General features: G+C 45.3%; 3 protein-coding genes and 1 long non-coding RNA gene across 4 annotated transcripts; 1 reads left to right on the forward strand and 3 right to left on the reverse strand.

Moving 5' to 3' along the window:
* Positions 1 to 11543: 11543 nt before the first annotated feature.
* Positions 11544 to 14507, reverse strand: LOC147974631 (uncharacterized). The gene is made up of 2 exons (XR_015600207.1): positions 13461 to 14507; positions 11544 to 11972 (listed from the first exon to the last, which is right to left on the reverse strand). It is a non-coding gene; the product is annotated as an uncharacterized LOC147974631 (long non-coding RNA).
* A 14986-nt stretch (positions 14508 to 29493) lies between these two features.
* Positions 29494 to 34320, reverse strand: LOC147974632 (uncharacterized). Its single transcript, XM_087520101.1, has 14 exons — positions 34168 to 34320; positions 33810 to 34083; positions 33620 to 33722; positions 33416 to 33546; positions 33248 to 33329; positions 33030 to 33162; positions 32785 to 32942; positions 32277 to 32703; positions 32143 to 32204; positions 31901 to 32057; positions 31734 to 31807; positions 31493 to 31508; positions 30566 to 30651; positions 29494 to 30455 (listed from the first exon to the last, which is right to left on the reverse strand). The coding sequence occupies exons 1-14, from the start codon at positions 34318 to 34320 to the stop codon at positions 30380 to 30382; spliced, it is 1932 nt and encodes a 643-aa protein (XP_087376227.1). The 3' UTR covers positions 29494 to 30379.
* Positions 34321 to 37448: 3128 nt separating this feature from the next.
* On the reverse strand, positions 37449 to 38732 carry LOC147974633 (uncharacterized). Its single transcript, XM_087520102.1, has one exon. The coding sequence runs from the start codon at positions 38730 to 38732 to the stop codon at positions 37449 to 37451; it is 1284 nt and encodes a 427-aa protein (XP_087376228.1).
* Positions 38733 to 51857: 13125 nt separating this feature from the next.
* LOC147974634 (L-type lectin-domain containing receptor kinase IX.1-like) lies at positions 51858 to 54119 on the forward strand. The gene is made up of 3 exons (XM_087519525.1): positions 51858 to 52719; positions 52840 to 53386; positions 53495 to 54119. Exons 1-3 carry the CDS (start codon positions 51858 to 51860, stop codon positions 54117 to 54119), a joined length of 2034 nt encoding a protein of 677 aa, XP_087375651.1.
* Positions 54120 to 72089: the final 17970 nt, after the last annotated feature.

Here is a 72089-nt window from a genome sequence, read left to right on the forward strand (position 1 = left end):
GAATCGCTTCCAGCGGCACTGTATCTCTTAGCGGTATCTCTGCCATCTCGGCATGACATCTCTTCAGCTGAGAAACATGGAATACATCATGAACTCCTGACAGTCCCTCTGATAATTCCAATTTATAAGCGACTTTTCCCATACGTTGCAAAATCTTATATGGTCCAACGAAACGCGGTGCTAACTTTCCCTTAACTCCAAAGCGCTTAACTCCTCGAAGTGGGGATACTCGGAGATAAACTCTGTCTCCGGTTTCGTAAACTGTCTCCTTGCGTTTAGAATCTTCGTAGCTCTTCTGCCTGAACTGGGCTACCTTGAGCCTATCGCGAATCAACTTAACTTTCCGTTCAGACTCCTTAATCAAATCTGGTCCAAAGAATTGACGGTCTCCAACTTCGTCCCATGACAACGGTGTCCTGCACCTCCTTCCGTATAAAGCTTCGAAAGGTGCCATCTTCAAACTGGTTTGGTAACTGTTGTTATAAGAAAACTCCGCATACGGCAAGTTATCGTCCCAACTAGATCCATAATCTAGTGCACAAGCTATCAGCATATCTTCCAAAATCTGATTGACTCTCTCGGTTTGTCCATCTGTCTGCGGATGAAAGGCTGTGCTGAACTCTAGTCTGGTTCCTAAAATTTCATGCAACTGATTCCAAAATTTTGAGGTAAATTGGGTTCCTCTATCTGATACGATACTCCTCGGAACTCCATGCAAACAAATGATTCTAGTCATGTATATCTTTGCCAACTTAGCACTGGTGTAAGTGGTCTTAACTGGAATGAAATGTGCTACCTTCGTCAAACGATCAACTACTACCCATATCGAATCGTAGCCTGCTTTCGTCCTGGGTAGTCCGGTGATAAAATCCATGCCTATCTTATCCCACTTCCATTCGGGTATCGGCAATGGTTGTAACAATCCGGCTGGCTTCTGATGCTCTGCCTTTACTCTCTGACATACGTCACAAACTGCTACATATGCTGCAATATCCTTCTTCATTCCGGTCCACCAGAATATTTCCTTCAAATCCAAATACATCTTGGTATTCCCTGGGTGAATCGAATATGGTGAATCATGTGCCTCTTGCAAAATCAACTTCCTGATCTCCGGGTCATTTGGCACATAAACACGGTCCTCAAACCATAAGGTATCGTGCTCATCCTCACGAAATCCCTTTGCTTTTCCTTCACTCAATTTCTCTTTTATAGCAGCAATCTCCTTGTCAGATTTCTGAGCTTCTCTGATCTTATCCATCAATGTTGACTGAATCTCCAATGCTGCTACATAGCCTCTCGGAACTATTTCCAAACATAGCTCATGAAGGTTTTCTGCTAACTCCTTTGGTACTTCTCCCGTCATTACCATATTGACATGGCTCTTACGGCTCAATGCGTCAGCTACTACATTCGCTTTTCCGGGATGGTAATGCAATCTCATGTCATAATCCTTGATGAGCTCCAACCATCTCCTTTGTCTGAGGTTCAACTCCTTCTGCGTGAAAATGTACTTCAAACTCTTGTGATCCGTGTACACCTCACAATGATTTCCAATGAGGAAATGTCTCCACGTCTTCAATGCATGCAATACGGCTGCTAACTCCAAATCATGCGTGGCATAATTCAACTCATGAGGCTTCAATTGCCGTGAAGCATACGAAACAACTCTCGCTTCCTGCATAAGCACTGCTCCAAGTCCTCGACGTGAAGCGTCGCAATACACCTCATAATCCTTGGTCTGATCTGGCAAAATTAATACTGGTGAGGTAACCAAACGTTTCTTCAACTCCTGGAAACTAGCCTCACACTCCTCAGTCCATTTGAACTTAGTATCCTTCTTCAACAACTCCGTCATAGGCTTCACAATCTTTGAAAAGTTCTCAATGAATCTCCGATAGTATCCTGCGAGTCCAAGAAAACTCCGGATCTCTCCAACTGTTGTGGGTGCTTCCCATTCGGTTACGGTCTCAACCTTTATGGGGTCAACTGCTATACCTTCTCCGGATATAACGTGTCCGAGGAATCCAACTTCCTTCAACCAAAACTCACATTTGCTGAATTTGGCGTATAATTGATGTTCCCTTAGTTTCTCCAAAACCAAACGCAAATGTTCCTTATGCTCCTCTTCATTCTTTGAATAAACCAGGATGTCATCAATGAACACTACGACGAACTTATCCAAAAACTCCATAAACACTTTGTTCATCAGGTTCATAAAATAGGCAGGTGCGTTAGTCAATCCAAATGACATAACGGTATACTCATACAGTCCATATCTCGTGGTGAATGCTGTCTTAGGTATGTCCTGCTCTCGAATCTTCAATTGGTGGTACCCTGATCGCAAATCGATCTTGGAAAACACTTTAGCTCCTTGCAACCGATCAAACAGATCATTAATCATTGGCAGTGGGTACTTATTCTTGATGGTTACTTCATTCAACCCCCGATAATCTACAACCATCCTTAATGATCCATCCTTCTTTTCCACTAGAAGTACAGGTGATCCCCAAGGTGAAGAACTTGGGCAAATGTAACCTTTATCCAATAACTCCTTAATCTGATTCTTAATTTCCACCAAATCCTTTGCTGGCATCCGGTACGGTCGCTTCGATATTGGGCCTGTACCTGGCAATAACTCAATCAAAAACTCAATGTCTCTATCCGGTGGCATGCCTGGTAATTCCTCAGGAAATACATCAGGAAAATCCTTTATCACTGGTACTTCCTCTTGCACAACTCCTGTTAGGCAGTTTACTTGTGTCCTGTGTGGCACATGCCGGGATACATACTTGATCCTTCTTTCTTCTGGTGTGGTAAGCAAAATTGTCTTACTGGTGCAATCGATGTTTCCTCCATACATCGACAGCCAATCCATACCAAGAATCACATCGAGACCTTGGGATTCCAGAATAATTAAATCCGTTGGGAAAACATGCCTTCCTATACTTAATGGCACTTGGAAACATCCTTGTCTGGCCATGTACTCTGCTCCTGGCGAGCTTACTAGCATGGGCATTTTAAGAATCCTAGTGGGCAGGCTATACTTTTCCACAAATCCCCTTGATATGTATGAATGCGATGCACCAGTATCGAAAAGAACGAGTGCGGTAAATGACTTAACCAAAAACTTACCGATTACTGCATCGGGCTGATCTTCAACCTCCTCCACATTAACGTGGTTCACCTGTCCCCTATTGAAAGGGTTCGGCTTCTTCCCAGAGCTTCCATTGCCATTTTCATTCTGGCCTTCAGGACATTCATTGGCATAATGTCCGGTCTTGGAACACTTATAGCAAGCGGCGTGGCTCAAATCCTTCTTGGCTGGGGTCGATGGGGTGGTCCCGTTCTAGCCGTTGCTTCCTCCATTCCCATTACCATTCTTGTGGCCATTATGGTTGTGCAAGCTACCTCCTCCATGGGTGTGCTGAAACTGAAATCCCGGTTTAGGGCAAAACGGGGCTTCTGCTGGGCTCCAGAGTTATACTTCCCTTGTCCATACTTCCTCTTACGGTTCTCAATCTGCTGTTGCTTTTCTTCAGTCATGATGGCACGATCTACCAACTCCTGGTAGTTGTTGAAAGTGGCTACCATCAACTGCATGCTTAGCTCATCATTCAATCCTTCCAGAAACTTCTCCTGCTTAGCTGCATCCGTAGCAACGTCATCTGGGGCATAACGTGCTAACTTGCTGAAGTCGTCGACGTACTGGCCAACTGTCCTTCCTCCTTGGCGTAAGTTGCGAAACTCACGCTTCTTTATGGCCATAGCTCCTGCTGAAACATGGGCAGTGCGGAAAGCTTGCTGAAACTGATCCCATGTGACAGTGTCAACTGGGTAAGTGGCTGTGAAATTCTCCCATCATGCTGCCGCGAGTCCGTCAAGCTGGTGAGCGGCAAACTTTACTTTCTCACCATCCGTGCATCCTGCCGTGATCAACTCCCTTCCTATCTTGCGGAGCCAATCGTCTGCTACTATCAGCTCGGTGCTACTGGAAAACACCGGCGGATTCAGCCTAAGGAAACGGGCTAAGTGGTCAACAGGTGGTGGTGGTGGTGGTGGTGGTGGTGGGTTGTTGTTGTTATTGTTCTGCTGGTTCTGGACTAATATCTGCATCAATTGATTCTGCTGCTGGATCAATTGAGTGAGCTCCGGTGGGAATCCATTGTCACGTCTCGGAGGCATCTGAGGGTTTAGAAAAGACGAGATATAAGAATAGAGTGAGGTCTAAAGGGAAAACACTACCCATATGCACATGAGCAAATGCACACAAAATCACTTCAATCAATCAAACAAGGGCTTATAAACGGTCTAAAGCTATCGCAAAAGTGCTCGACTATACTGTTTACATGGGGGAATACTACTACTATCTGGTGGTCATCTAGAAATTTGAACCGGTGGAAAACTCCATGATATCTGCTCCAGCTTCGTCTTCAAAGTCGGGTTCACTTGGATCCGAATCGGTGTCGTCGATGATGATGTAGTTGTCCGGACATGCGACGTACTCGTCTTCTTCCTTGGACGCTAACTTCCTCTTGAGTTCTTCAATCTCCTGCTTAAGATCGCCATTGTGTCTTGCTAGAGCTACGATCTCGTCCATGTAGTCCTTGCGTGTAGACTGCAGTTCTCCTTCTAGCTCGATGATCCTTGCCTTTGCATTCTTCAGCTCTGTCATATCATTGCACATCTGGTTCTCGTGGCGTCGAATGTGCTGATTTAACTCCTGGATGAAAGATGCAATGGATCTATCCTTCTTGGTGCTGACTAACTCCCATTGTTCATCTCGGCGTCCGCAAATCTGGTAGATAGTGTCCTTGAGGTCTTCTTGATAAACTTCTCCAATGCGTCCTATGGTGATATGAGCTGCCATGCTCCTTCCCAGACTCCAGGTTGGTGCATTGAAAACACTATCTATGGGTTTCGTGATTGGCGCGAATGTTCTTCCCGGAACGTGAGCTTGAATCTTCCATTGCTCCTCTTCAGGCAGAGTGGCGTTGAAAGTTCCCGTAAAGCTTGGTAATCCAATATTCAGGTACTTGGTGACTTCCTTCAGGTGAAATCCAAAAGGTGTGCCTTCATCCGGTTGAGCGTACTTAATCTTCGCGTGCGTCATCCTAAAAGAGTAGAAAAGATGAGGAGTTAGAAAATGAGAAGTGAATGGTGATCTATGGCTTTAACTTAGTGGTCGTGTCCTACAATCAGTGTGTGCTCTGATACCATCTCTGTCGCGACCCGACCCGAATGGATCAAGCGCTCTGTGCTCGGGTGTCATCCCTGGATCAGTAATGCTGACACCACACAGTACATCGAAGGATTTATAGCAGAGTGGCAATCACACACTTATTACATCGTTGTCTCAAAGAGAACTTATTACAATAAACATGGCTTAAGGCCATCTAGTGTCGATAACAGCGGAAGACTTGGAAGATAAATGGGTCCATCAACTCCAACGGCATCACTGAGTATAGGACCATGACCTAAAAACACCTTACTCGTCGTCTGAAAAGTCTGCAACATGAGAAGTTGCAGCCCGAAAACGGGTCAGCACATGGAATATGCTGGCAAAGTAACACATAGAGAATAATGGAATGAAACAGCTATACTATATGCATATATGGCTGGTGGAAAGCTCTATGGTTACAGTTTTGCGTAAAGCCAATTTTTCCCTACTGCAAAGGAATAAATTTATTTAACTATCATGGTGGTTGTTAAACATCGAGAATGGTTGACAGCATTCTCAATCCCAATTAAGTAACAATTAAAACCCAACAACATTAATTAGAAGTAACATGTTGAGATTCACATGATATTCAAGTACTAGATACTCAAGTTGTCCTAAACCGGGGACACGGCTAATCATGATTAGTTTATACACTCTGCAGAGGTTTGCGCACTTTTCCCCACAAGACTCGATCGCCTCCGTTTGGTTTCCCGCACTACAGGGTGTTTGAGAAGACGGATGACCGAGACATAGTCTTTCAGAAGCGCTAGCACCTTACGATCGGGTAGACCGGTACACCTACATCCCCTACATCTGCTAGTCCACCACTGTAAGAGTTCGCACAACTTAGTCAACTATGCCAGAGCCCATAATGGCTTGTGGCTGCACACGGAAGTTTCTAGCAAGAAAGATCTTATGATCCCTTTGAGCCTGGGTGGCGGTCCAAAAAAACAGGCAAGTCCTGATAGACATCAGGTGCCTCAATCCACCCAGATGTGTGTTTAAGTTGCCACCTTAGATAAACCATTAAAATTATCAACTCACATCTGTCATGGATATCACTCACCCAATCCACGTCTACTAGCATAGCATGGCATAATAAGCAAACGTAGAAGTAACTCCCAAAGGTTTCATAGTAATACAAGTGATAGGTACTACCTCATATACTTCCCATCCCACAATTTAATTAGATCCTAGTCATGCAGGGTGAGAGGATTGATCTAATGCAATAAAACATGGGTTGTAGAAAAGGTATGATCAAAGTGTTACTTGCCTTGCTGATGATCCGCGAGACCTAGGGTTTCGAAGTAACATGCGGCGCAATCCGGGTGATCTATCGCAGACAAACAACAAGCACAGAATAAGTACTCATCTAATGCACAGGTAAAACTCGAACAAGAGAACGAACCAGAAAATTCAATTTAAGAACTCCGGTTGCAAAGAAAGAACGAACCGAACGAACGACGGAAAACAAACGGCGGAAGAAAACAACTCGGTTCTAGCAAGTTGAAACTAGGTCAAATTTTACCGGGGCAAAAACTTGTTTAAGTTGATTAGATGGAACGGCGGTTTCAAAACGAAACTCTAGGCGCTTGAATCACCTGATTTCGATAAACGAGCGAGAAGAAAGACTAGAAAGAAGATCGGATCTGAGATCGCGATCGCGGAATAAATCCGACGAGAAGAAAAAGAAGAACGGTTATACGAATGGACGTTCGTTAACCTAGAAGAATCCGGTGATCACGTTCGTTAGGATGAACGGTCCGGCGAACGGTCCAAAGGCAACTAAATCGGAAAAGAAAACGAATCCGATCTAGGGTTTCGGAGAAGAAACCGAAACGAAAAACCGATCTAGAAAACGAATCAGAAGAGAAGAAAAGAATCGGAACGAATAGAAGAAAACGATCTGAGGAAAAGAGACGCGGGGCAACCTCCGGCGAGGTCTCCGGCGAGAGGCTCCGGCGGCGTGGCGTAGGGCGGCGGCGGCGTAGGGCGCGGCGCGGGTGTAGGGCGCGGGGTGCGGTGGAGGGCTTGGGGCTTGGGGTTTGATTTGATGGGTTTAGAGGGGGGTGTTGGGGTATTTATATTAGGGAGGGGACAAGAAATAGAGTAGGAAAAAGTGTCCTAGAAAAAAAAAAGAAAACGGAACAAAGGAAAAAGGGGGGGCTACCGGCCTTGAGTCCTACTAGGACTCGGCCTAGAGGCGAGGCGAGGCGGCGGCGCTGCCTGCGCCTGGCGCGCGCGCGTAGGGGCTGGGGCGGCCGGCTGGCTGGGCCTTTGGCTCGGCTGGCCTGCGGGTTTTTTTTAAACGGTTTCACGCGCAGAAAAACACAGAAAAGAAAATCTAAACAAGCTCCAAAATTTCCAAAGTAAATTTTCCCCGACTACTAAAAATGAGCCGAACAAAAAGAACTTTACTCCGGACCTAAAATGCAATTTTTGAAAACGCGCATTTTCCCTATCCAAATAAAATGCAAATAAAACTCCGGCAAAACCAAAACTTGATCTATTTATTAAATCTTCATTTTTCCTCAATTTTGGGAAAGTCATATTATTCCCTCTCTTATATTTTTTTTGATATAGGAAAATTGTTTGAAGATGAAATAATAAATCAAAGGATCCTCTTTTCAAATTCGAGAAAACTCTCAAATATGAAAAATAACGAAATCTCCAACTCTCTCCGAGGGTCCTTGAGTTGCGTGAAATTTCTAGGATCAACCAAAATGCAAGAAATATGATATGCATGAGGATCTAGTGTATAACATTCCAAATTGCAAAATTTGGGATGTTACAATAATGCATACTTTAATATGTTGTTATTAACGTAAAAAAATGTTGTTATTAACATATCATTTTAATCTGACAGGCAAGTGCACAATCAGAAAAGAGACAAGCAAAGCTATAATTCCTTTCGGTTTTGTTCATCTTTTTAGTTACACATGCCCCTGAGAATTTCTTGATAGTTCCTGTCTATCACATGTTGGATCAGAATTGAAGATATGACATTGGCTTGCCAATTAACTACGAGTAAAACAAATTTTGTTTGAAAATATATTTATTTTTCAGGGTAATTAGAAAACACATGTGATAAATTTTTCTCCCGTTGCAACGCACGGGCATTTTTTTGCTAGTCTATCCCTAATAATAAAGCACGGATTAACTCCGTGGGTTCACCGTCACAATACGCTTTTTTCATGTGAATTTACGCTTTCGGTTTAAATTTAAAACTATAAGCGAGGTGGTACTATTTTACCTGTGTATCTATATCTATCCGCTGTGGACAAGATTTTCGTCCGTCGTTACTATGGGCCAACTTTGCGGGCCCATCTACTGTATGAAACAATGCATTTTTTTGCTAGTCTATCCCTAATAATAAAGCACGGATTGACTCCATGGGTTCACCGTCACAATACGCTTTTTTCATGTGAATTTACGCTTTCGGTTTAAATTCTAAACTATAAGCGAGGTGGTACTATTTTACCTGTGTATCTATATCTATCCGCTGTGGACAAGATTTTCGTCCGTCGTTACTATGGGCCAACTTTGCGGGCCCATCTACTGTATGAAACAATGCATTTTTTTGCTAGTCTATCCCTAATAATAAAGCACGGATTGATTCTGTGGGTTCACCGTCACAATACGCTTTTTTCATGTGAATTTATGCTTTCAGTTTAAATTTAAAACTATAAGCGAGGTGGTACTATTTTATCTGTGTATCTATATCTATCCGCTGTGGACAAGATTTTCGTCAGTCGTTACTATGGGCCAACTTTGCGGGCCCATCTACTGTATGAAACAATGCATTTTTTTGGTAGTCTATCCCTAATAATAAAGCACGGATTGATTCCGTAGGTTCACCGTCACAATACGCTTTTTTCATGTGAATTTATGCTTTCGGTTTAAATTTAAAACTATAAGCGAGGTGGTACTATTTTACCTATGTATCTATATCTATCCGCCGTGGATAAGATTTTCGTCCGTCGTTACTATGGGCCAACTTTGCGGGCCCATCTACTGTATGAAACAATGCAAAAAATAATTGGCAGTAAGCAGGATCGAACTCGCGACCTCTGCACCAAACCTAATATGAGCGACCAGTTGAGCTACGATTTGTTGGTGTTCTCTAATGTTGAATTAGTACCACCTCGACTTCTTATATCAAACCACACCAGTTAATATACGTGTAAAACTTGCACATACCCAGAAGCTGGCTGCCAGATGATTCCTATGAGAGAACGGACGTGCACGGATTGCTGCTATGGCCGGAAGAAATTAAGGAATGAGGGACTACACAATACGGATGAAAAAGAAAAGAGTTAGGCCTACAGGTAGGCAAGACACCTCGAGGAAAAAAGATCAGATTGATGAGGAAGGAAAAGAGAGAGATTGGGATCGGGATGACGAACGACACGGATTCAGGCTTAATTAGCGCATAAACAACTGACGAGCTGCAGCCCGCGGCGGCCGCTGTAGCGCTTGCCCTAGGCGCAATAAAATACACTGTCGACCACGACGGCCCAGCTCAGGGATCCCAAGGCCGAACTGTTCGCGCGCCTTCAAAGGGGCCATCGACGTGGAAGGGTCGCCAGCTGGCGAGCAGCGTTGATCGAGGTTTGCGTCCTTCACGGACATCAACCATATAGCTCAAGTAGGATTAGACAATATATACTAATATACACACACACAGGTTAGCATCAAAAATATGGATTCTAATCTCAATGAAGTGGTTGTTCTTGAGCAGAAAGAAGATGATATGCTTAAGGTCCTGAAGGTGGACATGCTGGAGGTGGTGTTGTATGGAGGAACAATTGCATCTAGGTAAATTTATTACTTCCTAAAAAGTGTTGTGTGTAGGACATTTTTATTGTCAGATGTTAGTGTGAGATGCTTCATCACTATGTATCTATGGTCCGATCTTCAACGTCGTACTGAAGTCGGATGACAAATATTGTGTGTATATCAGTGCTCTAATTTCAATATCATTTTTTTGTTTCCTAAATTGCATCCAGAAAACACCTGACACTCTATCAACACGTCCACCGACATTGGTTGACTCATTCATGCTTATTTCAAATTTTGTTTATGGATACCGCACTACAAAATATATTATTTGAAAAAAGGATATAGTAAATGAATGTAGTTTAGTTTATTAAAATAGCTTGATTAATTATGACAATTGTAATATTCTACCAACATAATTGTAATACTAGGAGCATTACAGGTCAATGAACTATAAGTTGTGGGGAAGGGAGACTCGTGAAGCGATGTGGCCGAAATTTGATTAAAATATATATTTTTCGGCCGAAAGGTTTCGGTACTTTCCATCCTAGGCGAAAATGGCCAAAATTTAGCTGAAATCCGTTTTTTAACCAAAAATCAAAACACAGCTCCCGTTGCAAAGCACGGGCTTTTGTGCTAGTAATAATAAAGCACGGATTGACTCTGTGGGTTCACCGTCACAATACGTTTCTTCCCGTGATTTTACGTTTTCAGTTTGAATTTAAAACATATATGCGAGGTGGTACTAAATAACGGCTGGCGTCTAAAATTCTGTTTTGTTTTTTAGTCCGGGTACCTGGGCCTTGCTTTGGTCTGGCCCATCCCCGTGCAACGTCCCGCACCTCACTTATGCGCTAGACTAACCTTCTTTTTCAGTTAAAATAATCCCACCTTGCTTGTTTACGACTAATCTCACCGTTTTATATTTGTACAGCCGAGAGAATCAACAGGCGGGCGTGAAATCAGGAAGGGAACGAAGGAATTACTCCAAAGAAAGGAAATGAAGAAATTAACTCCGCAGAGAAAGCAGGCTCGGGAATCAGAAATTACCATATATCCTGCAGCGCCAACAACTGTAAACACTTCACTTTCTGGCCATCATATTTTTGAAATGAGAATGTATAAATATGTATCCTGTACGTCATCGATCGATCTGGTTTCGTTTATCCATCACCGAGTTTAAAGGCACAAGCCCAGCCCAACTAAGCCAGCGACCACAGCCCACAAAACAAAAGGGTTAAAGGCCTGGGCAAGGCTAGAAAATTACTCTTGTACAGAATAGTCCCACCTTGCCCCCTTACATTAAATCCTTCCAATTTATATACGCTTTTTAGTTTTCTTGGTGTCAAGGAGCTGTCTCGGGAATTAAGGAGTGAATGGTGTGACAACTAAGGCCCCGTTCGGAAGTGCTCCACCTCCGTGCTTCTCCGGAAGCGGGCGAGAATCTGGCCGAACGCTTTGGAAGGGCCCCTAGATTGATCATGCCCACATTGAAGGTGGGCCGGGCAGCAGGGCCAACAACGTACTAATTTACAGTTTCGACCCAGACAATCAAGTGTGTTCAAATTAAAATGATGAAGGACCCCTGGGCTTTTAGGACTACCAGGTACAGGGTTGGTTTCTTGTTTGTTCAAATTAAAACAAGCAGGACCTAACGCACCGAGCACACATTTGTCCCACGCATTCTTTTTAGAATTTCTAATATGGACTACATACGGAGAGGGAGTAGTGCAGGCAGGTAATAATTAGTTCTCAGGAGTGACGAATCAAAAGCATGCTGAAACAAAACCTGAAAGCTAACCCTTTTCATCTCACTATATGGAAATGCTCTACTTTTGCCTTGAAGAAATCCACAACTGCTTCAACTCCAGCAGTCTAACCTTCCCAAACTGAAATGCTGCTGCTGCCCTGTTTTTTTTTTATCAAATTCTCTACCTCCTCCAGCGCCTCTCCGAGCTCCTTTGTCCGGCAGAACCTGCAGAACAAGAACCTCATGAGCAAGAATCTGAAGAATACTGCTGAAAGAATAAGAACCTGAAGAAAGTCACAATTAAGGTGATACTGATGAAAGTGCATTTTGCTGTGCTTTTGACATGATTATTTGAAGGAGCAAATGCTCAAATTGAAACAGATTATTTGGGTATGGTACTTTATTTCCAGATGATCAACAATTGTCATGTTTTGATTCATGGATCATGCATATATATCCTGCCATTCCAACTCAAGTTAGACTAATGCAGCAAGACCATAAACATGTAGTCCTGGTATACAGCGGAGCATACGGCATACAGCGGAGCAACCTAATGCTGCTACACTACTGAATTAAATATTCTTTGTCTAAGATGTCTATGCATTAATGTAATGCATGAAAGTCACTACAAAGAAGCAAATACTCATGTTTTTCTGTAGTACTCATATTATCAAGCAAAAAAGGAAAAGAAGAGAAAAGAAACAACATTCATGGGAGTGGGAGATGCTTCTGATAATCTGATGCCAAAAAGAAATGAAGAAAATAATGATGTCTTTGTACATACGGCCATAAACCCCAATGATAGAGCGAGCATGAACACTGAACAGGGAAAGCAAACAGTGCTCCGGCCTCCGAATCCAGTCAGAAAACAATCAAGGTATCACGTTCCCAAATCCTACCTCACCTGGTCATTATCAGTCCCTTTAATCTTCTGGATCAGGAGCAAGGTGTACTCCTCCCTGCCTTTTTATTTGCCCTAATCCTACTCCCCTTTTTTGAAAGGGGTTTTTTTTGGAATTGGAATTCTTATCCGAATAAGCAGATCCTTCAATGTCACTGCCATTTCTCTAGCATTCCTTAATGGTAGTGTTCTTTTTTGCTTATTGTGTGATCTGAATAAGCACATTCCCAAAGCCATAAGCTGCTTTAACTGAACATTTATAGACATCTGTTACTACTGGATAATCACCACATTACTACTACTGGTTACCACACTACATGGTCAGATTTGAGAAGAGAGCGAACTTTGGCTACATAAGATATTGTCCATAGCAATAGAAAGAAATAGCCCATATGTCCATAGCAATAGAAAGAATTACTCTAGCACATCTCTACTTGCTGCAGAAATTATATGTTTGGTCACAACTACTCAGGGTATATAAAGAACTACTCCTACTCCAAATAGCTATAAACAGATAGAATCAGTAGCAACTCAAAATTAAATGACCATAGTAATTAGAAACAATTTGCTGAAAATTTACTCCTGATACTAGGAGTACTGTAATTTACTCCTGACATTTTGCAAGATTACTACTGGTACATTTAAACAGAACAATTTGCTGAAAATAGGAGTACATCATGATGTTGAAATGATGATGAACAAGTACTCCAGCAGTTAATAGGAACAAATCATTGCAGCAACACATGAATCAGACCATGTCACAAGTCCAGTGCTAACTATCTGTGGCACCATAGAGAAGAGGAGGAACTCACCTAGGTGGTTGTAGCCCGGGTAGAAGCTCGTCGCCGCCGTCCCTGCATGGCGAGGAAGAAGCTACAGCACCGAGAGAGCCACGCCTTCAACAGTAACAGTAACAATCTATTACCTACAAGAAGAATGAAGAACAATCTCTTGGATTACAGTACACTCACATAATTATTGTTGTGGCCATGAATAAAATGTTTAAACACTGAATTTACTCCAAGAACTTAAACAACAGTCTAGAATATTGAAGTACAGCAAGCAGCAGAGATATCATCCTCTCACACTTGTTCCTTTGTTCTTAAGAAGATAAACATCATCATAGTACTCGAATTTCAGAAAAGTTCCAGAAATAATGACTGAAACTAGGAAGCTGGGTCACAATCAGGAGTAATTGTAGCAATGAGGAACTAGCGAAAATACTGCACTCCTAATTAACTCTGAACATGGATTGATTACTCATCGAGGAGACGCAGAACGCTGCGGCCAAAGAAGCAGCAATGAAAATGAGACGGAGAATGTTGGGCATCAATTACTCTTAGGAGAATTTGGAACCACCACAGATTAAGTCGAGAAAGGGAAGCACCACGGATTAAGGCGAAATTACTCCATCTATCTGTCAGTGCACTCTCTAGGAGGATTTGGGGAGGGGGTGAGATCTTTTTGAAGGGAACGACGAGGAAGAGGGCCGTCCGGTCACCGAGCCGCCTCACCGCCCACTTCCGTGCCACCGCCCGCCATGGAGGACCTGCTCCTCCCCGCTGGCCGCCTTCGCCGCTACCGGATCCAGCACCGCCGCCAGATCAGCCAATTTGGACCCAAAAAATGAGCATTTTTGGAGCCAGGCAGATGCGTCGGGGGCAGCGGCGGGCGAATGTGTAGGCGGAAGCGGCGCTCGACGGGCATATGCGACGGCGGCAGCACTCGCTCTGCCGGGGCATGCGGCGTCGCGCCGGCGCTGGGACGGCGGAGAAATTCGGGGGGTGCGGGCGGAATGGTGGATGCGAGTTGAGTGGGCGATGCGACGACGAGAACTGATGATTTTCTGGACTGCCGGTTGTGTTGTGTCCCAAAAATATCCAGGTTTTTTTTGTAAATTTACCACTAGCGACAGATTTTTTTTGGGAAAGCCAGATTTTATTCATCATAGTCCACAATGGGTGGGATACAACTCGGATCATGGGGTTGGCCCAACCAAAGGTGACGCCCCGGACCGAGATGAAGTGAATATTTGGCTAATCTATGTTCTTCGACATTAGCAGCACGACCTTCGAAAGAAAAATTACACTGAAATAAAGTTGCTCTAATATTAATCTCCTGGACGATAGAACCACTTTTGCCTCTTCCTCCACATGAAATGTCAGCCACCGTTTGCTTGGAATCAGAAGCGACGATGAAAGCATGCAGGTTGAGGTCTTCCGCGAGTGCTAAAGCCTCTCTGCAGGCGATGGCCTCGAGTATCGCTGGGTCCTCTAGGCCAGCTACCACCAAAGCAGAGCTGCCTAGGAAATTGTCGTGCATGTCCTGGCAAACGGCTGCTGCTGATCCAGCTTTTCTTGCTCTTACTCCAGCATCCACTTGGATCTTGGCATAGCCAGCCGGTGGAGCTTTGGGGCGTGCAGCCCGTGTCTGGCCCGTAGCCTGAACTCCTTCCCTCGTCGTAGTGCTTCTGACGTTGATCATGTTGAGTTTATCTATGAAGCGCCTGACAAAAGAGGTAGTTGCTTGAGGTGATTGGAAAATTCCTTCATGAATTGCCTTGCGCCGGGCTGTCCAGATTGCCCAGAGTGTGACCGAGAGCAGTACGAACTAATCATGCGTGAGCGACTGCATGAAGGTGAAGAGCCACTGCTTGGCATTGGGTTCTGTGTTGGATACCAGATTTTGAGCCAGCTCCTCATCAACAAGAGCCCATACACATCTCGAGCTAGTACAGTTTACCAAGGAGTGTCTCCATGAATCAGGAGAGCCACGTAAACTGCAATAAGCATTATCTGCCATGTGCCGATGAGCCCTAATGTCCTCCGTAGGGACCGAAGGAGTACTATTTTTGGCCGGAGCGGCCCGGGCCAACGGCGGCCTTGCGCTTGCGTGGCGCGCAAATGCGAAGGAGGCATGAGGGAGAGGACAGGGGCACGGGAAGGAACGAGGAGGCGGCGTAGAAGGGTTCGTCACCGGCGTGGCAGCACTCTCCGGTCGGAGTGGCGCCCGAGGGCCGCGGGGCTGGAGGGATCGGGGTAACGGGCGCTCGCTCCTATGTGTGTTGTGTGTCTATGAGACGACGCGAGGGGAAGGAGAGGGTTCGAGGGAAGAGACGAGGGGAGTGGGGGGATCGGCGGCATCGGCGACGACTAGGGATAGTGAAGGGAATCGGAACAGAAACAATGTGTGTAGTTTGTGTTGCAATGACAGTGTATCTTTTTTCTGAGAGCGTGCGTGTTTGCATAGTCCCAGTTATTTGGGCCAACCCCAAAAAGTTAATAAAATGTCTAAGAAAAACATCTGTTCAAAAATATATTTTTTCAAAGAAATGTTAAAAATTCATAAAAGGTTAACTCTCCCATGGAAAGTATTTCAATTTTATGCAAATGTTAACTTTTATTAAAAAAGAAAAATTTAATGTTTAACCTAGAAAATATACAAAATGATGCACACTGGCAAATGAAGCAGGTTGTGCAAAAATCAGTTGCAGAAAAATATATCAAAAAACATTTTCAAAATTATATTATACAGAAAAATGCTATTACCCCTAAAAACATTATTACCCCTAAAAAGGATTCTTTGCAAAAAACAACATCTGTTCGAAAATTGATCTTTTTCAGAGAAATGTTCAAATTTCATAAAAATGTTGACTATTCTTAAAAAAGTATTCCAATTTTTATGTTAACATTACCTTCTATTTTTAAAAAGAAAATTTTAATTTTTAACATTATTGTTGATGTTTTTTACAATTGGATATAAAATGGTGCGTAATAACACAGGAAACAGGTTCTGTTTTTTTCGTCCGGTGCAACGCACGGGCATGTGTATTAGTCTATCCCTCTATCCCTAATTTTTTATATATATACCTATATACCTACTAATAAAGCACGCATTGCTTCCGCCGGGTTCATTGTTGCGGACTTCTTTAGAAAATGTCCTTATGTTTTTTCATTATTAAACCGGCAGTCCCTATTTTATTAGACTACACGAGGTGGTACTAAAATTAGTTAAGTTTGCCCGTGTACAATTGTTGGGCCGCCGCTGCACAGAAGCCCACTTGGGTGTATAGTTAATGCCCAACGCACATAAAAAAATAAAAATTAAGTACGTAGCTAGGCTTCCAACCCACAACCAATTGAACATGCCAGCAATAGCTAACCAACCAGCTAGATAACTTTTTCTGACAATTCAAAGAGAGGCAACCAATATATTCGCTGATGTTTTAGGGGTCAGCCGAGCAATGCAAGTCACCTCTATTTGTGCTGTTTCTTCCAGCCCGATACCAAATCGAGGAATCATATCAACCTTTCATGTCAGTTCACCTATTAAATAGTCCCACATCGATTTTTTACACCAAATCTACTGATTCATATACGTTAGCAAGTTTTCGAATCAACAGGCAGAGTGCAATATCTGTAGACAGAGGGCGAGATGGGACATTTATGGGGCCAACGGAAAAGGGAAAGACCCATAAAATTGGGAAAAGAAATAAAGTCCCCATATAAATTGTGCTGACATTTATGCTCGCATTAGGAAGGTTGATGGGAGATTATGAGGGGCAATGGGAGAAAGGAAAGACCATTAAATGGGCAAAAGGTAAATTCTGGCATGCGTGAGGGAGTGACTTTGTATTGTGGTATTAAGATTGATGGGAGAAAGGAAAGAGACCATTAAATGGAAAAGAAAATGAATAAGGGCGGTACTCGCCAACCTCTATGGAAAATAGTACTCCCTCTATAAACTAATACTCCCTCCGTCCGGAAATACTTGTCATCAAAATGGATGGAGGGAGTATAAGAGCTGTGTCGTTTGTTGGAAAAAAAATTGTCGCCCGCCATCAGAGTTGCGTCATCTTCACGAATGATTTAGTGAAAAAATGTCGCCGCCGGCACTAGCAAATGAAGTCACCGGTAGTAGCAAAAACAGACGCCGGTTCTAGCAAACAAAAATCAACAACGAACTCCAGTAGTTGGTTGCAGCAAAAAGGTTGTTTGGTTGTAGCATCCCTCGCCGTTGGATGCAGCATCTCTAGCGACCGGTTGTAGCATCTCGTTCCCAGGGTTTTGCAGCACTCCCATGAACGTAGGTGTGTGTGCGTGTGGCGTCGAGGGAAAGAGGAGGAGGAGTGCGGACATGTCGACGTGCATCGGGAAGGCAATCCATGGCGGCGCAGGAGGAGGCCATGGCGACGAGCATCAGGGAAGTGAAGGAGATTACACAGCGATGGCGACGAGCATCGAGGGAGAGAGGAGTGCGGCCATGTCGACGCGCATCAAGGAGAGAGGATTGGCGAGAGGAGGAAGAAGATACGAGGGGGGTAGGGATATGCGTGGGCCCGCAAGGATGCATGGCACCCTGGCAATGATGGGTGCACATGGCGTGTGGAGCGATCGATGCGACCGCACAAAGTTCATACGACGCGCCGGATGTAAACGTTTACTTACAAATAAAGCCCCGATATACAACCTATAATGGTTGTGCGGTGAGAAAGAAAAGGTATAATTGTAACATGCGGACATGGACTTATGTATGTATGTGGGTGGAGCGGATTGCAGGGTTTTGGGTTATCTTATTATGCTTTCTCCCGTTGCAACGCACGGGTATATTTATTAGTCCCTAATAATAAAGCACGGATTAACTCCTTGGGTTCACCGTCACAATTTCCTTTCTTCCTGCTCCTGATCTAGCGCCCAAACATTGCTCTGCTTGCGACTGCTGCTAACGACTGGATGTGGTTTAAAGTACAGCGCTAAACTAAGAGTATCATGTAAGGCGGCAAATTCGTTATTTAGTCTTTCTTAAAAAGTTGAATAATGTTTTCTTGAACAAATTTAGAAACTCGAACAGACTGATAACGAATATTCAAAAAATGAAACAAAAAAAATTAAAATTTTTATATACGACGAAAGATTTTTAAATATACATTGAAACATTTTTGAGATATACGTTGAACAATTTTTAATTACACACTGAACATTTTTGTGATATATGCTGAGCAATACATCAAACACATTGAACATTTTTGTGATATACAGTGAAAATTTTCCAAATATACATTGAATATTTTTGTGATGGACTGTGATATTTGGCACACGTGTGCCATATAAGCAAAACTGCCACACCTTTACTTCTTTCATTTTAAAGTACCACATGATCCCTCGTCCTTTGACCTCGCCTCCTCCCAAATGATCCCGCAGGCTCGCTCGAGAAACCTGCTTCTCCCGCACATCTCGGGCGCCCATCCCCGAGAAAACTGTCACTTCTTCACGTCTACCACATGATTTCTCCTCCGGACAAAGTTACCATGGTATTCGCATGCAAGTTATCAGGCTTGTGTTGCATAACTTACCGTGCTATTTACATAGAACATACCAGGTATCTATGCTTCAACAACTACATCCCTTCAAAGTTACCACTGGTTTTGTACACAAGTTATAAGGTCTTCGATGTGTAAAATACCGTGGTACTTACACATAAGTTATCAGGGTATTGAAGGAAATATACCCTAGAGGCAATAATAAAGTTATTATTTATTTCCTTATTTCATGATAAATGTTTATTATTCATGCTAGAATTGTATTAACCGGAAACATAATACATGTGTGAATACATAGACAAACAGAGTGTCACTAGTATGCCTCTACTTGACTAGCTCGTTAATCAAAAATGGTTATGTTTCCTAACCATGGACAAAGAGTTGTTATTTGATTAACGGGATCACATCATTAGATGAATGATCTGATTGACATGACCCATTCCATTAGCTTAGCACCCGATCATTTAGTATGTTGCTATTGCTTTCTTCATGACTTATACATGTTCCTATGACTATGAGATTATGCAACTCCCGTTCGCCGGAGGAACACTTTGTGTGCTATCAAACGTCACAACGTAACTGGGTGATTATAAAGGAGCTCTACAGGTGTCTCCAAAGGTACATGTTGGGTTGGCGTATTTCGAGATTAGGATTTGTCACTCCGATTGTCGGAGAGGTATCTCTGGGCCCTCTCGGTAATGCACATCACTTAAGCCTTGCAAGCATTGCAACTAATGAGTTAGTTGCGGGATGATGTATTACGGAACGAGTAAAGAGACTTGCCGGTAACGAGATTGAACTAGGTATTGGATACCGACGATCGAATCTCGGGCAAGTAACATACCGATGACAAAGGGAACAACGTATGTTGTTATGCGGTCTGACCGATAAAGATCTTCGTAGAATATGTAGGAGCCAATATGAGCATCCAGGTTCCGCTATTGGTTATTGACCGGAGACGTGTCTCGGTCATGTCTACATTGTTCTCGAACCGTAGGGTCCGCACGCTTAAGGTTTCGATGACAGTTATATTATGAGTTTTGATGTACCGAAGGAGTTCGGAGTCCCGGATGAGATCGGGGACATGACGAGGAGTCTCGAAATGGTCGAGACGTAAAGATCGATATATTGGACGACTATATTCGGACTTCGGAAAGGTTCCGAGTGATTCGGGTATTTTTCGGAGTAACGGAGAGTTACGGGAATTCGCCGGGAGAAGTATTGGGCCTTATTGGGCCATACGAGAAAGAGAGAGGGGTTGCCTAGGGCAGGCCGCCCCCCCCCAAGGCCTAGTCCGAATTGGACTAGGAGGAGGGGCTGCGCCCCTTCCTTGTTTCCTACTCCTACTACATGGAAGGACTCCTAGTTGGACTAGGAAAGGGGGAATCCTACTCCCAGTGGGAGTAGGACTCCCCCAGGGCGCGCCATAGAGAGGGCCGGCCCTCCCCTCCTCCACTCCTTTATATACGGGGGCAGGGAGCACCCCATAGACACACAAATTGATCTTCGTGATCGTTCCTTAGTCGTGTGCGGTGCCCCCCTCCACGATATTACACCTCGGTCATATTGTAGCAGTGCTTAGGCGAAGCCCTGCGATGGTTGAACATCAAGATCGTCACCACGCCGTCGTGCTGACGGAACTCCTCCCCGAAGCTTTGCTGGATCGGAGCCCGGGGAGCGTCATCGAGCTGAACGTGTGCCAAGAACTCGGAGGTGCCGGAGTAACGGTGCTTGGATCGGTTGGACCGGGAAGACGTATGACTACTTCCTCTACGTTGCATCAACGTTTCTGCTTAGGTCTACGAGGGTACGTAGACAACGCTCTCCCCTCTCGTTGCTATGCATCACCATGATCTTGCGTGTGCGTAGGAATTTTTTTGAAATTACTACGTTCCCCAACAGTGGCATCCGAGCCTAGGTTTTATATGTTGATGTTATATGCACGAGTAGAACACAAGTGAGTTGTGGGCGATATAAGTCATACTGCCTACCAGCATGTCATACTTTGGTTCGGCGGTATTGTTGGATGAAGCGGTCCGGACCGACATTACGCGTACGCTTACGCGAGACTGGTTCTACCGCCGTGCTTTGCACAGAGATGGCTGGCGGGTGTCAGTTTCTCCAACTTTAGTTGAACCGAGTGTGGCTACGCCCGGTCCTTGCGAAGGTTAAAACGGCATCAACTTGACAAACTATCGTTGTGGTTTTGATGCGTAGGTAAGATTGGTTCTTGCTTAAGCCCATAGCAGCCACGTAAAACTTGCAACAACAAAGTAGAGGACGTCTAACTTGTTTTTGCAGGGCATGTTGTGATGTGATATGGTCAAAACGTGATGAGATATAAGTTGTTGTATGAGATGATCATGTTTTGTTGAAGTTATCGGCAACTGGCAAAATCCTTATGGTTGTATCTCTATTGCATAAGATGCAAGCGCCCAATAACTGCTTTACTTTATCGCTATGCGATAGCAATAGTTGCAAGAGCAATTGTTGGCGAGACGACCACGTGACGACACATTGATATAGATCAAGATGATGGAGATCATGGTGTCATGCCGGTGACGATAGAGATCATAACAGCACTTTGGAGATGGAAATCAAAGGCGCTAGATGATGATGGCCATATCATGTCACATATTTTGATTGCATATGATGTTTATCTTTTATACATCTTATTTTGCTTAGTTTGACGGTAGCATTTTAAGATGATCTCTCACTAATTATCAAGAAGTGTTCTCCCTGAGTATGCACCGTTGCGAAAGTTCTTCGTGCTGAGACACCACGTGATGATCGGGTGTGATAGGTTCTACGTTCAAATACAACGGGTGCAAAACAGTTGCACACGCGGAATACTCAGGTTATACTTGACGAGCCAAGCATATACAGATATGGCCTCGGAACACGGAGACCGAAAGGTCGAGCGTGAATCATATAGTAGATATGATCAACATAGTGATGTTCACCAATGAAACTGCTCCATCTCACGTGATGATCGGACATGGTTTAGTTGATTTGGATCACGTGATCACTTAGAGGATTAGAGGGATGTCTATCTAAGTGGGAGTTCTTAAATAATATGATTAATTGAACTTAAATTTATCATGAACTTAGTCCTGGTAGTATTTTGCAAATTATGTTGTAGATCAATGGCTCGTGTTGTTGCTTCCCTGTGTTTATTTTGATATGTTCCTGGAGAAAATTGTGTTGAAAGATGTTAGTAGCAATGATGCGGATTGGATCCGTGATCTGAGGTTTATCCTCATTGCTGCACAGAAGAATTATGTCCTTGATGCACCGCTAGGTGAAAGACCTATTGCAGGAGCAGATGCAGACGTTATGAACGTTTGGCTAGCTCAATATGATGACTACTTGATAGTTTAGTGCACCATGCTTAATGGCTTAGAATCGGGACTTCAAAGACGTTTTGAACGTCATGGACCATATGAGATGTTCCAGGAGTTGAAGTTAATATTTCAAGCAAATACCCGAGTTGAGAAATATGAATTCTCCAACAAGTTCTATAGCTAAAAGATGAAGGAGAATCGCTCAACTAGTGAGCATGTGCTCAGATTGTCTGGGTATTACAATCACTTGAATCAAGTGGGAGTTAATCTTCCAGATAAGATAGTGATTGACAGAATTCTCTAGTCACCATCACCAAGTTAGTAGAACTTCGTGATGAACTATAATATGCAAGGGATAACGGAAACAAACCCCAAGCTCTTCGTGATGCTGAAATCAACGAAGGTAGAAACCAAGAAAAACATCAAGTGTTGATGGTTGACAAGACCACTAGTTTCAAGAAAAGGGCAAAGGGAAGAAGGGGAACTTCAAGAAGAACGGCAAGCAAGTTGCTGCTCAAGTGAAGAAGCCCAAGTCTGATCCTAAGCCTGAGACTAAGTGCTTCTACTGCAAAGGGACTGGTCACTGGAAGTGGAACTGCCCCAAGTATTTGGCAGATAAGAAGGATGGCAAGGTAAACAAAGGTATATTGGATATACGTGTTATTGATGTGTACTTTACTAGTGTTTATAGCAACCCCTCGGCATTTGATACTGGTTCAGTTGCTAAGATTAGTAACTCGAAACGGGAGTTGCAGAATAAACAAAGACTAGTTAAGGGTGAAGTGACGATGTGTGTTGGAAGTAGTTCCAAGATTGATATGATCATCATCGCACACTCCCTATAATTTCGGGATTGGTGTTGAACCTAAATAAGTGTTATTTGGTGTTTGCGTTGAGCATGAATATGATTTGATCATGTTTATTGTAATACGGTTATTCATTTAAGTAAGAGAATAAATTGTTGTTCTGTTTACATGAATAAAACCTTATATGGTTACACACCCAATGAAAATAGTTCATTGGATCTCGATCATAGTGATACACATAATCATAATATTGAACCAAAAGATGCAAAGTTAATAATGATAGTGCAACTTATTTGTGGCACTGCCGTTTATGTCATATTGGTGTAAAGCGCATGAAGAAACTCCATGCTGATGGGCTTTTAGAATCACTTGATTATGAATCAGTTGGTGCTTGCGAACCATGCCTCATGGGCAAGATGACTAAGACTCTGTTCTTCGGAACAATGGAGCGAGCAACAGATTTGTTGGAAATCATACATACTGATGTATGTGGTCCGATGAATATTGAGGCTCGTGACAAGTATCATTATTTTCTGATCTTCACAGATGATTTGAGCAGATATGGGTATATCTACTTAATGAAACACAAGTCTGAAATAGTTGAAATATTCAAAGAATTTCAGAGTGAAGTGGAGAATCATCGTAACAAAAATGAAAGTTTCTACGATATGATCGCAGAAGTAAAATATTTGAGTTACGAGTTTGGTCTTCAATTAAAACAATGTGGAATAGTTTCACAAACTCATGCCACTTGGAACACCACAATGTAATGGTGTGTCCGAACGTCATAACCGTACTTTATTAGATATGGTGCGACCTATGATGTTTCTTACCAATTTACCACTATCATTTTGGGGTTATGCATTAAAGACAGCTGCATTCACATTTAAAAGGGCACCATCTAAGTCCGTTGAGACGACACAATCTGAACTGTGGTTTGGCAAGAAACCAAAGTTGTCGTTTCTTAAAGTTTGGGATTGTGATGCTTATATGAAAAGGTTTCATCCTGATAAGCTCAAAACCAAATCAGAGAAATATGTCTTCATAGGATACCCAAAGGAAACTGTTGGGTACACCTTCTATCACAGATCCGAAGGCAAGACATTCGTTGCTAAGAATGGATCCTTTCCAGAGAAGGAGTTTCTCTCGAAAGAAGTGAGTGGGAGGAAAGTAGAAAACTTGATAAGGTAATTGTACCTTCTCCCTTATTGGAAAGTAGTTCATCACAAAAGTCTGTTCTTGTGACTACTACACCAATTAGTGAGGAAGCTAATGATGATGATCATGTAACTTCAGATCAAGTTACTACCGAATCTTGTAGGTAAACCAGAGTGAGATTCGCACCAGAGTGGTACGGTAATCCTGTTCTGGAGGTCATGTTACTTGACCATGATGAACCTACGAACTATGAGGAAGCGATGATGAGCCCAGATTCCGCGAAATGGTTTGAGGCCCATGAAATCTGAGATATGATCCATGTATGAGAACAAAGTTTGGACTTTGGTTGACTTGCCCGATGATCGGCAAGCAATTGAGAATAAATGGATCTTCAAGAGGAAGACGGATGCTGATAGTAGTGTTACTATCTACAAAGCTAGAATTGTCGCAAAAGGTTTTCGACAAGTTCAAGGTGTTGACTACGATGAGAGCTTCTCACTCGTATCTATGCTTGAGTCTGTCCGAATCATGTTAGTAATTGCCGCATTTTATGAAATCTGGCAAATGGATAAACAAAACTGCATTCCTTAATGGATTTATTAAAGAAGAGTTGTATATGATGCAACCAGAAGGTTTTGTCAATCCGAAAGGTGCTAACAAAATGTGCAAAGCTCCAGCGATCCATCTGTGGACTGGTGCAAGCATCTCGGAGTTGGAATATACGCTTTGATGAGTTGATCAAAGCATATAGTTTTATACAGACTTGCGGTGAAGCCTGTATTTACAAGAAAGTGAGTGGGAGCACTACAACATTTCTGATAAGTATATGTGAATGACATATTGTTGATCGGAAATAATGTAGAATTATTCTGTAAAGCATAAAGGAGTGTTTGAAAGGAGTTTTTTCAAAGAAAGACTTCGGTGAAGCTGCTTACATATTGAGCTCCAAGATCTATAGAGATAGATCAAGACGCTTGATAAGTTTTTTCAATGAGTACATACCTTGACAAGATTTTGAAGTAGTTCAAAATGGAGCAGTCAAAGAAAGAGTTCTTGCCTGTATTACAAGGTGTGAAGTTGAGTAAGACTCAAAGCCCGACCACGGCAGAAGATAGAAAGAGAATGAAAGTCATTCCCTATGCCTTGGCCATAGGTTCTATAAAGTATGTCATGCTGTATACCAGATCTATCCTATACCCTGCACTAATTTGGCAAGGGAGTACAATAGTGATCTAGGAGTAGATCACTGGACAGCGGTCAGAATTATCCTTAGTGAAATAAGGATATGTTTCTTGATTATGGACGTGACAAAAAGGTTCGTCGTAAAGGGTTACATCGATGCAAGTTTTTGACACTGATCCAGATGATTCTAAGTCTCAATCTGGATACATATTGAAAGTGGGAGCAATTAGCTAGAGTAGCTCCGTGCAGAGCATTATAGACATAGAATTTTGGAAAATACATACGGATCTGAATTTGGCAAGCCCGTTGACTAAATTTCTCTCACAAGCAAAACATGATCACTCTTTGGGTGTTAATCACATAGCGATGTGAACTAGATTATTGAATCTAGTAAACCCTTTGGGTGTTAGTCACATGGAGATGTGAACCAATCACATAAAGATGTGAACTATTGATGTTAATCACATAGCGATGTGAACTAGATTATTGACTCTAGTGCAAGTGGAAGACTGAAGGAAATATACCCTAGAGGCAATAATAAAGTTATTATTTATTTCCTTATTTCATGATAAATGTTTATTATTCATGCTAGAATTGTATTAACCGGAAACATAATACATGTGTGAATACATAGACAAACAGAGTGTCACTAGTATGCCTCTACTTGACTAGCTCGTTAATCAAAGATGGTTATGTTTCCTAACCATGGACAAAGAGTTGTTATTTGATTAACGGGATCACATCATTAGATGAATGATCTGATTGACATGACCCATTCCATTAGCTTAGCACCCGATCGTTTAGTATGTTGCTATTGCTTTCTTCATGACTTATACATGTTCCTATGACTATGAGATTATGCAACTCCCGTTTGCCGGAGGAACACTTTGTGTGCTACCAAACGTCACAACGTAACTGGGTGATTATAAAGGAGCTCTACAGGTGTCTCCAAAGGTACATGTTGGGTTGGCGTATTTCGAGATTAGGATTTGTCACTCCGATTGTCGGAGAGGTATCTCTGGGCCCTCTCGGTAATGCACATCACTTAAGCCTTGCAAGCATTGCAATTAATGAGTTAGTTGTGGGATGATGTATTACGGAACGAGTAAAGAGACTTGCCGGTAACGAGATTGAACTAGGTATTGGATACCGACGATCGAATCTCGGGCAAGTAACATACCGATGACAAAGGGAACAACGTATGTTGTTATGCGGTCTGGCCGATAAAGATCTTCATAGAATATGTAGGAGCCAATATGAGCATCCAGGTTCCGCTATTGGTTATTGACCGGAGACGTGTCTCGGTCATGTCTACATTGTTCTTGAACCGTAGGGTCCGCACGCTTAAGGTTTCGATGACAGTTATATTATGAGTTTTGATGTACCGAAGGAGTTCGGAGTCCCGGATGAGATCGGGGACATGACGAGGAGTCCCGAGATGGTCGAGACGTAAAGATCGATATATTGGACGACTATATTCGGACTTCGGAAAGGTTCCGAGTGATTCGGGTATCTTTCGGAGTACCGGAGAGTTACGGGAATTCGCCGGGAGAAGTATTGGGCCTTATTGGGCCATACGAGAAAGAGAGAGGGGCTGCCTAGGGCAGGCCGCCCCCCCCAAGGCCTAGTCCGAATTGGACTAGGAGGAGGGGCTGCGCCCCTTCCTTGTTTCCTACTCCTACTACATAGAAGGACTCCTAGTTGGACTAGGAAAGGGGGAATCCTACTCCCAGTGGGAGTAGGACTCCCCTAGGGCGCGCCATAGAGAGGGCCGGCCCTCCCCTCCTCCACTCCTTTATATATGGGGGCAGGGAGCACCCCATAGACACACAAGTTGATCTTCGTGATCATTCCTTAGCCGTGTGCGGTGCCCCCCTCCACGATATTATACCTCGGTCATATTGTAGCAGTGCTTAGGCGAAGCCCTGTGACGGTTGAACATCAAGATCGTCACCACGCCGTCGTGCTGACGGAACTCCTCCCCGAAGCTTTGCTGGATCGGAGCCCGGGGAGCGTCATCGAGCTGAACATGTGCCAAGAACTCGGAGGTGCCGGAGTAACGGTGCTTGGATCGGTTGGACCGGGAAGACGTATGACTACTTCCTCTACGTTGCATCAACGTTTCCGCTTCGGTCTACGAGGGTACGTAGACAACACTCTCCCCTCTCGTTGCTATGCATCACCATGATCTTGCGTGTGCGTAGGAATTTTTTTGAAATTACTACGTTCCCCAACAGGTATATGTACATCAACCTCCCCCTGGTCAAAGTTATCATGAGGGATTGTACATCTGTTACCGGGTCTACAGTTTGTATATTATTAAGGTACTTGCACCTAAAAACCTGGGTGTGTTTCGGTAGCTTTTTTCATAGGTCAAAAATTACCACGATGTTTTTGCATAACTTATCACGCCTATAGCACGTGTGCCCCTCATGACACTAAACATTATGTGACTTTCCCGTGGCACGCCATGTGTTGTGTTCATCCAAGAGGCCCACGCGCGAGGCAGTGTATGTTTTTAACAACTTAGTTTCCTTTGGTAAAAAAGTTACCATCATGTTTATATTACAAATTATCGGTTATGCGGTGCTTATATTATCATGTTATTTTCATAAAAAATATTGGGGATGTTTTGAACAACTTTTTCCCGGGACAAAAAGTTATCATGTGGATTCTAGGTAACCTATCAAGCTCGTAGTGCTTAAAATATCATGCTATTTACACAAAATTTATCAGGGGTATGTTTCAGCAAATCCCCCCACCCCCTACGGGTCAAAAACTTATCATGGTGTTTAGTTATCGCAGTGCATATGTTTTCATGCTATTTACACCTAAAAATGCCAGGGGGGGAGGTATACTACCGTGCTATTTACACAGAAGATACCGGAGTATCTTTTCAAAAAAAAAAATATTCCCTATGGTCAAAGTTACCATGGTGTTTCTACCTCAGTTATCAGATGTGCGCTGCATATATTACCATCTATTTACACATAAACTATCGGGTATCTTTTCACATTTGTCTTCCCCAATGGTTAAAGTTACCATGATGTTTGTATCTAAATTATCAGGTCTATGGTATGAATGTTATCGTGCTATTTACAGAAATTACCGGGGGGCGGGTTCAACAAATTTATTCCCAATTATCAAAGTTACCACGAACATGTCAAAAACACTATTTCCCTTAGCTTGCTCAACAATGAGTGTCATAGGTGAGGTGGTTAGCTCCCTTTGTTGATTACCTGCAGACCAGAGATCAAATACTAGTCCAAGCATTATTTTTGCCGAAAATCGGGAAGGCGCGTCAGCCATAATTGATGATTATAAAAATTAGGAAGGCACGGTAAAATCAGGGAGGGCATGCGGGAAAGGAAAGAAATCAGGAGAGGAAGGCACGGTAAAATCAGGGAGGGCATGCGGGAAAGGAAAGAAATCAGGAGAGGTGAGGGAAGTGGCGGCACTGGTTGCGTGTGGCAGTTTCGCAATCTGCCACACGGTTGCCATATACATATTTCGAATAGGTTATCCGCAATGGACGCCATTTCTCAAGCTACACGGTGAAGATGAATCATCGGGAGATCTTTATACATCCCGAACGATCAATAAGTCGAATCTTATCTTTGGCATATGTTAATCAGTTGATTAATCCAGCACATGCAGTAACACATAAATGACTTTAGTCTGTGCTAAATCTGGATGATATGGCAATGTTATGTGGGGTAGACGGTACTTTGCTAAAAAATGGAAGTTTTTTTTAGGAAAAAAGGAAGGTTTTTTCAAAATAGTACGTATACCTCCCATCAAGCGTTATTTGAGGGAGGGACTAGTACTACTTGCCTCTTCATCTATTTTGGAACAACTCCCGGCTAATTACTCGGGCACTCCGCAAAAACCAAAGCATCCTCCTTCAATGTTGCCATCGCTCCGCCTCCTCCTCCCTCCCTCCCGCTCCATCCCCATTGGCTACTGCGCACCTCAGGTGGATCGCCATCCCATCCATCTTGGCCAACCCTCTCTATAAAGGTACGACCCTTTGATATGTACTAGATGACCCGTTGCGCCGATGGCGCAAGGGGCGAGAGTAAGGCATGTATTGTGAGAGTGAACATAGATCAGTAGATGGATGTGGTGCCCAAGAGTAAATACGGTCATGCACTTCAATACATGGAGAGTAAAGAGGTGGTTTAACTATGTAGTCTTCTGAAAATAGCAGGAGAAGGAAATATAATCTCAATGCACCGAGTTTTGAAATTAAGTACTGACTCTGGATTTTTAATTCCTGCCGGATGCTTGTTGAGATTCAAAGAAGGGCAAAAGGAACCTTGCATGGTTCATCAGATGGCAGAACATGATACTTGGCCTGTGAACCAAAATTCATGCATTCCCTTTGCATGAAGCAACCAAGCAAAATCAGGAGCAAAATAAAGAATGGATAATGTTAGTATCCCATTTAGAAGAACAAATCAATCTCCAGTGTTCCAAACATTAAAGGAAGGGCAAAAGAATCTCTAATGATCAGGAATGTACATTACGTTTACTCTGCGAGATGAATAAATTAGTAAGAAAGGAACGCCTTTATGTTAGCAAGCATACCAGTAAACATAAAACATAAGAAGGTGTGCACATTATAACAACAAGAAGACTTAGATTAAGTAGCATGGCCCAGCGGCATTTACAATGAGTAGAAAGTTTTATAAGGAGATAAGGTAGAAAAGGCCCGCGAAGATATTTACAACGCATGGAACCTAATCTGTTCGAGGACCTAAATAGAGGAATTGTCATGACAGTGGCTCGACATAGTTCTTCAGGTGTCAAAGCCTTTCCTTACAAAGGTGCACAAAATAAACCCAGTGCGTGCCCAAAAGTGCGCTGAATTGACGATCTTCAGTCCCGATGGACAGACAGTTGATGAGATGCAGCAGAGGTTAGAAGCTGTGTTCAGAAACACACCCTTCCAGAGCCGGACTTCGCTTGATAAGCAAGCAGAACACAGAAGATACCCTGAGGAAGAAAAGGAACAGAAGTAATTATTATACCATCACACACTCCCTCCGTAAAGAAATATATGAGTGCGTGCAGAAAATATGGAACCCAAGAAGTGCCGGCCGTACCGTATGTACATATGTAGCTTAATCCATGGAGGAACTACTACCTCGCTTTTTTTGGAGTGCCAGCTCCCTTTGCAGGAGTGTTTGCCCTGAGTTTGATTCATTAATAATAATAAAAGTCATGTTAATAAACAACTAAAGCTAGAGTGTTATAGAAACAACAAGAACATATAAATTAGACACGTAGCAAATTCAGTTGTATAGCTAATTAGTTTGTATGAACAATTGTATAGGCAATTAGCTGGATGAACAAAGCAAGTGAATTTGCATGGAACAGCAAGAAGTGCGTGTACATGCAAAAGAGGAAAGGAAGAAGAATGAATATTACAATTTGAAGGCAAAATGATGTTTTATTGAGCTTATTATTAATTTGGACATAGCAGTCATCGGGGAAAGAGCTTGATTAAATAGCACTGCACATCAGCGAAGGAAAAACCATTTTTGAGATGTATAGATTTTCTTCTCAAAGGACAAAAGACCCATCAGGTTCTTAAAACCACAGGCTACAAAGCAAGTTATTTTGCTTGCAACAGCAAGTATTCCCTGTACATGTAAGAGGAATGAAAGAAGAATGCATATTACACTTTGAAGGTAAAAGGATGTTTTATTCAGGCTCTTATTAATTTAAACATAGCAGTCATGGGAAACAAAGCTTGATTAATTAGCATCGCACACATCAGGTTAGAAGAAACCGTTTTTGAGATGTATAGAGAAGGATGTTTTTGTTTTCAAAGGACAAAAGACCCATTAGATTCTTATACCACAGGCTGATTTTACTGGTTAGACATCTAATCTACAGTGCGTTGGTGAGCAACAAAACAATAAACGAGCCTGACAAGGAATCTAGCCTACCGGATACTGAAACCTGACGCTAATTTTCTTGGATAGCTAATGATCCTGCATATAATAGTGATCTATAGAACATCTAACCAACCTGACAGTGTACCTGTATTCAGTAGCTTTTTAAAAGGTATGAGCAAAGCAAATAGACAAAAGAACTACTGGAACTTAGAACTGCATCAGGAAGAATTGAGCCAATTAATAATGTAACATCATAATTCTATTTTTTTTAACAGGTAGAATTTCCTTGCTGGCACGAATATGAAACCTAACTCATTTCTTTGGTCATATGAGCTGAAGTAATTGAATGGAACATGCCATGAGTCTTTACCTCTTGGTTTTAGAGGGGTCAGGAAGGAGGCTGTTTGAATTTTCAGTAGCTGCAGCTTCATTCTCCTGGCTAACCTGTTTAATTTGATGCCATCAAATATTATTATATGTGAAGCATGATTTGTACAGAACAGAAATGATATTCGCATATCAAACATAGGCATGTACATTTGGCATGGATGCAGGCTGAACAACATTTCCAGGAGGAACAATGTCTCCCGTCTGGGTAGCCAACTCGGGAGCAGAGCCAGATAGCTCTTCGTCCCTGGACTTATAGAGCTCAAGAACAAGTTTGCGGCGAGCGCTTTTTGGGCATGGTGATTTGCTGTTTAAAACAGAAGTGTATCAGTCACAGGCAAAGAAAAAGAACCTTCAAAATGTATATGACAGAATAAAGGAAGGGCTGGTACCTGGGTGTTTTAGGCATAGAAGCCTGTCCTTTTCCTCTGAATGCAGATATGGGAGTGTTCATCTGACGAACAAGCAGCACAGGAATTAAACGACTGAAAAGTGATTTGAAAGAGGAAGCCAGCAGCAGTTATACCTCATCGGGAGGCAGGTCAACAAGTGTAGATGATCCTGTAGCGAAAGACGTCGGAATGGGCACCGCTATGCCTGAGCTCCCAGCAGAAGATGACGCACCGCCAAATCCAAAGGATGCCAGTTCAGGCTTAAAGGTTTCATCAATCCTGCCAACTTGGAAGGACAGCTGGGTGCTTGCAGGCTGAAAGCTTTTGGTGGAGATAGAAACAACAAGTCTATACTTCTTGGTAACAAGGCGTGAAATTTCAACAGGCAAGCCTACATCAGCACCTCCTATATAAGGCAGATCAAGCGCACTTGTGAAACCAGGATACTTGCGGTAAATCAAAGTCATGAGTGGCTTCCCAACAACACTCTTTGCAGCTCTATCAAAGAACATAAATTCTGCCTCAGCTGCGTCGTCGCTTCCGAAAGTGCACAGACAGTATCTAGACATTGCAAGGGAAATGGATTTAAAAGCAATTCAGTAGACAGACCAGAATAGAAACTACCATGGAAAAAGCGCTCACGAGGGATCTGCTGCAACAGAAGAGCAGCCGTGGTCTGAGCAACGGTACTGCCTTCCAGCCGTATAGGCTGTTTTATGGCATTCCCGGCATGAGAGAAACCACCAACGGTTGTCAGAGCCCATGCGTATAATAATAACCTTGACCATAAATTGCTTTTTCTGCATTTACCGACAAACATAAGTACAGTGAGAAGGATGCTAAAAAGAGAATAACAAGAATACAGAAGAAGTAAATAGAGAGGGTACCAGATTATTAAACGGGTCAAGAGCAAGCAGCTGTTGAACACTCAGTTCGACAGGAGGCTCACGAACAGGTGCTGGAACAATTGCCTGTTCTCCTGGTATGTTAGCAGTGATAGCAGCAAGACTTTCTGGAAGGCTGGATCAAAGATAGTTCATTGTAACATAAATGAAACATCTGTATAAACCTCGATTAATGGAAAGCACACAGAAAGAGAAAATACCTAGCACGAAAGGCATTCATCTCTGGCAAGTCCTCATTAATGTACCAGCGGCATGCAGAGCTACCACTTAGTCCTTTAATTCCTATCGAGAGACACAAGGAAGTAAAAATGTGTATCAAGATGGCAGAGCAATCAATGGGCTAAGCGAGGTGTGGATCAAACAATGACCTCGGTAGGTTTTTGGCAGTGTCCCCACAAAGATAGCAATGACAGCTCCTGATTGGCTTGCAATACGGACCTCTTCTGCCTCAAACTCACGAGCTCGAGCACCCCAAAGAACAAGCTTGATCTCATTCCCTCTATAATCAAGCAAGAGCAAGTCAATAGGGCAGAAGCCAAGAGAAATGAAGAACAAATAGACAAGCAACTCACGCTTGATCTTCGAGAACTATAGTCTTGGTTTCTGAAGGTTTAGGCTGGTATTGAGAGTGGACAATAACTATGTCTGTCACCGCAGTAATTCGACCAATGACATCTGCAAATAACATAACAAACCTAAGATGATATGATGAAAGAACAAGACCAAACAGGGCATAGATGAGGGCAGTATAGAGTGGCTAACCGAGAAAGCGACGAGTGTTTGGGCCTGGCATTGGGATATCCGTGAAGGACAGGAGGTCGTAAGTGCAGTACGGGAAGTTTTCTTCATCACCCGGCTGGGGAATAGCAGTACTAAAGCGAGTGAATTGCATCATGTATGGGCTATCAACAGCCCTGTAAGTCTGCTTTGCTTGTTTACACATGAATCCCTTCATCAGATAAACATTGCCTTCCACCAAGACATCTTTCAGCCGCTCCGATGGCTCAGGAGGAATCTGGCCATACATGTGGGTGCCCTGCACATTTGCATTACAACTCAGAGTCAGAGATCAACATCAACAGTATGAGCACAACCACCACAACCACAACACAAAACAAACCTCTTGGTCAAGCACCACTAAGTCAGTGTGCACAATGTTACCCTCATCAGTCCCACCTCGGAAGTGCCAGATGCGAGACACGAGAACCTTAGCATTCCAGAAGAGCACTTTCTCATGGATCTGTGAGAGAAGGCTGATCCTTTCGTTCGACATCTGTAGCTTAAAAACAGAGTTAGAAAAGATGAATAGAAGGAGGGAAAGAAAGACTAAATATGAAGATGATATTCACACAAACTCACTTGGTCATGTGCAAACTAAAAAGCAAGCAGAAAGAAGGAAACCAGCAGGTAAAGTAAGCATCACACGCGATTGCAAAAGTTTTTTTGGCACAGAAAATTGTAGAAGCCAGTAGATAGGTCAAAAGAAGTGATAAACATATAAAAATAGCAGCTTTATTGCACCAAGGCCATAGAAGCCACCAAAACCTAGATAGGCAGATTCTTATGCTATATACACTATAGGCTGTTACTAACACCACCTAGCGAATGGAACGAAATATCTCAGGGAACACGATGTTCCTTGTCTGCGAAGCAGACTCACCATCCTCTCCTTTGATCAAGATTTTTAATGATTTCTTTGAAGTAACACGCGACACTGCCACATAGAGTTGCCCGTGCGTGAACACAGGTGTATCCAAGTACAAGCCAACATTTGAAAGAGTCTGCCCTTGACTTTTGTTAATGGTCATTGCATAGGACACTCTAACAGGGAATTGGCGACGATGCAAAGTGAAAGGCCATTTAGGAGCTTTTGAGGTTAGGCCTATCCTTGGAATGAAAACAACATCACCTATGTTTGAACCAGTAACAACAGTTGCCTCAATAATCTTATCAGCAAGTTTTGTGATTATAAGCCTTGTGCCATTACATAAGCCTGTTGATTGGTTCAGATTTCTCAAAAGCATGATAGGAACGCCTACCTTCAGTACTAACCTATGGTATGGGAAGTTATTCACCTTGATCCCATTCAAGTACTCGACAGGATAGAAAGCATCTTGATTGCGAACTGCGTCAGCTGAATTCCCTATAGTATCACAGCTTAGGTACTCCCTCTCACTGGTAGGCAGCAAAGATAGAACACGTTCATTTATTTTTTCAGCCATTTCGTTCGTTGGTGTTAGAACTGCCCTTTCTTTTAGATAATCAACATCAGAATACCTAGTAGAAATATCTTTGTATACAGCCTGAACAATGGCATCAATTTTGTCACCATCAGTGTGCATTAAAAGCTCATCAGGGATAGTTATCCATGATGCATCCGACTCTCCCTCATGGGCGACAGCAGGGGCCGTGCCATCGCCCAAGCTGAGAACCCACTCAGCAAAGGCAGCCACCTCAGATTGGAGAATTGGATCATTTGTGTGTGCAGTTAAACGCATATTAATGTTCAAGTGCAAAACATCTACAATATTCCAGAGAGGAGAATTAGTGATTGCAGCAGCAAGAATCTGCGCTCGAGACCCGCCCTCAATGACAGGTAATATTTGTCTAAGATCTCCACCCAACACAACAACCTTGCCGCCAAAAGGAATTTTAGCTAAATTAGGATCGTTAGCCGACAGTACATCACGAAATGATCGGTCTAGGGCCTCAAAGCATTTCCGATGGGACATCAGTGCCTCATCCCATATAATAAGATCAGCCGATTCAATTAGAGTGGAGAGCATGGTAGACCGTTTAATTTCACAGGTGCCATGTTCAGGCAGATCAATAGGTATTTTGAACCTAGAATGGGCTGTTCTGCCAGCAGGCAAAAGCAAGGCAGCAACCCCCGAGGATGCAACCGACAACACCACTCTCTTACTACCTCTAAGATAAGCATCCAGCGCATTCCAGAGGAATGTTTTCCCAGTACCACCATACCCAGAGACAAAGAAGAAACCAGGTTTCCCAGACTTAATGCGATCAATTATAGTAGAGTAAGCATGCAACTGGTCTTTATTCAATCTATTATACATTACCTCTGCCTTTTTTAGAAGATCAACAACATCAACATCCAGTGCATCAGCAAGCATATCAGTTTGCACAGAAGTATCATGGCATGTAGATTTCAAGGGCAATTTGTGATCTAGGATGCATGTACTATTCTTAGCAAATATAGCAGTCAATTCATCAAGCAGCATGTCTCTTAATGAAACAGGAGGAACAACATATGTAAAATTATTTCTAGACTGCTGAATTTTATACCGAATGTCATCAGACAAGTAATCCTCATATTTTTCAAAGAAGAGAGCTTCATCATTAACAGCATAGTGAAGAATCATAGTAACAAATAACTGGCGTAATTGGTTCCCCATACCCCATTTGACAGCTTCGTCAAAAGCACTATACCACTCCATGTCATCGCCAAGTAACCCTCTCGCCCCACATGCTTCTCTGAACGTCGAGTATACAATGCCATTGTAAGTCCTGACATCCTCGTAGCATCTCACGCCTTTCACAATCATAAGCAACATTCTAAAATAAAAAAGTTCTCCGCACGCCGGATGCACAGAGTATATCCTACCAATTCTATCGCTTCTTGTCCTAGGTTTCCATCTTTTGTCCTCAGCTATCCATGACCACCTAGTAGGGAAATCACAGTAGGTTAAGGATCTAGCCGCAGGATAAAGGTTGTTCGCTACAAACCATTCCGTTAGCATTGTTTTTTGCAGCCAGGCATCATTAATCACTGAATTCAGAGCAGTATGTGCACGAAAGCACACAATATGCATGTTTAGGAGATGGACAGGTAATCTCTCAACAGATGGTGTTTTACCATGTATATCATAGCCGTAAACCCTCCAAAAAGAATCATAATCAACTATGTAACGACACTCTCTATACTCTTTAATCTCATCAACATCCTGGTCGCCGTCACGTCTAATATTCTCAAACAGAGTTTTTGATTTGTCTGGCCCTTTAGTAACATATTTATATAGGTACTTGATAACATATGTTTTATTACACCATTCAACATTAATATGTGCCTGCCACTTTTTTAATATAAGCATGTTATATGGAACCACATGTCTATTATCAAGCCTGACATTGTTCTTCATCACGAAACGACCATTGTTAGGACGCCTATATAAGGGAAACCCACTCTCATCGATAGAAGTTTCATCCTGAAATGATTTTGGGAATTTTTTTGAGCAAAACCCTTTTTTCATGCAAGGGCATTTTAGGCCATCAATGCACAAGGGCCATGCATCATGAACTCAGCGACAAGGGCATATCCCAAAGGATCCTGTACAGGATCAGGGATCTCAGCCGAGATATAAGAATTTATAAGAGCCGGTGTTACAACCCTATCGTCCTCCTTCTTTTGCCAAACAAGGATGTGCGCGTGCGGCAACCCTCTCTTCTGAAACTCAATAGTGTGCAGGACTGAAAACAGGAGGAAAAAGCGACAATAAATATAAGGAAGCCATAGAAGAAGGAAAAGGAAATGGAAAGAGGCCTGCAAGGGGCAGTACCAGCAACAACAGGACCAAAGGCATTTCCTTTCTTAATCCGATGAAGATACTGAGCAAGTTTCATGTGGTACACCCTAACAGCAATGTCAACCCTATCTGTCGCTGTTTGGCCAGGCTCAACAGAATCAAGGATTTCTTCCCACTTTGGGTTACACGTGAAAGTTGTGAAGACATCCGGCGACCCATGAACCCGCGAGACAGCAATAGCATCTTGGAAATTTTCATACATGTATCGGCGACCACCAGTGTAAGCCGAAGGCATAATATTCTTCTTCCCAACCTCTGAGCCACCAACCATACCCTGGCCTACCGCGTCGACAACGCCCTGAAGATTTTCAGCCCGCATCTCGTCGTTACATTTAAGAATAAAACTGAGCCGACATTCATCAATGCAAGCCCGGAAATCAACAGCAGCCTGTGACGACAACAGGCCACAGCATAGGTATGGATTATGCTGGTCTGGTTTATAATGTGAACAGAAGCAATAGAAGTCTTGCATCGTCATTTTAACTCTCTTACTCGTGTCATTAACATCAGTACCAATATAGCGAACACCGAGCTGAAAGCCACGTTCACCATATGGGAACAACAGAGGGTATTGCAAAGACATGTAGGTAGTATCTAAAGAGGAAATACGATGAAGCCGATCTGCTTTACTGCGTATAATCAGGTCTCTACACGGCGCTTCCAACGTGAACTCACCATAAACTAAAGCCGCCAATTCATCTGTTGTAGGCAAATTAAATTGAGCGCCATCATTTTCACCAGGAGCTATAAGCCTTATTGAAATTACCTCATATTTATTATTTTTTAGTATGTCGCTAGCCATACGGAATTTCTTCACCAAAGAATTGTTTGCATCAAGCATCTGCATAAGACCCTTAACAATCTCCTTGTCTAACCCAGTGCTGGTTTCATTGTGGTGGTTTAGGGCCTGAATTCTGTTGTTAACCTCATTTTCTCTGTCATGTATGTATAACTCTGCATATTTGGGGGAATCACCCTCATTTGGAAGTAGTGAGCCTATACGATGACAAACCTGACCATTAATTTTAAAAAATTTTGGACCTCCACCATCATTCACAGACCGGTCAATTTTTGCCCCCATGGATGTAAAAGCAAATAGGCAATTGTACTGGCGTATTTGCTTAATAAACCTTAGGCTGCGGGGTGGGCCTTTATAATCAAGCAGGGATGCTAAGAACGGAGGCGGTTTTTTAAAGGGCTCAACAAAGACCTTCCCAGCCTTACAACAGTTGTTGTAAACCACTTTTCTTTTTGTAATAGTAGACTGCGATTTCACCCTCTCACGCCACCAAAAGCTGGCCTTACAGCGGCTGCATCGGTAATCTGGACCTCCATAGTATGATCTTTTTGGATAAAAAGCTGTAGGAGAGTCGTATGCAATAAGGACGGATGACACCGGAAAGGCAGAAAGGAACATGGCTGACAAGAGCACATAGGCATACCTTTAAGTATGACCACTTCGTCAGAAGAAAAACCAACCCAATCAGGATGCAGAGGCGATGCAATAGTAAGCTCTGCTAGAGGCATAAGAAGAAATGCTAACAGGACACACACAAAAAGTGAAGGAACCTATGAACAACGAAGGGAAACACGAACTGACCACCCTTCCTGTGAGCACGCCGCCTTAGCAACAAGAACTTGCATCTCTTACGATTCCGCGCAGTCTCAGCAGAAGAAAGGAACGGAAAGAAGCCATCTCCTATGGATATAGAAAAGGAAGAACATGCTAAGGGAGCAAGACCTACCCATGAACACATATCCAATAGAATTCATAGTAGGAGAAGAGGAACAGAACATACGCTTCCTCTTCCGAACAAGGGGAATAGCAGGTCCGACAGGGACAGTAGGCAAAGCATGGACATCACGAGCAGCCCGGCGTGGGGCAACCGCACGACCCAAAATGGAAGCACGCCCCAAAGGACCAGGAGATCGCGCAGGAACAGGACGGCGCGGAGGCATACCGCAAGCAAAGGAACTACGGCCACGGGAGAAAGAACAGCATAATGCTGCAATACAAGAAAAAACAAACAGGCACAGCACATTGAAATTGCTCTCATGGGAACTAAATAATAGAAACACATCAAAACAAGCCACGGAAATGGAATAATAGAAGCACAACTAAATAACTAAATTGCTCTCATAAAAAATAATGCACAGGCAAGATAATAAGGGGTGACAGCAAAACAAATTTACGAACTGAACCCAGGAAGAGGGAATACAATATCATCATCAAATAAATAGAACAATCGAACAAGAACAACACCCTGGATTGACTAAATACAACACACAGATGCTAGAAGCCTTGAGTACAGCAAGGATAGATTAGGAGGCGGCTGTGCATAGGCACAAGAGACACTAATAGACGGGGCTGCGGTGGACGAGCGTGTACAAGCAAGAACCCTCTCCAAATAAGCTGCATAGCGACAGCCGATGCAGCAATAGCAATCGCCGCGTTTCCACAATTCCTATAGACAACAACGCATTCATAGTTGTAATCTCTAACCACAAAGTCATACAATCCCTGCAAAAACCTAAGTGCCTCACGAGCAACCTGCTCGTACGCTCCCGCACAACCCAGACACGCAGGGCGGCAGGAAAAAAACTTCGTGCCATCACCAGAACACCATCCCCAGGAAGCTGAATCTCTACCCCAGCAAGGACATTGCCTTTCCCATCGACCTCACACAGATAGTGGCTACCACAGCCTATAGAATAGGCACGACAAAATGTACTACAACAGGCATCCTGAGCATGTGAAGAAACGATAGAATCACAAGCAGTTCGAGAGCGATGAGTAAAAGCAGCCATAAGGAACAATCATCAACAAGTAATAGTAAAGAAAGACACGAAACGACACAATGCACGTAGCACACATGGTTAGAACCAAGCAGGAGACTAACTTTTAAAAGAGCACAACAAAGGAAAGGGCAGGGAAGAAGATGGAACCTTGGCAAGATGAAAGACAAGGCGCGGGGCGTGAGGTGAACCAAACTGCAGCAGGCCTTCCATGAACCAGGAGCGAGGAGATCAGTTGATCGGGCAGGCAGACGTCGGAAAGGAGGACCTACAGCTCATAGAAAATCAAACAAACGTAAGTAAACGTGCATTAACCCATGGACTCCCTCGGACAGAGTAAGATTTCGCAATATATTCAAACATAGCAGGCCCTAGACCAAACAAATAGGAAGAAGGAAGGCAAAGAAGGATGACAACCGCATCACACTGAGCACACTGTGCAATGCCACTGTGAAAAAGGAAAAATAGAATACTTTATTATGACTAAGTGTAGCAAACCTGATGACTATGAAAGGATATAATTATTGGGCTGACCAAATTCGACTAGTATTAACTAAAAGTCTTTTTCTCCTGAAAGAAAGTGAGCTTTCACTCACGTGAATCCTTACATGCTTCAGGTTTGCTAATTTAATCGGTACATGCTTCAGGTTTGCTAATTTAATCAGAGCAAATTGATGAGCCTATGGTGTAACTGTATGTATGTACTGAACAAAAAGAAAATAAAATTAACGAGCTACTTGCACGTCTAAAACTGACAGGAATACAAACAAAGCTTTTTTGGATTGAACCTAATATACTCATCAGAGCAAATTGATGAGCTTAGTATGTATGTGCTGACAGGAACACAAAAGCTTTTTTGGATTGAATCTAATATATTCAAACATAGAAGGCCCTAGGCCAAACAAACAGGAAGGAAGGGAGAGAGGATGACAACCGCAGCACGTACATGTGTAGGAAGAGCAGACAAAAATTTAATGAATAAGAACAAACTCCAGTCAAACAAACAGAGGTATTTAATTAGGTGAACAGGAGCATTAAAGGGTAGACAGCTCAGGAACAAACCTAAATAGAATTCACCTGGGGCAGAACCCATGGGCATACAAACCTAGACAAAAACACAAAGGAGTCCTAAACGAACCGAGCCAATGCCTAAACGTACGGACCGCAGCAACCAAAGAAGAGAAACATATGCAAGAACACCTCCTAAAACCACCACACATCTGTAAAAGCATCACACAGCGGATCCAACACTCATTCATGTTGCAGAAAAACAAAGAAACGGTCCCAGCCCGGCAGAAACCTAGTCACGCATTTCATCGAGCAGATCATAAGCAGGGTAGCAGGCAAAACCTCACCTCACAGAGGAGGATTAAATAGACGCACAAGCGGAGAGCAAACCAGACACAGCAGCCCTGCAAACAAGAGAAATGAGAGGGAAAACGCAAGAACAAGTCAGCAGAGATCAATCTATGACGGGAGCAGCGGGAAATCAACCAAATAGAACAAGAACCTTACCCTAGCCAAACGCAACAGCAGCAGTGCGAGGAGCCATGACGGAAACAAGCGGAGGAGGGCGAGACGAGCAGGCGAGGACCGAGAACGGCGAGCGACGAGGAGCGACAATGGCGGGCGAGCGGATGAGGGCGAGGCGAGGAGACGCAGGCGGGGAAAGTGGGATGAGACGGGAGGCACAGAGGGAGAGACGAGCAGAAGGAGACCACGCACCCGGACCGAAACAGGCGCTGTAACTCCTAGAGAGACCTGGAGAGAAACCCAACTCGCCCAACGTTTGGAACCAAGGACAGGAAGGGGCCACCTGCAGCGTGACGAGGTCAAGCGAGCCCGCGTAGCATCACGCAGAGGACGAATAACCTCTTTTACCCAGCGGGCCGAAGCAAGCCGCCCGCGTAAACAACGGAGACCAGAACGCCGTGCACCCACGAGGCCGACAGATGGGGCCAGGCGCGGCTGAAGCCGAGGCGCCGCCGCTGGGTGCAATAGAGGGAGGTAAAGAACGGCCCGCCAGCCCGCGAAAGCCGCGCTTCCCACGAACGACGCACTGCCAGCCCGTGGTAAAATACACATGCACGCACAACCCGTCCCGCTGCAACGCTGGCAACGCTGGCCCGCGCGTAAGCCTGGCCCATCCGTCAGCAGCTGTAGGCTGGTCACGCGGCGTACAGGAAAACGAGCGATCAGATGTTGACCACGGTGATTAAAAGGACGCTGGCGTCGGCCAGCGAGGCACAACGAGCGAGTACATGCTTCAGGTTTGCTAATTTAATCAGAGCAAATTGATGAGCCTATGGTGTAACTGTATGTATGTACTGAACAAAAAGAAAATAAAATTAACGAGCTACTTGCACGTCTAAAACTGACAGGAATACAAACAAAGCTTTTTTGGATTGAACCTAATATACTCATCAGAGCAAATTGATGAGCTTAGTATGTATGTGCTGACAGGAACACAAAAGCTTTTTTGGATTGAATCTAATATATTCAAACATAGAAGGCCCTAGGCCAAACAAACAGGAAGGAAGGGAGAGAGGATGACAACCGCAGCACGTACATGTGTAGGAAGAGCAGACAAAAATTTAATGAATAAGAACAAACTCCAGTCAAACAAACAGAGGTATTTAATTAGGTGAACAGAAGCATTAAAGGGTAGACAGCTCAGGAACAAACCTAAATAGAATTCACCTGGGGCAGAACCCATGGGCATACAAACTTAGACAAAAACACAAAGGAGTCCTAAACGAACCGAGCCAATGCCTAAACGTACGGACCGCAGCAACCAAAGAAGAGAAACATATGCAAGAACACCTCCTAAAACCACCACACATCTGTAAAAGCATCACACAGCGGATCCAACACTCATTCATGTTGCAGAAAAACAAAGAAACGGTCCCAGCCCGGCAGAAACCTAGTCACGCATTTCATCGAGCAGATCATAAGCAGGGTAGCAGGCAAAACCTCACCTCACAGAGGAGGATTAAATAGACGCACAAGCGGAGAGCAAACCAGACGCAGCAGCCCTGCAAACAAGAGAAATGAGAGGGAAACCGCAAGAACAAGTCAGCAGAGATCAATCTATGACGGGAGCAGCGGGAAATCAACCAAATAGAACAAGAACCTTACCCTAGCCAAACGCAACAGCAGCAGTGCGAGGAGCCATGACGGAAACAAGCGGAGGAGGGCGAGACGAGCAGGCGAGGACTGAGAACGGCGAGCGACGAGGAGCGACAATGGCGGGCGAGCGGATGAGGGCGAGGCGAGGAGACGCAGGCGGGGAAAGTGGGATGAGACGGGAGGCACAGAGGGAGAGACGAGCAGAAGGAGACCACGCACCCGGACCGAAACAGGCGCTGTAACTCCTAGAGAGACCTGGAGAGAAACCCAACTCGCCCAACGCTTGGAACCAAGGACAGGAAGGGGCCACCTGCAGCGTGACGAGGTCAAGCCAGCCCGCGTAGCATCACGCAGAGGACGAATAACCTCTTTTACCCAGCGGGCCGAAGCAAGCCGCCCGCGTAAACAACGGAGACCAGAACGCCGTGCACCCACGAGGCCGACAGATGGGGCCAGGCGCGGCTGAAGCCGAGGCGCCGCCGCTGGGTGCAATAGAGGGAGGTAAAGAACGGCCCGCCAGCCCGCGAAAGCCGCGCTGCCCACGAACGACGCACTGCCAGCCCGTGGTAAAATACACATGCACGCACAACCCGTCCCGCTGCAACGCTGGCCCGCGCGTAAGCCTGGCCCATCCGTCAGCAGCTGTAGGCTGGTCACGCGGCGTACAGGAAAACGAGCGATCAGATGTTGACCACGGTGATTAAAAGGACGCTGGCGTCGGCCAGCGAGGCACAACGAGCGAGCCGGATGAATCTGAACCAGCGATGGCGCTAGATCAGCGGGTTGCGTAGCTTGATTTATATGTTCAATTGCCTCTTCAATCTGTCGCTCGTGTCCCACAAGTTTTACTCCTTTTTCTGTGTGACTAACCGCCGACACCTCCCCTCCTCCTTTCTCCCCACACGGTGTCTAGGAATGCTTTACCGGTGAGCTGCACCAAGATCGTGTCTCGTCGAGCGGCCACGCCGTGTCTTCGACGCCCCGACCATACTTGTCGTGCCTGCTGCCTAGCACTCTCCATCCAACCCTTCCTTAAGAAAATCATGTCGTGGCGCCACTCGATCCATCTAATGAGTTTTTTATGGCAGAGATGAGATGGCGACGCCAAGTCGCGGGACAACAGCGAGAATCCGCCCAGGCCCTCCGCCTGCTCCATACTCGTTGAGATCGCCGGCCTCAAGTGCCCCACCAAGCTCACCATGTGCCACTTCTCCATCACAGGTATCCTGCACATCACCACTTCCTCAGTTGACGCTGCCTGCCTACCTAGTGCTAGTGTAGCTACGGTGCGTCCAAGAGTGCATGTGGTTAATCTAAAGTTCTCCTGTCTAATCAACTGGGAAAATGCTACGATTTTATCTGTGATTTCCAGCACAAATATGTTCTACTAGTATTTTTCTCTAGTTCCTGCTACCATTTATGTTTATTTCAGTAGCACGGCCCAAGGAGAAATAGATGCATGTGTATAAGAAACCTTTAGCAGACTAGCATCTAATCATTAATCTATGTTGGTTACTAGAAATATTTCATGTAAAGTGAGCAAACATGGTCACGTTGCAACTATCTAACTGCTAGATTACTTGAAATAGTTATATCCAATTAAGCAATGTATGCACACTGTAATGCTGTTTGTAGTAAATGTAGACATTTAGTCAGCATCAGTTTTGCCCAATTTTTCACTCTGTGCATTTCAAAACCGAACCGAAAAACCATACCAAAAATAAACCGAACCGAACCGATTTTATGGTTTTTCTGGTTTCTGGTTTCGGTATGGTATGAACTTTTCATACCGATTTGAACTTTGGTTTTTATGGTATATACCGAAAAACCGAACGGTTAACCGAATAAACCGAAGTAAAAAATAAATTTATATTTCTTGAGATGAACAATCATACAAGTTGTCATTTTTCTTGTACATGAGTCAAATTCACTAATAAGCATGTAAAATTTTCTTGTAACATAGTCATTTTTCTCTTTTTAAAATGCTAAGCACGTCCATAACCATCAACAGATGAATTAATGCATGCATATATACTTATATATATAGTCATATACTATTTGTGTAAAATAGTATGTGTTTTGAGTCATAAATTTGCACGTCATTTTCAAATCCGCGTCAACTTTGGTTTTTATGGTATATACCGAAACCATACCGAAATAATTTGGTATATACCAAAACCGAACCGTATTTTAATTTCATACCGTATTTACTGAAGTATTAATACCGTACAAACCGAAAACCCGTATAAACCGAACCATGTAAACCGAATAAACCGAACGCACAGGGTGACCAATTTTGTCCTTTGTTGGAGATAAGATGATGATATGATGCCGGTGCGGCTTGTGAGGCCGATGGTCGGCTTGATTCTGACAACATAAGATAAATTGTTTCCTCTGCTAGTTTTGTCGAACACGATAGCATAAAGAGTTGATGGGCTTCATTTGAACCTTTTTGAGTTAAAGTTTTGGATGCCTTTTGTGGGCAAATGAAAAGGCACCGATTGTTTGTTGCACACTTGTAGCTGGCTAGCTAGAAATTGATTTTCACTCATGTGTTAATCCACCCTTTCTAGCAGCGAAGATTGATTTTCGCTCATCTAGTGCGGTTGCGCATGCATTTCTTAATCCATGCGACGCGGTATGCTGCCGAAATTTCTAGCCGAAATTCACACGACTTGTGAGGTGATGATGATAACATTAAGTCAGCATCAGTTTTGCCCAATTTTATCAGATCCACCGTTGGAGATATATAACGCCGGTGCGGCTTGTGAGGCCAAGGGTCGGCTTGATTCCAACAACGTAAGAAGAATTATTCCCTCTGCTACTTTTGTGGAACATGATAGCATAAAGAGGTGATGGGCTTAATCTGTACCTTTGCTAGTTTTGAGGGCAAAATGGAAAGTCGTCGATTATTTGTTGCACACGTGTTAATCCATCCTTTCTAGTAGCCAAGATTGATTTTCGCTCGTCTAGTGCGGTTGCGGATGCATTTCTTAATCCATGCGACGTGTTATGCTACCGAAATTTCTAGCCGAAATTATGCTTAATCCATGTAAATGCTATGATTTTACTAGTATTTTTCTCTAGTTCCTGCTACCATTTATGTTTATTTCAGTAGCACGGCCCTAGGAGAAATGGGTGCTTGCTTTAGCACACCAGCATCCAATCATTAATCTATGTTGGTTACTAGAAATAATTCATGTAAAGTGAGCAAACATGGTAACATTGCAACTATCTTACTACTAGATTACTTGAAATAAGTAAATCCAGTTAAGCAATGTATGCACGCTGTAATCCAGTTAAGCAATGTATGCACACTATCAAATCACACCACCCTGCTTAGCTAATGTAAACATTTAGTCAGCATCAGTTTTGCCGAATTGTGTCCACACCGTTGTAGATATGATGATGATGACGCCGGTGCGGCTTGTGAGGCCAAGGGTCAGCTTGATTCCGACAACGTAAGAGGAATTGTTTCCTAGTGGAACGTGATAGCATAAAGAGTTGATCAGCTTCATCTGAACCTTTTTGAGTTAAATATTGGGATGCCTTTTGAGGGCAAAATGAAAAGCCGCCGATTATTTGCTGCACACTTGTAGCTGGCTAGCTAGAAATTAATTTTCACTCACGTGTTAATCCATCCTTTCTAGCAGCCAGGATTGATTTTCACTCATGTAGTGCGGTTGCGGATGCATTTCTTAATCCATGCGACGAGTTATGCTGCCGAAATTTCTGGCCGAATTCTGCACGACTTGTTTGTAAGAAAACAAAAAATTTAGGGTGTTGGATGCAACATGTTAGGGGCTTCGCCGCGAGATTATGTTATTTGTGGGGATGGAAAAAGAAAAAGAAAACATGGAAAAAGAAAATCATATATTTGTGCCAGTAATAACTGCAAATGATATAGTGTTCTGTGCCAGTCAAAAATTTGTCCTTGTTTGTAAGAAAACAAAAAATTTAGGGTGTTGGATGCAACATGTTAGGGGCTTCGCCGCGAGATTATGTTATTTGTGGGGATGGAAAAAGAAAAAGAAAACATGGAAAAAGAAAATCATATATTTGTGCCAGTAATAACTGCAAATTATATAGTGTTCTGTGCCAGTAAAAACTGCAAATTATATACATTTTCATTCATGCAGCTGCAGAACACGGAGGCGAAGATGTCATTATTTGCAGATGTCGAGCATGTGGCCCTGCGCACAAGAGAATGCACTGAAAGGACCAGAAAGAAGCTTCTGATGGAGCGGAACGCGATAATCGCAGCTCGCATGGGTGCACTGCCATCTAGGCCAAACCAGTAGGGTGCAGCTGGGAACAGATTGCCGCCCGGATATGGCGCCACCCCTTCATCTCCTGGATGTCCCCCATGAGGCCCTCAACGCCGCTGCCGCCATGCTCATCGAGAATAACCGACGAGATAAAAGGGGCGGGGGTGGCGCTGGTCGGGATGGAGCAGGGTGAAAGAAGAAGCAGAGGAGAAGTGGGCCGTCCTCCGATGGGCAGCGCTAGAGGAGCGATGGGGGCGGCGGCGGCGGCAACCCTAGGTTGGGGTGGAAAAATGACAGGCAGCGAGAGAAAAAAAGATCGTCCGGTGCGAGGGATGACCTACCAGCGATTTTCTTTCTATAGTACGTTGCACAGTAACATAGCGACTGATACGTCCATTTTGCGTCATGCTTTTATGTTAATATTTATTGCATTATGGGCTGTTATTTCACGTTATGTCACAATACTTATGGCTATTCTCTCTTATTTTACAAAGTTTACCATGAAGAGGGGGAATGCTGGCAGCTGGAATTCTGGCTGGAAAAGGAGCAAATATTGGAGACCTATTCTGCGCAACTCCAAAAGTCCTGAAACTCCACGGAATATCTTAAAATAAATAAAGAAAAATCGTCGCCAAAGATGAAGGCCAGGGGGCCACACCCTGCTCACGAGGGTGGGGGGCGCGCCCCTCCCCCTGGGCGCGCCCCCCTACCTCGTGGGCCCCTTGGTGGCTCTCCGACGCCCATCTTCTCCTATATGAAGTCTTTCGGTGAGAAAAAAATCATAAGCAACCTTTCGGGACGAGACTTCGCCGCCACGAGGCGGAACCTTGGCGGAACCAATCTAGGGCTCCGGCAGAGCTGTTCTGCCGGGGACACTTCCCTCCGGGAGGGGGAAATCATCACAATCGTCATCACCAACGCTCCTCCCATCGGGAGAGGGCAATCTCCATCAACATCTTCACCAGCACCATCTCATCTCCAAACCCTAGTTCATCTCTTGTATCCAATTCTTGTCTCTAAGTCCGGGATTGGTGCTAGTAGGTTGCTAGTAGTGTTGATTACTCCTTGTAGTTGATGCTAGTTGGTTTACTTGGTCGAAGATCATATGTTCAGATCCTTTATGCATACTATTACCCCTCTGATTATGAACATGAATATGCTTTGTGAGTAGTTATGTTTGTTCCTGAGGACACGGGAGAAGTCTTGCTATTAGTAGTCATGTGAATTTGGTATTCGTTCGATATTTTGATGAGATGTATGTTGTCTAACCTCTAGTGGTGTTATGTGAACGTCGACTACATAACACTTCACCATTATTTGGGCCTAGAGGAAGGCATTGGGAAGTAATAAGTAGATGATGGGTTGCTAGAGTGACAGAAGCTTAAACCCTAGTTTATGCGTTGCTTCGTAAGGGGCTGATTTGGATCCATATGTTTCATGCTATGATTAGGTTTACCTTAATACTTTTGTTGTAGTTGCGGATGCTTGCAATAGAGGTTAATCATAAGTGGGATGCTTGTTCAAGTAAGAACAGCACCCAAGCACCGGTCCACCCACATATCAAATTATCAAAGTACCGAACGTGAATCATATGAGCGTGATGAAAACTAGCTTGACGATATTCCCATGTGTCCCCGGGAGCTTTTTTCCTTATATAAGAATTTGTCCGGCTTGTCCTTTGCTACAAAAAGGATTGGGCCACCTTGCTGCACCTTATTTACTTTTGTTACTTGTTGCTCGTTACAATTTACCTTATCACAAAACTATCTGTTACCACTTATTTCAGTACTTGCAGAGAATACCTTACTGAAAACCGCTTATCATTTCCTTCTGCTCCTCGTTGGATTTGACACTCTTACTTATCGAAAGGACTACGATAGATCCCCTATACTTGTGGGTCATCAGCGACATGTGTACAGGCTCTTTGTTCGCTCCTTGCGCGACCGTTAAAGGGTTTAATGTTCTCGTCACTAGGTATGTTGGTTCGTTCTTGTGTGCTCCTGATCTTAGGCCAACTCCAACATGCGTCCCCATTCAGTCCGGGTGTCCCCGACACGAGTGAGCAAACCCTAGCCGCTCTTCCACTTCCTCTCGTCGACCTCCTCGCCGGTAGCCATGGGTGGCATTGGATCAGCAAGGGGAAGCACGATCATGAGGCCGGGTCATCCTCCGATCGCAGCCGCTCCACCAGTTCCGTGCCACCCGCGTTTGCCATCGCGCTGCCGGCATCCCCGCTGCACAGACGAGCCTATGTCGAAGCCGACATTTGCCGGCGGTATTGGGAGACGCAACGCCCCTCCCGTGGAGTGATGCCCACCTCCCCAACAACTGGCATCTCTCCGCGGATCGGGTGCCCATCCGACCGGTCCCGGTGAGCGGCCACGCCCGCCGTGAGGAGATCGATTGGCGCCGCGCCCACCTACCACTAGATCTTCTGTACGACCATAGGTACACCATAGATTCACTGTTGTGGGATACCTGGCTCCGAGACGAGCACGACCGGCGGCAATCTGTTTTTGCCGGTCGTCCTCCGAGCCCGCGGCGGCCACGTCCTGCCCGCCAAGAGCATGCTCTGAGCCCGCCCCAAACGCGGGGGCGTACGCGGGTGCGCGGCCTCATGCCGACGCCTTCTCCATCCCCATCCCCGCCACCACCTCCTCCCATGAACGACGAGGAGGAGGCCGAGCTCATGAGGCGGATCATGGAGGACTCCATGAACACCCACGATGAACGTCAATGAGAGGGCCTTGAAACTCAGTTGGCCCTCTCTGCGGCCGGCGACGTGGCCATTCCGGAGCTGGACATGGCTGTCAAGGAGGAGGTGCAGGAGGAGGTGGTGGAGGAGCCCCCAATCGCCGCGCGGAACCCACGCTTGCTGGGCCAAAGGTGGAGATGGCCGATGCGGCGGGTGTCGGGCCATGGTCACCCACGCCGCCATGGTCACCAGAGTAGGAGCCGTCCCCGCCATGGTAGGAGGTGGTGCAGGCTCCTCCGGCCTGACAGCCACCGTAGGGGCCACCGGTCCACCTCTGGCAGCCACCGCCGTACGTCGACCTCACCACGAACGACGATGACATCCAAGACGACCACGGCAACAGCGTCTAATCTAGTTTTTTTTTAAATTAGTTTAAGTTAGGTTTAAATGTGCTCATGGGACTAGTTTGGACGTTTTTAAATTTTCGTTAATGTTTAATTATGTTTTATGCCTGTTTTTTTTAATATGCGGCTGCTTTTTTTCACATGTTCATATGTGATGTGAACAAGTCGCGCCACGGCCGCGCGTTGGGTACACCGACCAACAACGGGCAAAACCGTACATGAGTGTCCGTTCTGCCACTTCAAACGAATGAAATCTAGACAAAATGAACGTCCATTTAGAGTCAATGGTTGAAGTTGGCTTTATTCCTCATTTGTACAGTGATGAGACAGCCCTCGCAAGGTGTGTGTCCTCGATCATAGTGCGTTCATCGATTTTAGGTTTTCATATGGGCTCCTTGAAACTTTGAGGCTAGTCAAGTGCTTGCAGGATTGGTCTTCTACGGCTTCTTCACTAGTTAGTTGTCCGGAGAAAAGTCGAGATAGTATAAGAGATGGATCTAGAGTCAAACTACCACGGAGCGTTTTAATGTAGTATCTTTAAACTTTTATCATGGCCCTTTATTTTTCTATTCTTGATCTAATGTATTTTGTGTTGTTAATCAATAAACAATCATTTCTCCGATAGAACGGGCCGGCCGGGGCCGGCAGTTCTCCTAAGACTCCAGAGTCCACACGTTGAAACGTTCGGCCAAAAGGTTCTGAATTGATTTGTGGTGTTGTCTGTGACGAGGCTCCATGGACAATCTCCATGTTCTTGGTATATCCCTGTCTCTCTCCGGTCGCATCGTTTGAACCAGTGCTCAACTGAAATTGTTTATCTTCGCCATTATTTGTCAGGAATGGCGATGTAGTTACATTACATATACCTACGCGTCGCGCCTTGACTGTACAGCTAGCTAGCTTAGCCTCGATCGATGGCAACTGCTCCGCGGCGCATTCTCCTGCTTCTCCTCGCCGCCGTTGCCATGTCCTCCTCTTGCGTCGGCGTCGCTGTAGCAGAGGGGCAGACATACTGGCCGTTTAATCCTTACTGCTCGACCACGGGCAACTACACGGGGGATAGCCGGTACCGGCTGAATCTTCTGGCTCTCGTGGCCGACCTCCCGGCGCGTGCCCTCGACAACCGTTTCTACTACAACGGCACGGCCGGCGAATCGCCGGACGAGGTGTTCGGCCTCATCGCGTGCTATGCCGACCGCAGCTGGAACCAGTGCCGCGACTGCCTCTACGCCGCGGCCTCCGGGATACAGCAGTCGTGCCCGTTCAGCCGGCAGATGAAGGGCGCCTACGACTCGTGCCTTCTCCGCTACTCCAACGAGTCCTTCGTCTCCGTCGCCGACCTCACCGTCGCCTTCTACTCGTGGGACTACACCAGGGTGGACTATCCGGCCAGCATGAACAACACGAGGTGGGGTCTGCTCACCCGGCTAGTGGCGGAGGCCGCGCGTTCGCCGCTGAGGCTCGCTAACGGGAGCGTGCCGTACGCGGCCAGCTCGCAGTCGCCGACGACCATCCACGGTCTGGTGCAGTGCACGAGGGACCTGAACGCGAGCGAGTGCAGCAGGTGCCTTACCGAATTCGTGTCAAACCTCTCGAGTGTGTTCCCTAACAACACCGGTGGTTTGGTTAAGGGCTACAGCTGCTACGCCATATACAACATCGGCGACGGCGACTTCCTCCGTGTCACTCTTCCACCGCCACTTGCACAGCCGCCGCCGTCCAATATCTCACCAGGTGCACAGCCACCGCCGTCCAATCTCCCACCAGGAGCAGGAGGTTAGCAACTTCGGTGCTGCTATTACTTCCTTTTCCGATTTTTCGTATTGGTTCTCTGCTCTCTCGCCCCAATTGCCGAAGATATCTCATTGATGGTAATGTGGTGTTTTTCTCATTCAGAAGCTCCGCCACTTGCCACCGGCCGGACTAGGAGCAGGAAGCAGCTGGTGGCCGGCGTGTCTGCTGGTGTCGTCGTTGGGTTCATCATCTCATCGAGTCTCTTGATTTGTTTCCTTTTGCGCTGTCGGAGGCGAAATCGCATGGCGAGTCAAGTAGATACTTTTGATGATGATCCATTGGGAGATGAGTTCGAGAAAGGGACCGGGCCCAAGCGGTTTCGGTATAATGATCTTGCCGTCGCCACTAGCAACTTCTCTGACGAGAAGAAGCTAGGTGAAGGTGGCTTTGGTTCCGTGTACAAAGGATTCTTGAAGGAGCTTAAAGTTGAGGTGGCTATAAAAAAAGTGTCCAAGACCTCCAAGCAGGGGAGGAAGGAGTATATCTCAGAGGTGAAAATCATAAGCCGGCTGAGACATCGAAACCTCGTACAGCTCATTGGCTGGTGCCATGGCGGCGGCGAGCTCTTGCTTGTCTATGATCTTATGCCCCACGGCAGCCTAGACACTCACCTTTACAGTTCAAATGCCACATTATCGTGGCCACTCAGGTGTGTATAACATACTACCAGTATGTGTAAATATTGCTCATCTCCGGCCTCTAACTTGTCTCTCCAAACTAATATGTTTTAAGTTATTTTGTTTTGTGTTGTTCTTAGGTATGAGATCGTGTTGGGGTTAGGGTCGGCACTTTTGTACCTGCATCAGGACTGGGAGCAATGTGTTCTGCACCGTGACATCAAGCCAAGCAACATCATGTTAGACGCGTCTTTCTGTGCCAAACTTGGCGATTTTGGGCTCGCGCGGCTTGTCGACCACGGCCGAGGACCATACACAACAGGTCTTGCAGGAACAATGGGCTACATGGACCCTGAGTGCGTGGTCACCGGAAGGACCAGCGCTGAGTCTGATGTCTACAGCTTCGGCGTTGTCATGCTCGAGATCGCCTGCGGGAAGCGGCCCGCGGTTGCTCGGGGACAAGAGGATGTCATCCATCTAGTGCAATGGGTCTGGGATTCATGGGAACGCGGAAGGACCCTTGATGCGGCCGATGCGCAGCTCAACCTAGAGTTCGACGACCGGGAGATGGAGTGCATGGTGGTGGTCGGGCTCTGGTGCGCGCACCCTGACCGAAGCCTGAGGCCGTCCATCAAGCAAGCTATGAACGTGCTACGATTTGAGGCGCCTCTGCCAAGCCTTCCAGCAAAGATGCCCGTCGCGACATTTACGGCGGCAATTGATTCTTCATTAGTTTCCGCATCTGAGCTTTCAGGCGGCAGATGACAGATTATGCATGATTGTTTGAGAAAGAGGAAAACATGCACATCTGCCCACTAGCTCCCGAGCACACGATCAATGACACCATGTGATGCTAATAAAATGCATGCAAAAGAAAGAGTAATGCAATCAACTGCATGCAATAAGCAAATAACTAGATGCACATGTGGCGCGGGAAGAAGGAATGAACGGAGAACTGGATCCAAGAGAGGAAGGACAAGGAGAAGGACGGGAAGGGCTCGGGAGTCGAGTCCGCCTATCTAGTGGCTTCTCGGTACAATGCTCCCCGGAGAGCGCCCAAGAAGGACAACGAGCTAATGTAACACGAGGGCCCGTTGTTGGAAATATGCCCTAGAGGCAATAATAAATTGGTTATTATCATATTTCCGTGTTCATGATAATCGTTTATTATCCATGCTAGAATTTTATTGATCGGAAACTCAGATACATGTGTGGATACATAGACAACAACGTGTCCCTAGTAAGCCTCTACCGGACTAGCTCGTTGATCAAAGATGGCTATGGTTTCCTAGCCATGGACATGCGTTGTCATTTGATAACGGGATCACATCATTAGGAAAATGATGTGATGGACAAGACCCAAACTATGAACGTAGCATATGATCATATCAAGTTTATTGCTATCGCTTTTCTGCATGTCAAGCATATGTTCCTATGACCATGAGATCATGCAACTCATTGACACCGGAGCAGTGCCTCGTGTGTACCAGACGTCGCAACGTAAGTGGGTGACTATAAAGGTGCTCTACAGGTATCTCCGAGGGTGTCTGTTGAGTTGGCATGGATCAAGACTGGGATTTGTCACTCCGTATGACGGAGAGGTATCTCAGGGCCCACTCGGTAATACAACATCACAATAAGCTTGCAAGCAATGTCTCCAATGAGTTAGTCACGAGATCTTGTATTACAGAACAAGTATATAGACTTGCCGGTAACGAGATTAAACTAGGTATGGAGATACCGACGATCGAATCTCGGGCAAGTAACATACCGATAGGGAACTACATATGGGATTAGCTGAATCCTTGACATCGAGGTTCGACCGATAAGATCTTCGTAGAATATATAGGAACCAATATGGGCATCCAGGTCCCGCTATTGGTTATTGACCGTAGAGGTGTCTCGGTCATGTATGCATAGTTCTTGAACCCGCAGGGTCTACACACTTAACGTTTGGTGACGATATAAGTATAGTTGAGCCATTATGGTGGTTACCGAAGGTTGTTCGGAGTCCCAGATGAGATCCTGGACGTGATGAGGAACTCCGGAATGGTCGGAGGTGAAGATCGATATATTGGACCATTCCGGTATTAGAGTCCGGAATTGCAGTCCGGAACTGTTCCAGGGGAACCGGGTGATGACCAGCATCACCGAAAGGGGTTTCGGGGGGGGGGGGGGGCGGCAAGTGTTAGGGGGCCCATGGGCCAAGGGGAGGGGGCAAACCAGCCCACTAAGGGGCTGAGCGCCCCCCTCACCCCATCTCACGCAACCAGGAGGGTTGGGGGCGCCCCCTAGGGCTTCCCACCTCCCGGCTTGGGGGGCAAGTCACCGTAGGGGAGATCCCATCTGCCTTGGCCGCCACTCCTAGATTGGGTCTAGAGCGCCTCATCCTCCTCCTCCTCCCTTCCCCCTATATATAGAGAGGTAGAGAGAGGGTAGCCGCACCCTAGAGCACATCTCCACGCCACGGCGCTGCCTCTCCTCTCCCTTGCATCCCTCTTCCTCACCGTAGTGCTTAGCGAAGCTCTGCTGAGATTCCGCCACCACGCCGTCGTGCTACCGGAGCACTCGAGCTACGACTTCACCATCGCTCGCTGGATTGAGGAGGTGAAGGCGTCATCAAGCCATACGTGTGTTGAACGCGGAGGTGCCGTATATTTGGCACTTGGATCGGGAGTTCGCGGGACGGATCATGATTAGATCGCGAAGACGTTCGACTACATCAACCGTGTTTCTTGACGCTTCCGCTTAGCGATCTACAAGGGTATGCAGATCCAATCTCTCCTCTCGTAGATGGTCATCTCCTAGATTGGATCTTGGTGAGCGTAGGAAATTTTTTGTTTCCCATGCAACATTCCCCAACACCCGCCATATATAAGGTGGACCCAAGACCCCCTTGGAGGGAGAAAAGAAACACTAGGATATACCCTCTTTCCAAAACCACATCCTCTGCCGCCAAGCACAGGACTATAATCACGAGAACAAATATCTTTGGTGGTCCCTCAGGTCCCAGTGACCACCGTGATAATAAAGACAACGTGGCAAGAGTAGGGTCATACCTCCTCCACGGAGAGCCTGAACTTGGGTAAACTCAATGTGTCTTCGTCCTGACCCTCGATCATCCTTGTCCATCTGTACCAAACAAACAGTTGTCTCCCGACAATACTGCCGCATGAAACTCCGATAGTTGGTCACCGGGTAGAGGATGGTACGCACACATCCGACCAACCAGATCGAAATGGCGTTCTCGGCTTTTAAGGCCCACGAGCATATGACCAAACAAGACCCAACCCTCGGTTGTCTTCAGTTCCACTCCAAGGGGGAAAAGAATCGCTTCCGGGCCATCACCTTCACCGACAGGCAGATCTTCTATTTTGGGTGCTTGAATTTCAATGTGGATACTGCTGGCAAACTGCGCGTGTACGAAGACCACCAGAGCTCGGCAAGTACCCATAACCCTACTTCCATTCATCGATAAAAGGGCCATGCATGGGACAAAGCACCTCTGAGGGCCCTAAAGAACCATGGACCTCGCGAATAGAGATGACCACTCTGTCACCATGAAGGGGAAGCTCACGAAAGAACGTAACCCCATGACCCCCCACAAAAAAGTTGGCCATGAAACTTGAGAGGGGCTACTAATAGAGGCCATGTACAACGCTACGACAAGGCAAAACCTCTTGGAAATCCCAATTTCAAAGAGGTTGCACCTCGTCGCAATGTTGTACTCGGCCCCAATTGGGCTACTAATAGGGGCCTTGTACAACGATGCGACAAGGCGCAACCTCTTGGCAACCCTAGAAACTCAATCTCATCGAGATGACATTCAGTCCATCCAAAGTGCACCGGCAAAACCTTCTGTAACATATTAGTTTCATCTCCAAATTTCTAAGTGAAATGGATCGGTGTCACCGAAGCGTCAAAAGTGCTCGGCTCATCTTCAATCGGTCCCACCGGGTGGATTCATCCGATCTCACCGAAATACCTAAAGTTCAAACCTTTTGCACTGATCGGTCTCACTGAGTGTTTCACCCGGTCCCACCGAGTTGTGCATAAAGATGTCTAACGATTAGATTTTTAGTGAAGGCTATATATACCCCACCCACACCACCTACTCTCAAAGAGAGCACCCAGGACGAAGCCACCACTTTCCATATCCATTTTATGAGAGAGAACCACCTATACTTGTTTGAAATCAATGGATTCCACTCCAACCATTTGATCCTTGATTTCTAGCCCACTCAAGTTGCTTTCCACTTCAATCCTTCTCCTACCACCATGCCAAATCTATGAGAGATTGATTGAGTGTTGAGGAGACCATCTTTTGAAGCACAAGAGCAAGGAGTTCATCATCAAAAACAACATCTATTTCCTTTTGGAGAGTGTTGTCTCCTAGATTGGTTAGGTGTCACTTGGGATAGTGGTGTATTCAAGTATGAACATCCCCTATTTATAATCAAGATAATTTGCAAATGTACAAGTCCATAAATGGACCAGCGGAAAGGCTGTTGAAAAGTCTTCAGTACATGTAAGGCAATAAAGTTCACATGCTCACTAATAAGATGTTTGGTAACGACGATATCGTAGATTATTCAAACATTGTTTTGTTGAGGTGTGTGGATAATAATAATTCCATGTCATGTTACATCCACACCCTCATCAATGGAGTTTTGTCGTGGAAAAGCTCCAAATTAACAATCATAGCATCACTAATGATCTAAACAAATATGTGGCATGTTAAGAGGCTACCAAGGAGGTTGTATGTCGAAAGAATGTTTGTCCTGAATTTGAAAGTGGTAGACAACATTATTAAACCACTTACTTCGATTACAAACACGCAATTCTCTATGAGAGGAACAACAAGTCATTCTGTGTAGCCAAAATCGTTGACAATATGCTTCATGTTGTGAAAGATAGAATGATATACTATAAGCGATAAGCCCATTTTTCTTTCATGATTTTTTGTCGTAGAAGTAGGAGCCCACCACATCTATGATGATACGTGTTTTTGTCACAATTATCGTCATAGAAGTGTCATAACCATGACAGAAAAAGTTTTTTTTCGGGCCATAATGTCAGGGAGGTGTATTTTTTGTAGTGTACAATCTACACCGACAGGTTCTTCTTTCACTGCAACTCGATGATGGTAATGATCATGAACCCAACCTGTTATACATCTTCATATTGATCTTCAGTGATCGTAGGTGCCAACTTTTTTGTTTTCTACCACGTTTAGCAACACTCCCGCCCCTCCACGACTACATCACCATGGCACCATCCTTCTTCACGCCTATATCAAGCAGGCGAGGGATTTTCCTCAGTCTTTGTGTTGGGAACCACAGTAGAAAAAATATCGCCCTATGATCACCCAGGAATAATATGAAGGTGCATACAAGGTTTGGATCATGATCGTTACCGACTCCGGAGTGCAGCAGAAGTAGAAGAGTCAGTGTAGATCGTACTTGGAGTCCCTCAAACCATAGATGAATGATCCTACAAACCACCCATGAACGATCACTCGAACAGAAGACTGAAAGCACGGTCTCTCTACTTGGTAGCAAGCGTATGGTCTTCACGATCCGGCAACGCTTCGCTGTCCAGAGTTAATCGTCGCCGGAGAATTAGAGGGAGGAGATTAGAACCACACTGGGCTTCTAATTATGAGGATTAGAGGAACTAGGTCTATCTATAATTAGATCAACTAGGATCAAGTTGAACTAGAACTAGAACTAGATGAACTAGAGGAGGCTCCAAAACTTGTATCTTCAAAATGTCTAAATCCTCTTGTATATATAGGTTGGAGAGGGGAGAGGAGGTGCCACACAAGGGGGAAAGTTCCCCCTCCCCCTTGGCTGGCCAATAGGAGGGAAAAACTGCCTCTAATTCGGCCTCCCCTTCCATCCTAAGGGGGGAGGGGCGCCACCTCCTAATTGGGCCCATGTGCCCCAAGTAGCTTTCTGCCCTTGGCCTTTTAAGGCTCGTTTATATTTAATTAAATATAAAAGCATCCTAACAATCACTAGAGTCTTTTATTATTAATTTAACACCATCGTAGACATTTTCCGCCTATATATTATTTATCAGAAATACCCGGTATTGCCCGATAAACTCTGAAACCCTTCCGGTGACCCCGAAACACTTTCGGTTCCTCTCGAAACTATTCCAAATATTAATGAAACAATTACACAAATATAACCTTGATACTCACATCCTACTAACACTCAGCAGATCGTGGTTACCTTAAGCTTGTGATCCCGTAGGTTCGGTAAATCATAGACATGAACGAAACTCCCTCGTTCAATGACTGGTAGCGGAACTATGGACGTCCATATCGATCCCTATGATTACACGAATGACATTAGAGTGAACCTTTGGTTGTCATGTGATGTTACCTTTGCTTCGCGATACTTTACAAAAACCGAGGTGAGACATGTCGGTATCCTCTTGAGCCATACACATGCTCACTATATTGGTCTCCTCGTTGCTGGTTTTGTTCTTCTTTCTCATTAACATGTTATAGCATCCCCGTGACGTAGTCTCACCTGTCTCTGGCCACACAATGATGGATACCATCACACCTAGAGGGCCCTGAATATCTCTCCATCACCGAAGGAGCAAATTCCACTCTTGAGCTATCGAGTCCCTTGTCAAACTTTCCGATGAACCTATAAGTTGTCGTTATGATGACCAAGTTACTGATGATGTTTGAGCAACCCCAAAGCTAATTGTACGATAAGAAGTGACTACAATACTCTCATGGTCTAAGGAACTAAATCACACATTAACAGTCCGCGTTATAGCAATTGACTTATGATGATATTATCTCAAAGTATAACAAATAAGTTTGGGTCGATTCAATATGATCGCTTCTAATGTCATACTCTCAATGTTGTTTTGAGACTATCATTGCACTTAATGATATATCAAGATACGGAAAACGTGATCACCAACAACACTTGACCAGTCTTAGAGGTGAGACTACGAATCTTATTTTACCATTTATCGTTCTACATGTGCATATGAGTTTTCCACTAAATCCCATATTCAGGATCATAGCAGTTGTAACATAGAATATAAACTTTTAATTATAAACATGCAAATATAATAATACAATATTATTGCCTCTAGGGCATATTTCCAACACTTCAATGGCCATGGCCATCAAAAGGTACTAATCACACTTCTGATCAAGATCCTATTCACGTTAATCCTAAAGGCTTAATCTAACTGAGAGGAGTTTTGGAAGCACAATGAATAGGAGAAAGCGATGAGGGGGTAAGGGCATCTCCAACAGTGACCCACAAACCGCCCGCATTCGTCCGGACCGCAAAAGCCATCCAACACGGTCCCGTATTGGTCCGTGCCGTGGTCCGGACGTGTTTTATCCTGCAAACCGGAGACAAACATGGGGGGGGGGGGCTTTGTGGGTGTCCGGACACACGAAACATCGCTCTCTACCCCCTAGCCCACCCAAAAGGAAGGCGGAGCCAATGTTTTTGGAGCGTCCCGCATTGTTTCAATGCCAAAACTCCCCACTCTCTTTTTCCATCCCTCACTACTCTCCGCCCAATTCCCGCTCTTTTCTCCTCGCCTCTCATTCCTTTCGCCGTCGACGCATGGAACCGTCGGAGAACCTGTCGAGAATGGAGCCGGCGGAGGTGATGAAGGATCCAGGTATTGGAGTCCGAAATTGTTCCAGGGGTACCGGGTGATGACCAGCGTCACCGAAAGGGGTTTCGGGGGCCCCGGCAAATGTTAGGGGGCCCGATGGGCCAAGGGGAGGGGGCAAACCAGCCCACTAAGGGGCTGAGCGCCCCCTCACCCCATCTCACGTAATCAGGAGGGTTGGGGGCGCCCCCTAGGGCTTCCCACCTCCCGGCTTGGGGGGCAAGTCACCCTAGGGGAGATCCCATCTGCCTTGGCCGCCACTCCTAGATTGGATCTAGAGCGCCTCCTCCTCCTCCTCCCTTCCCCCTATATATAGAGAGAGGCAGAGAGTCGGTAGCCGTACCCTAGAGCACATCTCCACGCCACGGTGCTGCCTCTCCTCTCCCTTGCATCCCTCTTCCTCTCCGTAGTGCTTAGTGAAGCTCTGCTGAGATTCCGCCACCACGCCGTTGTGCTGCCGGAGCACTCGAGCTACTACTTCACCATCGCTCGCTGGATCGAGGAGGTGAAGGCATCATCAAGCCGTACATGTGTTCAACGCAGAGGTGCCGTCTGTTCGGCACTTGGATCGGGTGTTCGCGGGACGGATCGTGATTGGATCGCAAAGACGTTCAACTACATCAACCGTGTTTATTAACGCTTCCGCTTAGCGATCTACAAGGGTATGTAGATCCAATCTCTCCTCTCATAGATGGTCGTCTCCTAGATTGGATCTTGGTGAGCGTAGGAAATTTTTGTTTCCCATGCAACATTCCCCAGCACCCGCCATATATAAGGTGGACCCAGGACCCCCTTGGAGGGAGAAAGGGAACACTAGGATATACCCTCTTTCCAAAACCACATCCTCTGCCGCCAAGCACAGGACTATAATCACGAGAACAAATCTCGTTGGTGGTCCCTTAGGTCCCGTGACCACCGTGATAATAAAGACAACGTGGCAAGAGTAGGTTCATACCTCCTCCACGGAGAGCCTGAACCTGGATTGTCCTTGTTCATCCGTACCAAACAAATAGTTGTCTCCCAACAATACTGCCTCATGAAACTCCGATAGTTGGTCGCCTGGTAGAGGATGGTACGCGCAAATCCGACCAACCAGATCGAAATGGCATTTTCGGCTTATAAGGCCCATGAGCATAGGACCAAACAAGACCCAACCCTCGGTTGTCTTCAGTTCCACTCCAAGGGGGCAAAGAATCGCTTTCGGGACATCACCTTCACTGACAAGCAGATCTTCTATTTTGGGTGCTTGAATTTCAAAGTGGATACCGCTGGCAAACTGCGCGTGTACAAAGACCACCAGAGCTCGGCAAGTACCCATAACCCTACTTCCATTCGTCGATAAAAGGGCCATGCATGGGACAAAGCACCTCTAAGGGCCCTAAAGAACCATGGACCTCGCCAATAGATATGGCCACTCTGTCACCACGAAGGGGCAGCTCAAGAAAGAACGTAACCCCATGACCCCCCCACAAAAAAGTTGGCCATGAAACTTGAGAGGGCTACTAATAGAGGCCACGTACAAACCCCATGACCCCCCACAAAAAAGTTGGCCATGAAACTTGAGAGGGGCTACTAATAGAGGCCACGTACAACGCTACGACAAGGCAAAACCTCTTGGCAATCCCAGTTTCAAAGAGGTTGCGCCTCGTCGCAACGTTGTACTCGACCCCAATTGGGCTACTAATAGGGGCCTTGTACAACGCTGCGACAAGGCGCAACCTCTTGGCAACCCTAGAAACTCAATCTCATCGAGATGACATTCAGTCCCACCAAAGTGCACCGGCAAACCTTCTGTAACATATTTGTTTCATCTCCAAATTTCTAAGTGAAATGGATCGGTGTCACCGAAGCGTCAAAAGTGCTCAGGTCATCTTCAATCGGTCCTATCGGGTGGATTCATCTGATCTCACCAAAATACCTAAAGTTCAAACCTTTTGCACTGATTGGTCTCACTGAGTGTTTCACCTGGTCCCACCGAGTTGTGCATAAAGATGTCTAACGATTAGATTTTTAGTGAAGGCTATATATACCCCACCCACACCACCTACTCTCAAAGAGAGCATCCAGGACGAAGCCACTACTTTCCATATCCATTTTATGAGAGAGAATCACCTATACTTGTTTGAAATCAATGGATTCCACTCCAACCATTTGATCCTTGATTTCTAGCCCACTCAAGTTGCTTTCCACTTCAATCCTTCTCCTACCACCATGCCAAATCTATGAGAGATTGATTGAGTGTTGAGGAGACCATCTTTTGAAGAACAAGAGCAAGGAGTTCATCATCAAAAACAACATCTATTTCCTTTTGGGGAGTGTTGTCTCCTAGATTGGTTAGGTGTCACTTGGGATAGTGGTGTATTCAAGTATGAACATCCCCTATTTATAATCAAGATAATTTGCAAATGTACAAGTCCATAAATGGACCACCGGAAAGGCCGTTGAAAAGTCTTCAGTACATGCAAGGCAATAAAGTTCACATGCTCACTAATAAGATGTTTGGTAACGTCGATATCGTAGATTATTCAAACATTGTTTTGTTAAGGTGTGTGGATAATAATAATTCCATGTCATGTTACATCCACACCCTCGTCAATGGAGTTTTGTCATGGAAAAGCTCCAAATTAACAATCATAGCATCACTAATGATCTAAACAAATATGTGGCATGTTAAGAGGCTACCAAGTAGGTTGTATGTCGAAAGAATGTCTGTCCTGAATTTGTAAGTGGTAGATGAAAGCACAAGTGCTCCGTGGGTGATTTTGGTAATTAATGTCAACATATCTCTTGTTGGACTAATGCTTCTACCTAGTATGTTTCAGATAAGTTCAACAATGGAGTGGCATGGACTAGAGGATGTGGAACCCCTTCAAGATGCTGAGGACAAAGGATTGGCTCAAGCTCAAAGCTCGGGACTCTACATTTTCTATTTTAGTGATCCAAGATCACATTGAGTCCATAGGAAAGCCAATACTATTAAGAGGGGATGAGGTGTTGCTTAATGGCTTGCTTGCTCAAAGTGCTTAGTGATATGCTCCAAAGCCCTCAACTACTTTCTCACATCCATATGTCCCAAACCAAAAGTCAAACTCGGACCCAACGATTATTTCTATCCGGAGCCACCGAGTTCACTTGACATAGCCACTGCCAGAAACCCTAATCAATTCGGTCTCACCGATTGGATCTCGGTCTCACCGAGATGGGCTTGCAAACTCTCTATTGCCTATTGCAATAATTTTGGTCCCACCGAGATATGTAATCGGCCCCACCGAGTTTGCTTGGCCAACTCTCTGTTTCGCTTATTACCCAAATCGGTCCCACTGAGTTTGAGTAATTGGTCAAACCAAGATGAGGATTTACCCTAACCCTAGCACATCGGTCCCACCGAGTAGATCCAGTCGGTCCCACCGAAATGCCTAACGGTCACATTATGAACTGAATCGGTCCCACCGAGTTTGGTGATTTGTGTGTAACGGTTAGATTTTGTGTGGAGGCTATATATACCCCTCCATCCACTCTTCATTCGTGGAGAGAGCCATCAGAACATGCCTACACTTCCAACACATATTTTATGAGAGAGAACCACCTACACTTGTGTTGAGGTCAAGATATTCCATTCCAACCACATAAATCTTGATCTCTAGCCTTCCCCAAGTTGCTTTCCACTCATATCTTCTTTCCACCAAATCCAAATCCTGTGAGAGAGAGTTGAGTGTTGGGGAGACTATCATTTGAAGCACAAGAGCAAGGAGTTCATCGTCAACACACCATTTGTTACTTCTTGGAGAGTGGTGTCTCCTAGATTGGCTAGGTGTCACTTGGGAGCCTCCGTCAAAATTGTGGAGTTGAACCAAGGAGTTTGTAAGGGCAAGGAGATCGCCTACTTCGTGAAGATCTACCCTAGTGAGGCAAGTCCTTCGTGGGCGATGGCCATGGTGGGATAGACAAGGTTGCTTCTTCGTGGACCCTTCGTGGGTGGAGCCCTCCGTGGACTCGCGCAATCGTTACCCTTCGTGGGTTGAAGTCTCCATCAACGTGGATGTACGATAGCACCACCTATCGGAACCACGGATAAAAAATATCCGTGTCTCCAAATTGCGTTTACACACTCCAATCCCTTCTCTTTACATTCTTGCAACTTGCATGCTTTACTTTCCGCTGCTCATATACTCTTGGCATGCTTGCTTGATATGTATTGTGAATGTTTAAACTTGTGCTAAAACTCCACATCAACATAAAGAATTAAAAACTGCAACTTTTCTTGATTAGAGTCTATTCACCCCCCCTTCTAGACACCTCTTCTTGATCCTTTCAATTGGTATCAGAGCTTTGATCTCCATTGCCTTGGTTTAAACACCTTTGGAGGAAGATGGATGTGTCTACTTTGGGGAGTCTTAGACGTAGAGTGCCTATTCTTGATGGAGAGTTCTTCTATGAGTGGAAAAATGAAATGCTTGAGATTTTCAATGAATATCATTTGAACAAGTACATTACTAGCCCTTGTGCACCTCATATTGATCCTTTGCATCCTACACCCGAAGAGGATCTTGACATGATTCGCAATCTTAGAACTATCAATCTTATCATTAGAGGATTGCCCAAAATTTGATTGCTAGTTTGCCTACTCTTGATTGTGCCTATACTATATGGAGATTTCTTGAGGAACGATTTCCAAATTATTCCTTGAAAATTTTAGATGAAATTGTCCATAAGTCTATTGCCTTGAGTAAGATGAATTCTAGTGATCCTAGCTTTGGTGATTGTCTATTTGAGCTTACCAATCTCATGCGTGCCAAAGGAAATGTTGGAATCATTAGTAATATCATTTCCGAACTATTAGAATTCATAAAGATAACCATAGAAATGATCATTTATCTAATGAATTACCCTCTCTAGGGGTTGATCAATCACAAGGTGATGTTGAACATGGATACTATGATGAGGATGATGATAGTGACTATGATCTTGATGATGCGATGAGACACTTTGGTCTTATGGCAAACCTTCGCGGCTACATGGCTGGAGGAAAGGAATGGGTCCTTGATAGTGGATGTACTGATCATATGACCGGAGATAAAGATATGTTCCGTGAGCTTGCTGAAAACAACGGCCCTCGAAAGTATGTCACCTTTGGTGATAACTCAAAGGGTAAGGTGGTCGGCCTCGGTAAGGTGGCCATCTCACATGATAGCTCCATACAAAATGTCATGCTCATTGAATCTCTTGGGTACAATTTACTTTCAGTATCTAGACTTGCTGATTTCGGTTTCAATGTACAATTTACTTGTAGATTGCCAAGTGTTTCGAAGAGACAATCATAAACTGGTCTTTACCGGTATACGTAGAGGTGATCTTTACATTGTTGATTTCACTAAAAAGGCTCAACCTAGAACTTGCTTAATTGCTAAATCTTCTAAAGGTTGGTTGTGGCATACAAGGCTAGGTCATGTGGGCATGCGAAATATTGATAAGCTTATTAAAGGTGATCATATCCTTGGAATAAAAGATGTCATATTTGACAAGGATAGACTTTGTAGTGCTTGTCAGGCAGGAAAACAGGTTGGAGGAAGTCATCGCGCGAAGAACATCATGACCACGAGAAGACCACTCGAGCTACTTCACATGGATCTCTTTGGTCCCAATGCCTACAAGAGTCTCTGTGGTAACTCATTTGGTCTAGTCATAGTTGATGATTTTTCAAGATTTACGTGGGTGTTCCTTCTTGATGACAAATCGCAGGTCCAAAAGATCTTCAAAAACTTCGCTAGGAAGGCCCAAAATCAATTTGACGTGAAGATCAAGAAGGTTCGGAGCGACAACAGAACAGAGTTCAAGAATGCAAATGTGGATACCTTTCTTGACGAAGAAGGGTGAGGGAGTCCTGGATTAGGGGGTGTCCGGATAGCCGGACTATACCTTCAGCCGGACTCCTGGACTATGAAGATACAAGATTGAAGACTTCGTCCCGTGTCCAGAAGGGACTTTCCTTGGCGTGGAAGGCAAGCTTGGCGATACGGATACGTAGATCTCCTACCATTGTAACCGACTCTGTGTAACCCTAGCCCTCTCCGGTGTCTACATAAACCGAAGGGTTTTAGTCCGTAGGACAACCAATAATCATACCATAGGCTAGCTTCTAGGGTTTAGCCTCCTTGATCTCGTGGTAGATCTACTCTTGTACTACCCATATCATCAATATTAATCAAGCAGGAGTAGGGTTTTACCTCCATCGAGAGGGCCCGAACCTGGGTAAAAACATCGTGTCCCTTGTCTCCTGTTACCATCCGCCTAGACGCACAGTTCGGGACCCCTACCCGAGATCCGCCGGTTTTGACACCGACATTGGTGCTTTCATTGAGAGTTCCTCTGTGTCGTCAGTTTTAGGCCCGATGGCTCCTCCGATCATCAATAGCGATGCAGTCCAGGGTGAGACCCTTCTCCCCGGACAGATCTTCGTCTTCGGCGGCTTCGCACTGCGGGCCAATTCGCTTGGCCATCTGGAGCAGATCGAAAGCTACGCCCCTGGCCATCAGGTCAGATTTGGAAGCTTAAACTACACGGCTAACGACCACGGAGACTTGATCTTCGACGGATCTGAGCCACTGCCAAGCGCGCCGCACTGTCACGATGGGCACGATCTAGCTCTGCCGCCGAACAGTGCCCTGGAGGCCGCACCTGTGTCCGCTCCGACCCTTAACTCGGAGCCGACCACACCAATTGAGGGCGGGTGGTTAGACACCGCGTCGGGGGCTGCAATCTCTACGGCGATCAAGCCGAACACCAGCCTTGTCCCCTGCGAAGCCCGTGACCCTAAGGCGCCGGACTCTTCTCCGGACTCCGAACCCTCCGCGCACCTACCAATCGAAGCCGATTGGGCGCCGATCATGGAATTCACCGCCGCAGATATCTTTCAGCACTCGCCCTTCGGCGACATTCTGAATTCAATCAGGTCTCTCTCTTTGTCAGGAGAATCCTGGCCGGACTATGACCGGCAGGATTGGGATGCGGACGACGAAGCAATTCGAAGCCCACCCACCACCCACTTGGTAGCCACTGTCGATAATTTAAACGACGTGCTCGACTTCGACTCCGAAGACATCGACGGTATGGACGACGATGTAGGAGACGAACATGAACCAACGCCTATAGGGAACTGGACAGCCACCTCATCTCATGATGTGTACATGGTGGACACACCTAAAGGAAGCGACGACGAGGAACACAAGGATGCAACGAGGGATCGCTCTCTCAAAAAGCAATCAAAGCGGCGACGTAAACGCCGCTCCAAGCCCCGCCTCGATAGAGACAGCAGCCATACAGACCCAGCCATAGAGCAGGACGAGCCGGCGGACGACGAACAGGGCAACTTCGATAAACAAACCGAACAACCCGTCCCGGGCGAGAACAGCATTCCGGATGAACTTACACCGGACAAGCTCATGGAGCAGAAGATCCTCCACCGAAGGCTCGTTGCCACTGCGCGTAGCCTGAAAATGCAGAAGCGGAAGCTCAAAACTGCGGAAGATGCACTCAGAATCAGATGGAGCAAAGTACTCAACACCGCAGACAAATACGGCGGCAGTCGCCACACCAAAAGCTATCCGAAGCAAAAGCTACTGCCGGAATTTGACGAGGAGGCCTTAGAGCCCCCGCAATCAAAAAATAAGAAAGCCACCCGGTCGGAGAGACGACCCCATGGCTAGCATAAAGCGGCAAGCGGCGCTGCATACAAGCCGGCACGCAACCCACTCAAGGATTCGCATCAAAAAGATGGCCCACCTAGATCTATCTATGGGCCAAGAAAGCAAGCTCTCGTAAGCAATGCAACACAACCAATATCCGAACATCACGGCACACCCAAATACAGGGGTGCCGCACACCCCCTATGTTTCACCGATGAGGTTCTGGACCATGAATTTCCAGCGGGACTCAAGCCCGTAAACATAGAGGCGTACGACGGAACAACAGACCCTGGAGTCTGGATTGAGGATTATATCCTCCACATACACATGGCAAGAGGAGATGACCTCCACGCCATAAAATACTTACCCCTCAAGCTTAAAGGGCCAGCTCGGCATTGGCTCAAAAGCCTTCCCGAAAACACCATTGGAAGTTGGGGAGAGCTCGAAGATGCTTTCCGGGCAAATTTTCAAGGGACCTATGTCCGCCCTTCGGATGCAGACGATCTAAGTCACATAACTCAACAGCCCGGAGAGTCAGCCCAGAAATTTTGGAACAGATTCCTTACTAAAAAGAATCAGATAGTCGACTGTCCGGACGCCGAAGCCCTAGCAGCTTTTAAGCATAACGTTCGAGACGAATGGCTCGCCAGACACCTCGGCCAAGAAAAGCCAAGAACAATGGCCGCATTAACAAGCCTCATGACCCGCTTTTGCACAGGGGAGGACAGCTGGTTGGCAAGATGTAGCACCAGCGACCCAAGTACATCCGAAATTAGGGATGGAAACGGAAAACCGCGACACAACAAGGACCAACGCCGGACTAAGGAAAGCAGTCCGAAGAGCACGACAGTCATGCCGGATTCAAAAGCTCTCGGCAGAATCAGAAAAAGCCGTCCCTCAAGGATAACAGGGACGAGCTATCCAACTTAAATAAAATCTTCGACAAGATATGTCAAATACACAGTACTCCCGGGAAGCCTGCAAACCATACACACAGAGATTGTTGGGTTTTCAAGCAATCCGGCAAACTCAACGCCAAACACAAGGGGCTCGACACACCAAGCGAAGACGATGACGAACCCCAAAAGCAGAGCACCAGGAAACAAAAGAATTTTCCATAAGAAGCCAAAACAGTAAACTTGCTTCACATAACAAAACGAGCGGCGCCCATAGAGATACGCGCCATACGGCCTATCCCAAGGGAATCTCGCCACTGGCTGTTAAACCCGACCACCTTCGACCATCTGGATTACTCTAGAAGTATCCGGAACGCAGGTTGGACTGCCTTGGTATTAGATCCAATAATCGGCGGACTCCACTTTACAACTGTCCTGATGGACGGCGGCAGTGGCCTAAACCTGATATATCAGGACACAATCCGCCACATGGGGATAGACCCAACAAAAATTTGCCATAGCAAAACCTCCTTTCAAGGGGTAACACCAGGCCCAGATGCCCTCTGCATGGGTTCTCTCCGGCTAGAAGTTATGTTCGGCTCCCCCGACAACTTCCGCCACGAAAGGCTAACCTTCCATATCGCCCCATTCTCAAGCAGCAATCAAGCACTACTAGGACGCGAAGCTTTCGCCCGCTTTAATGCAATTCCGCATTATGCATCTCTTACGCTTAAGATGCCCGGTCCACGAGGCATCATCTCATTAAAGGGAAAGCATTGAGTGCGCCTCCCGCGCGGAAGATTGTGCGGCTGCCTTAATAGCCCCACAATAAAACGGCTTCACCAGCCAAAACATTTAAACAGGTCATCAAGACCACGGACACGACTAGACGAGTCCGGCATAAAAATACAATTGATAAAGGCTTAATAGCCGTATACCCCTGTAATAGGGGCTCCGTGCATATAAAGCAAGAGACAGTCAAGCTCAATTTTACCCATTTCAATTTATACTTTGTTTATTTAGTATAACTTCTGTTCGGCACGACCTTTTTTCAACTAAGTTCCTCTCTTTTACAGATGAACACCGTGTTGCGCCCGTCCAGGATACGGCACAATGGAGACACAGGCGCAGACGTGCAGCAGGGACCCATTCCAAGGATCCTTTTCAGATTAAGACCCTGCGTAAACCTTTTTTACTGTCTCTTGTTGATACACATCCCCTGGTTTTTTGGTATAACCAAGGAGGAGGCTGGCGTCTTGGCATGTGGCCACGTCAGAATTTTGCGCGTACCTGGACACTAGGGGCTTATAACTAAGGGCGTTGTTCCGCCCGCCCTCATAAAGACCGAATACCTTAGGGAGTATTCGGCGTCGCGAGTTTGGCCTTATATGCATCAGCTCCAAATCATGTCTTTGCTCAAATGTTGGGTTGCTCGGCTCTTGTGTTTTGCTGCCTTACGTTCCGCTCTATCGGCTAAGGCGGCACCAGGAGAACTACTGCGATTGTGCCCCGGTTTGGCCAGGCGAGCACCTCAGTAGAGAAAGCCGAAAACTGACTGTCATGATATAGCGTGAGACTGATCAACCACTCGATGACTCACCGAAATCTTTAGGATTCCTCCGCATTAACGAAGGGCTGTTTCCCGGCCAGGCACATACGCGCCCCGAGTTCGGGCGAGCGCAGGCGCCACCAGGGGCTATATAAGTAGCCTCACTGTCAAACTCCTATGGCTAAGTGAAAGTGTTAAAGCATTATAGTCCGATTGCCTAGTTCGCTGCGCTATCACCTCCTTTGTAGGACCAAGACGTTGGATCAAGTGTGAAAATGCCTCTTCTGCGAACACCCCCGCAATATTTGCGTGGGGGCTGAAGCCGACGACTGCCATCTTTCAGATTATATATACATATATCTTAAACGGCCGCACAGGAGGTGTTACAATACTTGAAGGCACAAGTATAAAAAGCTTCTACAATTTATCAAAACTTTGTCTTACAATAACATATGTTATTTGAACATAACATCCTTCGAGCATTGCGTCTCTATTACACGAGCGCCTTGAAGAACTTCCTGAAAATAGTGCTCGGCAGGTACTCGGCTTTCGTCCGAATCTCGGGATGCAACAACGGTGGTCTCCATCTCCGCCCAGTATGTCTTGACACGGGCAAGAGCCATCCGTGCACCCTCTATGCATGCTGACCTCTTCGTCGCATTAATATGCGGCACCGCACCAAGGAACTGCTGCACCAAGTTGAAATAACTTTTTGTCTCTGGCCTCTCCGGCCACAGATGGCTCATGACACACTTCATGGCGAGTCCGGACAACCTATTCAGCTCAGCCCATTCGGCCAGACGATCGGCCACTTACAGAGGACGCTCTGGATTATGGAACTGCGACCAGAAGAGCTTTTCCACTTTGCAATCTTCTTGATCTCAAAAGTGTTCGGTCGCATCTGCAGCACTCGCCGCCAAATCCAGATAGGTGTCCGCCG

The sequence above is a fragment of the Triticum urartu genome, chromosome 4A (genome assembly GCF_056163025.1).
Source record: "Triticum urartu cultivar PI428250 chromosome 4A, HENAU_Tu73, whole genome shotgun sequence".
In the NCBI taxonomy this organism is placed as follows: domain Eukaryota; kingdom Viridiplantae; phylum Streptophyta; class Magnoliopsida; order Poales; family Poaceae; genus Triticum; species Triticum urartu.

Coding starts and splice junctions, on each gene's coding strand:
- LOC147974632 (XM_087520101.1), bottom strand. CDS start 34,320: ATGTCGAACGAAAGGATCAGCCTTCTCTCACAGATCCATGAGAAAGTG. Junction 33,547..33,619: donor ATAGTTCTCGAAGATCAAGC/GTGAGTTGCTTG, acceptor GCTTGATTATAG/AGGGAATGAGATCAAGCTTG. Junction 32,058..32,142: donor TCTATGCCTAAAACACCCAG/GTACCAGCCCTT, acceptor TGTTTTAAACAG/CAAATCACCATGCCCAAAAA.
- LOC147974633 (XM_087520102.1), bottom strand. CDS start 38,732: ATGGGGGCAAAAATTGACCGGTCTGTGAATGATGGTGGAGGTCCAAAA.
- LOC147974634 (XM_087519525.1), top strand. CDS start 51,858: ATGGCAACTGCTCCGCGGCGCATTCTCCTGCTTCTCCTCGCCGCCGTT. Junction 52,720..52,839: donor TCTCCCACCAGGAGCAGGAG/GTTAGCAACTTC, acceptor TTTCTCATTCAG/AAGCTCCGCCACTTGCCACC. Junction 53,387..53,494: donor ACATTATCGTGGCCACTCAG/GTGTGTATAACA, acceptor TGTTGTTCTTAG/GTATGAGATCGTGTTGGGGT.